At 44.5% G+C, this 72,089-nt stretch overlaps 3 protein-coding genes across 4 annotated transcripts in view; 2 read left to right on the top strand and 1 right to left on the bottom strand.

Annotated features, from left to right (window-relative positions):
- The window catches only part of CHST10 (carbohydrate sulfotransferase 10), a 19,163-nt gene extending 17,976 nt beyond the window's left edge, over positions 1–1,187 (bottom strand). Inside the window, exon 1 of the mRNA XM_066577606.1 lies at positions 1,083–1,187. The gene's annotated coding sequence lies outside the window, so the exon portion shown is untranslated. The remainder of the gene's footprint in view (positions 1–1,082) is intronic.
- A 14,185-nt stretch (positions 1,188–15,372) lies between these two features.
- On the top strand, positions 15,373–41,556 carry NMS (neuromedin S). Of its 2 annotated transcripts, XM_066592621.1 has the most exons (10): positions 15,373–15,626; positions 20,177–20,232; positions 22,053–22,103; positions 31,003–31,062; positions 31,232–31,258; positions 31,328–31,375; positions 33,755–33,790; positions 35,913–35,954; positions 38,976–39,035; positions 39,596–41,556. In XM_066592621.1, exons 1-9 carry the CDS (start codon positions 15,512–15,514, stop codon positions 39,012–39,014), a joined length of 474 nt encoding a protein of 157 aa, XP_066448718.1. In that variant the 5' UTR covers positions 15,373–15,511; the 3' UTR covers positions 39,015–39,035; positions 39,596–41,556. The 2 variants fall into 2 exon arrangements, with proteins under 2 accessions (XP_066448718.1, XP_066448727.1); XM_066592630.1 differs by lacking the exon at positions 31,232–31,258.
- Positions 41,557–70,778: 29,222 nt separating this feature from the next.
- PDCL3 (phosducin like 3) overlaps positions 70,779–72,089 on the top strand; it is an 18,608-nt gene continuing 17,297 nt past the window's right edge. The window contains exon 1 of the mRNA XM_066577617.1: positions 70,779–70,916. Coding sequence (XP_066433714.1) covers positions 70,911–70,916 — 6 coding nt within the window. The 5' untranslated portion in view covers positions 70,779–70,910. The remainder of the gene's footprint in view (positions 70,917–72,089) is intronic.

The following is a 72,089-nucleotide window of genomic DNA, read 5'->3' on the forward strand; positions in this document are numbered from 1 at the left end:
AGCACTAAAGGGCCACTCCAGGGAGAATGCCTTTTCCTTCCCTGCCCCCTCCAGATGTCCCCTGTATATTGCAGTTACTTCTATGCAGTGCAGCCTCCTGCCCCATACGCATCAGGTACCATCTGGATGTTGCTTTCACTTTTACTGTGCTCTGAGCTATTAATCCCATGATGCATCAGCACAGCATCACATGCGCAGCTGCTGCCTGTACCATCTCTGCCAGCAAGGAGGACACTGCCATTACCATCTGCATTCTATATTCAACTTAATAAGCTACAGAACATAAGTATAAAGTCAGGAGGATTAGCTGTGATCTCCTCTATTATAGCTGTGTGACAGGAGTGGCAGTGTGGAAGGGTCCAACACACAGGAATTACACTGACTAATCTGAGAAGACATATGCCCCAAGTTATAGGTGGCCTGCGCATAGCCGGATTTGGACTGCGGAATACAAAGCGGGCGTTCGCCTCCGGATTCCGCAGCAAATACTGCCTATAGCATGCTATGGAAAAATGGATTTTCCGCTTGTGGAGGAAGGAAAAAATAAATAAATCAAGGCATGCTCTATTTTTAGGCAGATTCCATGTAGATGGCTTTTATTGAAGTCAATGGAAGCCGTCCGACCCGCAGCCCATGTGCGGCGGCCGGCGCATTCGCAATACAGAATATGAAGACTGCGGACAGGTATGCGCGGATGCCAGCTGGGCACAGGATTGGGTCCCGCATGCAAGATCCAACCTGGTGGTGTGCAGCCGGTCAGCGTACGAGGAAGAACCACCGCAGGAAGGTGATAACAGCGGACATTTCTACACTGGGGGGTAATGAGCAGCTCTTTAAATACAATGATGTGCTCCTTGCCCTGTAACTATGGCAGCAGGGGGCAGCTCTCACCCACTATTAGCTGCTGCCACCCAGCTTTCCCAGAGGACAGACAAGCCTGCTGTAGCTGCCCTTCATACTGTGCAGCACTGCAAAATCAGGGGGCGAGCAGCCATCTTACTGGTTATGAAGGTGTAACACCTGGCACTGATTTGGTGCTGCACGTATACAGTAGCTCACCCACTGGCAGTGCCCTCACCTACCTTACAGCCGTGCCAGCAGCATGCTAAGGCTCCCGAAGCGGCGGGCACAGCCCTCACTAGCAGGACGCGGCGCACAGCTTGGCTCGCTGGGGTACAGACCGTCTGATGACGTCACGGTCATGTGACCGGCTCGGCCGTTGCATCACCGGATCACATGACTTACCAGGAGAGGGAATGTGGCGGGAAAGTGAAGGGATGCGGCCGGCGATGTGAGGGCAGGGAGATGGAAGCCACATATTGTCTGTTTTTTCATATTATCTTTTAGAACTTCTCATTAATGGGCCGCATGTTGGTGTACATTTTGATATTTGACCAGAATACCAATTTGTCTTCATTACTTTTACCATTAACCCATTAAAGGGAGCCTGCCATCTGCCCAAAGCCTCATAGGCTAAGTTATGGGGTTGTTGGGTATGATTTATACTGACCCGCTCCCTCGATCCTGCATTGCCTGCCACTGACAAGTTTCCCGCGGCGAAGCAACGGCACGGGAGCCGCTGCCGAATCTCCGCCGGTCAGCCGTATCTAATAGATAGGCAGACCGTGGAGAATCGGAGCAATTCGCAGCATGCTGCGAATTGCCCGCCACGAGTGGAGAATCGCATTGATCTCCGCTCGTGGACAGGTGCCGGCGCTTTCCATAGGAATGCTATGGGAAGCGTCGGCCGGCGTGATTCGCCGGCGGTTTACCACTGGCGAATACACTGCCGTGGACAGGGGGCCTACGGCTTCGTATCCACGGGCATAATTGAATTGTGGAATCCGCACGGATGATCTGCGAATATCATTTATTTTCACGGCGTGCGGATCGCACACGCAGGATAAAACGCAGCATGCTCCATTTTCTGCGGTTTTCCCGAACAGACGACTTCCGCAGGCTTCCATTGAAGTCAACGGATGCCGCCCATATCTGCGGCACACCCGCAGCTGACACTGCGTACGTATAAAAGAAGGCACGGCGCATGCATGCGGCATGCTGCCGGCACCCCTAGTGCGTCCGCCGTGCAGAAGAAAGAAGATCCAGCCGCAATGGAGGAGAGCCCCTCAGCATCCCGACAAGTGAGTATACTGTATTTTTTTGCCTCATGTCTGCAGGCCGGGTGGAATCCGCTGCAGGATTCTGCACAGGGAAACCGTGCGGGCCCGTGGACATGAGGCCTTAAAGGGGTTGTCTCGCGAAATCAAGTGGGGTTATACACTTCTGTATGGCCATATTAATGCACTTTGTAATATACATCGTGCATTAAATATGAGCCATACAGAAGTTATTCACTTACCTGCTCCGTTGCTAGCGTCCTCGTCTCCATGGTTCCGTCTAAATTCGCTGGCAGCTTGCTTTTTTAGACGCGCTTGCGCAGTCCGTTCTTCTCCTTTCAGCACGAGCCGCTTCAGTGTGCTCCCCGCTACAGCTCTTCTGCGCATGCGCAGACGAGCTGTCACTGCTCGGGAGCGCGCTGGAGCGGCCATTCTGTACCATCCTCTGTTAGAGGAAGGTGCAGAGCCGCCCAGCTGTCCCAAGAAGCCACCCAGCTGTCCCGCCCTCCTGCCGCCCAGGTAAGTGATGGGCCGGGGGGGCTGCCGCTGCATCGGGGGGGGCTGCCGCTGTGATGGGGGGGCTGCCGCTGCGCCGGGGGGGGCTGCCGCTGTGCCGGGGGGGGGGCTGTCGCTGCGATGGGGGGGCTGTCGCTGTGCCGGGGGGGGGCTGCGCCGGTTACCTGCTGCCTGGCGGTGGGTGACTGGTCGGCCGTGTTCAATCCAGGGGTCCGGTCGGCGGCTACGGGGCGTCTGGTTGTCAGGGAGACACAGCTGGTAGCGTCTCGGGAGCGCGCACGTCGGGCTACAGCAAGCGATGGGAAAAGAGCCGGCGGCCATCTTGGGAAAATTTTTATAAGTTGCTGAAACGCTGGAACTGTAAGTAGAAACCAGCTAGAAAAGTCATTTACAGGGGGGCTTAGTAATGTATGCTTAATTAGGGGGACTGGGCAAAAAAGAAAAATTCACTGCTTCCTCGAGACAACCCCTTTAAGGGCTTCTCCGATTCAAAAAGATTAATAACGTCGCCTCAAAATAATTTGTCAATGGTATATCAGGGGGATCTGCCGCCCTGCACCCCCAGTGATCAGTTTTTATAGGGTGTTGCTGTTTTAAAACTCTGCCCATAGTGCGGTGGCCCAGTGTGGTACTGCAGCTCTTTCCCATTCACTTTAGCAGGAGGGCCATGCAGAACCATTGCAGGCCACTGCACTGTAGACAGCGTTATGACTCTTCAGCGTTCAGGTCCCCCCGGCGACACAGCAGCAGGTGGCCCCGCTGCAAGTGTGATCACTGGCGTCCCTGCTGCTGTGTGGCAGAGACACTAAGGCCTCCCTCACACAGGGCGTTTTATACAGCGTTTAGCGCTGCCTTTTCAGCCCAGCGCTAAACGCTGTACAACACTCCCATTCATTTCAATGGAGCTGCTCACACAGGGCTGAAAACGCAGCGCCTTGCAACGCTGCGCTTTGACAGCGATGCATGTTCTATTTTTGGGCATTTTCAGCCCCGCATCGCCCATTGAAATGAATGGGCAGCGGTTTTAGCTCTGCTGAAAACGCGGCAACACTTGGTGCCACGTTTTTGGCAGCGTTAACCGCTCACCGATTTTCGGGGTGAGGGCTTGCAATAGAAGCCCTACCCCGAAAATCAGTCCCAGCTAGGCTAGGTAGAAATAAAGAAAATAATACTCACCTAGCCGCTGCAGTCCGGGTCACGGCCGGCAAGCTCTGATTGGCTGAGACAGTCAATGAAGGGCTGTGATTGGGCATCGAGCAAGCGCCGACAACCAATCACAGCACTCTATTGCCGCAGCCGGGGTTCTCAAACCTGGCCTCCGGCAATAGGCTTGGGAGTGCCGAGGAAGCCCAGATCAGCGGCAGAGACCAGCGGCCGTGACCTGGACTGCAGCGGCTAGGTGAGTATTCCTTCTTTTTTTTCTTTTCAGCATTCTTGGCTGCGTTTTCAGCCGAGCTGAAAACGCTGGCATAAAGTATGCTAGCGCTGCTGAAACTGGGCGGAATCTGCAGTAAACGCAGCGTTGAAAAACGCTGCGTTTCTGCAAACGCCCTGTGTGAGGGAGGCCTAACAGGGGAGGACGGAGTTTTCAGCTGCTGCCGAGAGCCACAGACACACACAGGTGGAGCGGACTCTGCCTCAGCTGGAGCATCCCCCTGTGACATGACCCTGGCAGCTGACACCTCTTGCTTCTCTCTCTTAGCCCGCGGGGACCAGCTGCGTAGCCGTCAGGGACAAGCTGCACTGAGTGGCGCTTTAGAGGGGAAGAGAGTGTCACCAGCAGGGGGAACCATGCAGGGACAGACTGCGACGGCATGGAGGTTGACAGCGGGAAGCAAACTAGAGGAGCAGAGCTGTAAGCACGGTACCAGAGCAAGAGCGGGCAGGGCAGTGACAACCTGGGAGCAAAGCTGTAAGCGCAGCATCGGAGCAGGGATGATAGTGATAGCCTGGCCGGCTTCAGCGGCCGCAGGGAGAACGAGAGCAGAGAAGAAGTTGGAAGCTGAGGGGGGTGTTATCAGGGAGGTAACAAGGCGTTACCTGTCACTCAGTAAGTCTCCATCCATATTTGTGGTGGAGACAAAATGCACCAGAACCGGCAAGGGCAATATTGGGCTGTGATTGATGGCCTGATATCGCTCTCTCCATCCATGTGATTCCCCTGGATGCGAGGTGTTTCATGTGAAAACAGCCTCGCATCCCTGTGGGGTATCTCTTTATCTCACTGCTTTCAATGGAGCTGGCAGTCGCGCTGGCCCGATTCAAAGCAATGGGAGAGTATGGCGAGAAAGTTATAATGGGAGCTGTAGCAGGAGATTCCTTCATCTCTCCGACATATCCTCTCATCACTGAACACTGTGACAGCACTGTCACATCATTGTCACAGTGTTCAGTGGGGAGGGGACATGCTGGGGAGATAAAGGAATCTCCTGTCAGAGCTGTCACCAGCAGTGGCAAGAGATTACAATTAGAGATGAGCAAATGTACTTGGCAAGGCCGATTTCGCAATCGAGCACCGCGATTTTCGAGTACTTCACTACTCGCGGTGCTCGATTGCGAAATCGGCCTTACCGAGTACGTTCGCTCATCACTAATTACAATCTTTTATCATTACTGTCAATGGCAGAGCATAGTGATATCCTGCCACTGCTGGTGGCAGCTGTGACAGGAGATTCCTCTATTCCTGCGACATGTCTCCTCACCACTGAACACTGTGACAATGATGGGGATATTAGGGAAATTCAACGGTTTCCTGATATGCTGTCGGGCTCCAAATTATAGCAGTAACTGACCGGTCAGGAGGATGCAAACACACACAGACCATGATGCTATGTATAAGGCATTCTGGTTTATTATGCCATAAGCTCAATCTTTATAGGATTTTACAAAGCGAGTGGCTTTATGCCAAATACAATTAAAATTAATATGCACATATAGCGGTTTAATACATATCAGTTTCTTATCAACTTGTCCTCCTCTCTCCAGGTGTTAGCCTTGAGATACATTCTGTAAAGCTCGTTGGTAAGTTTTGGCAAGAAATATCTTAAGATAAGAACAGGACAGAAACCTTGTGGTGATCCAATTAATATTTCCAGCTGGATTATTCAAAGTGAAATCTAGCATATCTCTAGGTTAAAGTTGAAAACCATACAAATATATATGTGTAGCTAAGTATTATAGCAGACAAGCAAAAGAAACAGACATCATGGAGTCTTTGTAGGCCATCTTTTAGGCCCAAAGCCTTCACAAAATCCCCCATTTGAAACAGTTCTTCATGAGAAAAAGTGCATATTTGTAGTACGTTCAAGGGTTCTACTCCACTCAAGCTGGACTTATTATTACGTTCTTCTTTTTGGCCAGATTCACACCGCCATGGCTCTTTACTAGTGACTGTTTCAACTTTATCGCAGTGGGAGAGATTCCAGGTAGTTTGCTTTTCTCCGTATTCCACAAAACATCCAAAGTTCGCAGACACTCAAAAGAATAAATAAAAGAAAATTACCACAAAATAAAATAATTATTACTTCTGCTAGTTAAGCTGAGAGTTTCATCAAGACTCTTTCTGGCGTGCCCAAATCATCCCATACATAGAGACATTAATGAAAGTGCCCCAACATAACATGGTGGCCCCACACAGTGCCCCCACATAACATAGTGCCTACACACAGTGCTCCCACATAGCACCCCCACAGTGCCACCAGTGGTAGTAGTGCCCCCCATCACACTCCACCCCAATTACCCTTCACCTCTGGACAGTCGACAGTGGCTACTCCGATGAATCTTCCTGGCTGCTGAAACTCCTTAGTGGCCGGCAGAAAGAGAAGAAATCCCAATATAGACCTACTACACGTGTGCGGACCAGGCGCGTTCACGAGGATCCGACGAGCCGGCATGCACTTCTGTGCCTACGCGACAAGAAGAAGAGAACCCCCTGAATTTGTTGTGTCGAAGGACGACGGACAGGTATATGCAGTGGTGGGCCACTCAATCATGTAAGTATATAACTTCTGTATGGCTCATTTACAAAGCACACATTATATTACAAAGTGCTTTGTAATGGCCATACAGAAATGTATAGCTCCATTTGTCATTACAGGACAACCCCTATAAGCCCGGGACCAAGCGTTGTAAATTTACAATGCTTGGTCCTTAATGGGTTAAAACAACATACTAGTGAAGTTAACACGCTGAATAATGCATCTCCCTATCCACAAAGTGTGGAATTTTTAGTTATTAGCTGTATGCTAATTTTGCTATTTTTTTTACTTGTTTCCAAATTCAGAATTCAGAACCCCCTGACTACATTGCTCTGAATGCAGTTTTGACTTATTTTGAGGACTGAAAAGTAATAATGAATACAATGTATAAGCATAGATTTCTAGGATGAATTATTTAATGGTTTTGCTATACAATTCTACAAATGTAAGCATTTATTATAAAGCTTGACTTTCTAACCGGGATCATAAGTATCTTACAAAAGACGAGCAGCTAATGTTCTGTTCTGTAATTATGTTTTGAGAGTCATTCCTAGGTTCTGTTAATTTGTCAACCTTTATTCATGATCAGAAGTTGAATCCATCCTATTCTTTACCAGCCATTAAAAACACCTCAACCTCCGAACGCCCTAGCAGGGATCGCATCCGTACAGTAAAATTAAATCTTGAACAAATTGGCATGCCACTGGTAAATATATTGGTAATGTTCTTTGCAATACTTCCTAGGGACTCAAAACGTAAAGGAGAAAGACCAATTCAAGCAGATAATAAGCTTAATAAGTTAGAGCTAGGGGTGAAATGAAAGTATAGGGAGAGTTAAAACCTATTTTATCCCTTCCTTTTCTATTAGACTCAGTTCAGTTCTCGATGTTTTACCCCATAGGAAGGAGACAGCGCAAGGAAGATTATTTAAGATAAAATATATTTTATGTCATGTTTGGAACCAGCAGAGAACTGTGACTACTTATATACTGATTGTCAAAAAAAAATCCCCCCCCCTTGAAGGAGTTGTCGGAACCAAATGAGACTTTATATGTTTGATTGTAATATTGATATAAGTAAGTGATTACAATATCAGAGAAAAGGAGAATTTATTGTGGAAAACTAAACACTTGAGGGAAGCTCTAGTACCCCGTTGGGCTGCCTCTAGCTTGGTCACAAGATGTGATACAAGCGGTATGTAGGCATACGGGTTTTGTATGGTATCCTGCGGCATATCGCTCCACATTTGCTATAACTGAGCCTCTAGGTCATGCAAACTCATAGGCTAGTGAAGTTGGCATCCCAAATGGTCACATTTCTATGACATCCCTGCAGTGTGCTGGCGAGAATTATGCTGCTGGACAATGGCTCTTGAAAGCCGCCATGAGTGTCTCATACCACTTCTATGGGTGATTGAATTTCGCATGTGAAGGCCCCCCCAGACCATCACATGAGCAGTGGGGTAGTGTGCCGCTCCACACCAAAAGCAGGATTGAGGAGCTCACCCCTAGGTCTCCAGACCCAAACACAACTGTCATCAGCGCCCAAACTAAATCTGGATTCGTCATTGAAGACAACCCAGTTTCACTCCGTAGCAGTCTGGTTTCAGAAATGGTTACATCTGTAATGACCTGTATAAAAAAATTGAACACAGCTTTTATACAGCATGGCAAACGTTTAAAAAAAAGGCTGAAAAAGAAAATCAAAATGCTGTTTTTATTCCTTTTGCCTTCCAAAAAACGCAATAACGATTGATCAAAAATGCCGTATGTAACCCAATCAAAAATACAGCTCGTCACGCAAAAAACAAGCCCTCACAGTGCTCCACTGATGGAAAAATAAGGAGGTTCTGGGTGAACACAGCGATGCAAAACCCCCCCCCAAAAATGTGTTTTCATTGTGGGAAAAACTTTTGTATGGCAAAAAAGTCTGGCGTATCAAACTTAAGGCTCCTGCACACTTGCGTTTTTTTCACGAGTTATAGCTTGCCGCATTATTTCTCATGTATAGCAAAAACTGTAACATAACAAAAAAATGGAGGCAAAATGCTTATTTTGCTTGTTTTGCCTCCCAAAAATGCAATAAGGGCTTATTCCCACGAGCGTATATCGGCTGGCGTTTTTATGCCCAGCCGATATACGCTTCCATCTAAGCAGTCCCACCTTCCCTCCCACTCACTGGTTCTCTGCCCCTCTCCTGCACTTCTGCGTTTGCAATGGGATAGGGGCGGAGCTAAGCTCCGCTTTGTCCTGCCCACTCACATTGCTGACTATGGAAAGGGGGCAGGAGCTTAGCTCCACCACAGTACCGCCCACTCCCATTGCAAACCGCTCGGAGGGGAGGGGAGAAGCAGAGAGCCAGGGAGTGGGAGGCACAGCGTATATCAGCTGGGCGTGAAAGCCCAGCCGATATACGCACATCTGAATAAGCACTTAAAGTGATTTAATTCCAAATAGTTTTTATTGTTTTGTAAGTTATTAATGGCACATAACATTTTTTACATGCGATTTATAGCAATAGGTGTGCGATATAGTAGGAATATAAAAGAATGTGAAACTCTGAACATGGGGTAATAACCAATAAAATAAAAGTGATTTAAAAAGTCCTATGTACCCCAAAATAGTATCAATAAAAACTACAGCTCATCACGCAAAATACAAGCCCTCATAGAGCTCCGTCCATTGAAAAATAAAATGTTATGGGACTTTGAATGCAGCGATGTAAAAAAAAATAATTTCCAAAAAAGGGGTTTAATTGTGCGGGAAAAACTTTAAAAAAAATTATTTTGGCATTGTCGTAATTGTACTGATCAGCAGAAAAAATTTATCATGTCATTCATGCTGCATGATTAAAAATATAAAAGGCAGAATTGATGTGTTTTCTCTCCCTGCTCTCAAAATAAAATAATAAAAGTTTTACAATCTATATATATAAAAACGATAGCCCTCACTGACTCACTGACTGACTGACTCGACAAAAGTTCTCCAACTTCCCGATGTCGTAGAAACATTAATTTTGGCACAAGCATAGATTATGTCCAAAATAGGAAAAGTAATTGGGTCCCAACTCGATTATTCAATTCTAGCGCAAAAGAATTAGTGTCCAAATTTTACATACGGAATCTAATTCTCTCACTTCCCAAGCCATAGAAATTTGAAATTTGGCACGAGCATTGATTATGTCATAAATAGGAAAAGCTCATGGGTCCCAACTCGATTATTTAATTCTAAGCGCAAAAGAATTAGCGTCCAAATTTTACGTACGGAATCTAATTCTCTCACTTCCCGATGTCATTTTATATAAAGGAAACGTCGCATGGTTACCTCCACGTGGTGTTTCCTGGGTAACGCAAAGAACTATGCAAAATGGTGACCATATTTTTTTCCTCGGTATCTCTAAAGTAACCACGACTTCATAAGATTTTCCGTGTGAACACCAGATAAACACCAGTACCAAATTAACTCGGGCGAAGCCGGGTATATCAGCTAGTACATTATATGTGTGCCAAAAATGTTACCAATAAAAACTACAGTTCACCACGCAAAAGACAAGCCCCATTCGGCCATGTCGATGGAAAAATAAAAAAGTTATAGCTTTTGAAAAGTGGAGATAAAAATCCCCCCCAAACTTAAGTTATGATTCTAATCTGTATATTCATGCTAAAGAGAAGTATACTCTTAACAGTGTATTGTTCTTATGTCTGGCTTGAAGTTAAATTGTTTAATCACACAGCCAGACACAAACACCATGATAAGATCTCATAGTACATCTTGTTCCACTGCATTAAATATGGAGCTGGAGGACTGTATAATTAGTTTAAAAAATGCATTTACTGAGTATTCACAATATATGATGGCGTGTAGGTCAATCTCTCCAGATTCAGTCAGCTACATGCATGTTTTCACTACAGAAATTGATATTTTCTTCGATCTAACGCAGTACTACAGTCCGGCTTGTCCTGCTGGTAATAACTTATATAAAGCTTTAGGCATGGAACAATTAGGGGTGTCCCCAAGGTGCCCATCTCAAAGAATCAACGCACTATACATAGTATACATTTGATTTGGTCTAGAAAATGATTCCAGGAAATAGGGTGAACCTTGCCATGTAGAAGGCCAAGCAGAAGCTGCTGTTTTAAACTTAATAAAATCTGAGTAAAGTCTAAAATATACAGAAGGTCTGCATGGCACAGAGGCCAATCAGGAGCTGCTGCTTTCAACAGTTGCAAACGTGATTGTTACGGCACAATATTATTGTTTCCCTATGGATTACATTATGTATCGTAAAACTTGTTGCCCTTTCATATTGATAAGTACAGATACCTGAAATATTAGGGTGCGCTCATACTACTGTCTGTCCACCCTGCACATTTCTGTTTTTCTGTTCTTTTATAGTAACAAAAAAATGGAAATAACGCTTCTTTTTTTTCACCATGAATTTCTCTGGCACTTACTTTTTCACACTTGCTTCTGTTGGTTTTTTTTTTTTTACCAAAATAGTCTGCCACACTAACTTTCCAGTAAAGAAAAAACAGAAACTAGAAATGAGCGAGCATACTTGCTAAGGACAATTACTCGATCGAGCATTGTCCTTAGCGAGTATCTCCCCGCTCGGAAGAAAAGGTTCAGCTGCCGATGCGGGTGACAGGTGAGTTGCGGCAGTGAGCAGGGGGGAGTGGTGGGGAGAGAGGGAGACAGAGATCTCCCCTCGGTTCCTCCCTGCCCGCTGCCAGCAGCCAAATCTTTTCTTCCGAGAGGGCAGGTACTCACTAAGGGCAATGCTCGATCGAGTAATTGCCCTTAGCGAGTATGCTCGCTCATCTCTAACAGAAACCTAACGGGATTTCTTTTTTTTTACAGAAGCAAACGGAAACTCGTTAAACTGAAATGAGCATGTGCAGAGGCTGAAATAATTTGATCGAAAGAAAGCAGAGATTCTGAAAACAGCTAGAAAGATCCAGGCACCACCCCTGGACAGCAGAAACATTAGCCTTAACTGTCACCACTGTCTAATTACTTCAGAAGGGTTGTTGCTCCACAGACTATTCCGATTGCCAGACTTGGAGTTGGGAAGGACATTTTTTCCCTTAAATGAGGAAAATTGGCTTCTACTTCATTGAGTTTTTTAGGCTTCCTCTGGATCAACAAGGAGGGGGGAGCAGGGGCAAGAGGCTAAACTTGATGAACAGCCTTAAATACTATACTACTATGTCTGTAAGGCCTCGTTCACACGGGCGACAAAGTCACACGATTTTGTAGCGTTGCTACAATGCTACAAATCGCATGTATGAGAAGCCCATGCTTTCCTATGGGTTGCTTCACACATGCAATATTTTGTAGCATGCAACAACCCGACACAAAAACCTTGCGGGTCCCGCAATATGCACGCATGTCGTGAGGTTTTGTAGCCCATGTTTCCCTTCCTCTTTGTTGCATCGCACGAAAACGCGGTTTTTGTGCGGTGTGATGCAACTTTGACAGTAGGAAATCCCACTGTCAAAGCCTAACCTAAGCCCTAGCTGCAGGAAAAAAATGAAAAAATACACATACATCACCTTACAAGAGCTCTACAATGGCGTAGCAGCTTCTCCTTGGGTCCTGGCACTGTTTCACTTCATCATCTTCTGGCCAGGGATTGAAATATCCCTGTCTCCTAGAAGCGCTGGCTGTCACAGCCAGCGCTCGATGAACCAATCATAGCCTTTGTAGTGCTACAAAGTCGCGGTCTCACCACGACTTTAAAAAATCCCCGCCTCCAGAAAGCGCCGCATCTGAATGGCTGAGCACTGTGACCACTCACAGGCAGCGCTCAGCTATTATTCAATGACGGAAGAGCCCTGCCTCTGATTGGTCACAGTGCCCTGCCAATCAGAGGCAGTGCTTTCTGGGGGTGGGGACTTTTCCATCCCTGGCCACCAGAAGACAGCTGAAGACTGCCGGGGACGGAGAAAAGGGACGGACAGCTCTTCTAGGTGAGTTAATTTTTTTAAAACTTTTTTTTACTGCTAGGGATGATTTTTATTGCTGCAGGGAATGCCCTCATCCAATTGATCTCATTGGGGCGGCAGCAGCGCCGGCCCCATTGAAAGCAATAGGATAGCATCACAGACCTCTGCCACAGCTGTGTAAGGGTAGTGCGATATACTCCCTATGTTTTCAATGGGACCGGAACTGATGGCGCTGGCCCTATTGTAAACAATGGGCGACAGCGCATATTTTTCTTAGCGCTGCGAGACTTGAGTGAACACATCGCAAATGAGTATGAAACCATTAAAATCATTGGTTTCATGATCATGCGTTTTCACTCACTCTCGCATCACAGGAAAGTCTATCGCCAGTGGGAAACAGCCCTAACTCCCAGAGAAGCAATCAGTGCTGCCTTCGGTAAACTATTGAGGTGAGGTAGGTCTGGTCAGAGAAGTAAATGACAATGGGAGAATCTCACAAGGCATACCCATGATGTTTGCTGAGATTATATAACTAGATGAATCGCTAGAGGGAAGAGCACCTTAGTCTAATTTGGCGGTTGTAGGGAAGGGGACTGTTCAATCAGACCACTAGAACTCATCATCACGTATTCCAACTCCTGTTGCCATTGGTGGAGCAAATGACACCCGAGCAAATCTATGAATGCCAAAACCTGGTCTAATGGGATGTCTGGTAAGTACTGCCCCACCCCCTTCTGCTTATATCCACCACCCCATTCCTATCCCCTAGATGCACAACTTCCACCAGTCCACTTGCAAACACCACAACCATCCCAATGCATACCCAGTAACTACAATATGGAGCACATCAGCTGCCACTGGCACACTTCTCTCACCTAGCACTCGTGTGCCAACACGCTCACTGTCCATATACTTGTATTCACCCTTCTTCCACCTTCCACGCCATTTTCCTCTGGTACCTGTCTTTCCTACACCTCCCACACCGAACCCATTGTTTCCACTGTTTTTCTGAATCATACCTACTCCACACTCCTCGGGTTCTTGCAGGATTTCCCAGATCTCCTAATCCGTTTTGTACTGCACACACAGATACAAAGATAGGACCCAGTGGGACTATCACTAGCTCAAGAGGCTCATAGCTGGACTTTCAGCAGCTGCCACTCTGTGGGAGGCTTGCATTGGGAATATGTGCATTCACCTCACACAACTAGAGGATCATAGGTTGAACACCACCAGCTGGAACAGACTACTGCAGTCCCACATTCTGATTTTCTGCAAACCCCACACAGTTCGGAAGCCTCCCAGCCAGAGTACCACCAGCTGGCATAAAATGTTATTTATATTTAAGTTTATGGTAAATTTTATACTTTATAATGAAGAGTAGATGAATGTAATACATTCAAAACATTTTATGTTAATAGAAGAGCTTTTTTTTTTGAAAATCACAAACTACATCCTTTTTATTCTTTTTTTTTAAACTGGAACAACTTCGTTGATTTTATCTTGTGGGGGGTGCCGAAGTGGGATACTCCGCAGGACAGGGGATAACTACTGGTAGTTGATTGATGGGGGTCCAACTACTGGGATCCCACCAAGCACCAGAATGGGAGTCTTGTTTCTCCCTGAGAGACTGGTAAAATGAATGGAGTGGTAGCGAGGGAACAAGGAGCCGGGTAAGTATGAGAGATACACCTCTGGACTGCCTGTTCCCTGTCATATAAGTACCATAACTTATTTTATAGTGCTTATTGCACATGAGAGGTTCCCTCTAAACCATAACTAGATAGTTCTGGTGGCAGCTTATCTAGGTTATCAAGAGGACTGGGTTTTTAAATTTAATGTCCCCGATTCTTCTTTGCCCTGACACCATCTGTGCATCGGCGTACGGAGCCGCATGAAAAACTGCAGCACAACTAAAAGGTTTGGTGCTGCTGATTCAAGGTGTATTCCTGGACTTTTGTATTTTTTTCTCTATTGATGACTGACAGGTAATTAATAGATGATCTTTGGGGACCCTCTGCCTGGATCCCCACCGATCTATCAATGTTGATTTGCTGCGCTGCTGAAGTAGAAAGCGTTGACCATAGCACAACGCCTCAGGTTGATGTTGAAGGCAGAGCTCCAATTGACTGTAATGGTAGCTCCACTGCAGTACCAAACTGGGCAGCGCTTTCTGCTTCATGCGCTGTCTGTAATGCCAGTGGCCCCAGGAATCAGCTGATCATTGGGGATCTAAGCAGAGGGTCCCAGACAATCATCTATTGATAACCTGTCATTCATCAATAGAAAAAAAATATTTTTTTTAAAGTCCCAGAATCCCCCTTTAAACTGTCTCATCTCTGGTACCTATTAAGCCTGTGTGAACAAGCCCTTAGAGAGTCATCTTGCTCTGCTGTTATAGGGAGCTTTGTACAACCAAACCGTAATGTGTATGGGGGCCTTAACTGTAAGGCTTCATAGTAAACTGGACAATCTCAGAATAACTTTTTATAAACCAGTTTTTTACTATGATCTCCGAGTGCAGCAAATGTCATAAAATAGTAATTGTTAATAAACTCCATGGGAAGCAAAAAAGCTATTATGCTTCTGAGGGGACGTGTAGTGATATCACATAGTGCTCATGAGCAGCACTTCCTATCTTCTGCAAATTCATTGTTAGTTATAAGATTCCCTATTGTGCTATAATATAGATCTGCCATTCTTCCCTGCTTACTCAACCGTTAGCTAATCAGGCAACATTGATTTGGGAGGGGTGTGGGGGGCAATAGCTCATAAATAAGAGCTCAGGATAGAAAGTAGAATCCTGCGAGGTGCTGATTGCTTCCACTCCTATGGGATACAGTGTTACATTTAAAGAGATAGTGCAGCACTGTGTATGAGCTAGTCACAGACTCGCAGATCTAACCTTCAACAGTCCCTTCAAGAGGCTCAAGTATAGGACAAACAAAAGAAGCATGTCAACTACAGAGAAGAAGAGGCAACTGCTTCGAATTAAATCTGTAAAACATCATCCTCCTCTGCCTCTGCTGTTTGTAATCTGCTGCCTGAGTGCCCTACACATTTCTTCAGGTAAGAGGATAACACCTTCAACCATTGTCATCTAACTTCTATAACTATTTCAATGTTCTAGTATAATTTAGGCTGGTCACTTAAATGCCCAGGAGTCAAGAGTTCTACCAAATGTAATACTTTGCTGAATTTGAAACTTTCTTTTATGGTTGTATATAATATGTGTGGCACTATGTACTTAATGCTTATCATCTACTGTTAACTTGTGTAATATTGATATGAGGTTTACTTACATAGTACAGGGTAAATCTTCTGCAGTTTGTAATCACTAACAATAGTCGGAAATAGAAATAGTAATTTAATCTCTATTTCTGACATATACACACACTAGCACATTGTTACAAGACATTTAACTGTTATAAGTATGTTTTTGGCGTATGGGAATGGATACCAGGATATTATAATAAAACTTAAGTAGGTAGACAGCATACGAACCCCATGCAAATGTTAAAGGGAACCTGTCAGTTTGAACACACTGTCCATACTGCATGTTATAGTGCAGCAGGAGCTGAGCAGATGGTATCTAGTTGGGGGGGGGGGGGGGGATCAGTATAACTTATATTTTACATTTTTGTTCATTTTGAGCTTTGAGGTCCAGTGGATGGAACAATCAGTCATAAAGAGGTAGCTGTCAATCACTGATAGGACCACCCACCGGACTTCTAAATGCAGAATGAGCAGAGATATAAATGAATAAAATGCAAGGTTTATTGCATCTTTTCTCAGAGAACTATATATCAATCTGCATAGCTCCTCCTATTCTTATCACATTCTTCCAACAGCATGTTCAAGCTCACGGGTTCTTTTTAACTATCAAAGATACAGATTTTACTTATAGAGGCTTTCTTGTTTTAAATATAGCGTAATCACTATATAAGGAGATGAAAAGTTACGCAATTCGACTCTTTGGAACCATTCAGAAACAGTTAAACCATACATATCTTGTCCCATAATCATAGGTAGATATTTCTTTACCTGTGGCAAAGCTTTAGTGTGGTCCTCCTCTCCCCCACACACCTAAAACAGGACTCCCCCTCCTAATAAATATAACAAGTATAACTAACTTTTTAAATCATTGATAGAGGTATTTTTAACTAAAATAAAGTATAAAATGACTTCTCATTTCCTTTATGATCATTGTAACACAAATCAGTTTGGTTGATGCCCTGCTTCAATGATCAGTTTGCTTGATGCCCTAGTACAATGACATTGATCATTGTTATGGCTATGCTGTGATGAGGTACAGTAGTCACCTCTGGAAACAATGCATCTAGAGGAAAATATCTCTTTAACATGACATGAAATATGTTGCAATATATCGTGTCAAACACAGCATAAATTTGCACATATATTTAGCTACGGTAGACATAGATATACACACATATATTGCAATGCACATTTTATATATATTCATGTTTAGATAATTATATGTGGCAATGAAACTGCAAGCAAATGTCAGCATTAGTGGTCATCTCTCATGGACTAGAGTCTAGGATATTGAGGGGTTATTAAGCATTCTGATGATGCCACTCAAATTCTTCCTAGTTATCATTATCCTCATAACATGAACTCCAGTCCTTTCAGTACTCACAAACCCTAGTGTCCTGATACTTGCTGCCTGGCTGCAGTGTGCTCTGTCCCATTGACGTGCTCCTACAGGTCTGAACAAAAAAAGATGGCCGAACCACTTCTCTGACTACCTGATGCACATTATGAATTGTATTGGCAGTCTAAGACACTGTATGCTACTCCTACTGGTCATTGCTTCTCACATGGCTAACACTGGGAGCATAAGTGCTTGACAGCCTTCCCACAGGCTACCACCCAACTATTGCTCCTGTGTTTTACACTGTAGTGATAGTCATTCAAGTGAATGGAGGTAAAGTGGGCCAGGATCATTACGGCCGCCCCCGCCTCCATTCAGAAAAAGCAGGAGTTTCTCAAACATTGAGTAGCTCCTGTTAACACATTGCCCAATAGTTGTTTGGGTTTTAGTACTGCTAAAAGCCAAGGGAATTTAACAAGCGAGCAATCTCTCACTGAGTGCCCTGTTGGCAGCCACATGTACAGTAGATGATTATCACCTGAATTTGCTGTTTCCAGCTAGAATTTGGGCAATAATCGCCCTGTGTAAAGCTAGCTTTACACCAATGATGCATTCTAAGGCACAGTGTGCATCAGATAGTCAGAGAAGTGGCTGTGGCCATCTTTGTTTGTCCGTGCCTGGAGAGTCACTTTAATCAGCATCGTTTACTTCACAGCTTTAGGCCTCCTTCCCACGAGCGTGACGGGCTCCGCAGCGTAATATTACGCAGTGAAGCCCGTCACGGCGCCCCCCAGAGCCCCTATACTTACCTGCGGGAGATAGCGTGAAATCGCTTCCCCGCCCACCACCGCCGCGTCACCGCTCGTCACCGCCCACCGCCGCGCGTCACCAGCCATGTCACGTGCATGTTACTACTACAGAGAGGCTGTTAAACTAACAAACTGCAGGACAGAATATACTTCAGCCAGCCATCAAGTATCTGTGTGCTTTTAAAGGAGCCCGTCTAGGGCCATGTGATGGCAGGCCACAGCGCACAGAAGAATCATGGCTTTCTCTTGCTTAACTTAAAGCCGGGCTGGAGTCAGGACTGGTGTAAGTGGGGCAACTGGGCAATTGCCTAGGGTCCCTATCCATAAAGTAGCTCCACTTGCCTTTCAGCACCATGTGCAGTTTGAGAGTCTCCCCTTAAATAATCATGCAGAGTACTGATGCAGCTTTATCCTCAATCATAGAGAAGTGAGAAGTGTCTGCATAGTCCCCTCCATTGCTCTCTGCACTCATCTCTAAGATCAGTGCAGGGAAGAAGCAGAAAGCTGAACCATTAGTTTCCTTCTACACACCATGAGACGTATAGGATCAGGAGGGAGCTGTCTGTAAGTGGGAACAGTCTGTGAAAGGGGACAGAAGAAGCAGTGTTTGTGGATGGGAAAGAATGGCAGCTGTTTGTGAAAGGGAGCATAAGGAGCAGTCTGTATGAGGGGGGAGCAGTCTGTATGAGGGGGAGCAGTCTGTAAGACAGGGGACCAAAGAGTATAGTGTATGGAGGGGAAGCATTGGAGCAGTCTATGAGAGATGGGGAGCAGCCTACTGTATGGTGGAGAGGCAGATAGTTAGCAGTCTTGATAGATTTAATTTAAACTGATTTTATTAAGAAAAAGATAAGTGAGTTATTACATGCTGATCAGCTACAAAATTCCCCTCACAGGGGGTGCAATAATGTGCTTTCACAATAAAAACAAAATATTTAAACAATTAACTTCCACACAGGAAATCTAACAGATATTTCTGTTGTTCTCTTTTACTCTTTCTCTCTGTGTAAGGGGAATGAGAAATCAAGATTAGATCTAGTAAACCTATGAAAGACGGTAGGGGGAACTAGGGTCAGGACTTCAGTTTCCGACATATTTTCCGTCTTAAACATTCCTTCTGCTTGTTTTCTATCCCATAAGCAGTCTTCATAGATTAAAGTATGGTGAGCCATTAATGAGAGACAAGGAAAGGTTTATATGGGAGATGGAGGCATGGGAAGCAGTCTATCTGAAAGAGGAGCAATGGAGAACACTTTGTGTGAGAGAGGGGTCTTGGGGAGGAGTCTGTGTGACAGGGGTGAGTGGAGCAGTCTGTGTAACAGAAGAGTGCATGAGGACCATTCTGTGTAACACAGGGGGGACTGGATGCAATCTATGTGACCGAGAAAGGCATATGGAGCAATCTTTAAGAGATGGCATATGTATAGCAGTATATGTGAGCGTAGGGAGTAGTCGGTATGAAAGAGTGGGCATAGGGAGCAGTCTTTTTAATCTGTGAGAGAAATGGAGCATGGGGAGCAGTTTAACTGAAAGGGAGGCATGGGAGTAGTCTCTGTAACAGAAGAGAGCATGATTGTCCACTTTAGGTGAGGATAAAATATGTAATCATTATTCACAACCAAAGAATAAATATTTACCTATTCTGGTTGATATCACAGCTGATCACTCAGTGCTGTGTATGCCAAGCTTGTTTTATCATATATGTAATCATTTAGAACCATGGAACACAGGGGTGCACATTCATGACACTGTCTAAAACAAAAACTGTCTTTGGTGCCCACAGCGACCAATCACAGCGCTCCTTTCATTTTGTAAGACCACTATAAGAAAAAGAAATTGCTACGCTGAATGACTGCTATGGCCAACAAGCCAATTTTCTTTCTTTTCGACAGTTTAATAAATCTACCACATAGTAATTTTTATTTCATCGGAACGTGGACTGAACTAGTTTTCACGAAGGCTGAAGATAAGGCTTTTCTCTACTTCAGAGAATTCATATTCTAAATTATTCCTTCTCCCATTCGATAAGTCATTTTCAGCAATTGTCAACTGAACTTGTTTTGGGAACAAGCCCTTCAATTATTTAGACCACGTTACATTTACTAGAAATTCACAGACTTGGGTGGTAATTGCTATGTCAATTTGTAATATTTGCACTAGTTGCTGAACATTTTTAATGTCACTTACTGTTCCAGGATTTCCTCAGTCAGCAGCACACTATGTGGATGGATTGGATATTCCAGAAAGTGAGGTATAGTTGCTTTTGTGAGTCTCACTATAAAAAGGCATAAGTAGGAATGTATATGTGTGAGCTAATACCCTGAAAGTATTACCCTGAAAATCTGATTGGTACCGCTGAGCCAATGAGAGGCAGCAGTCACTCACCCATTCATAAATTCATGAATGGGTGTGTGAGTAAGATCTGCCTCTGATTGGTCAGGCTGTGACCAATCAGAGGCAGCTCATTCAGCAGGCGGGGATTTTAAATCCCCGGCTACTGAATACTACTCACAGCTGTTCAGAGCAGTTCAGGAGGACTGCCGCCGGCCGCGCTGAACTCCGTCTGCCAGGACCAGGTGAGTATATATTTTTTTTTCATTTTTACACATTTCTGGATGAATTGCAGGGAAGGGCTTATATATTTAAGCCCTTCCCGACAATTCATCCCGCGATCGCCGGCAGCCCATTGCTTTCAATGGAGCCGGCTGTATTGCCGGCTCCATTGAATTCAATGGGCTAACATCGTTCTTCTCTGCCACAGCTGTTACAGCTATGGCAGAGGAAAACGATCTTTATGCTGACAGTGCGGGGGGTGGGGTCTCACTCTTGCCGCTATTGTGGCTTAATAGTGGGACCTGGGAACTTGAGATGCAGCCCAACATGTAGCCCCTCGCCTGCCCTATCCGTTTCTGTGTCGTTCCCATCACTTTCTTGAATTTCCCAGGTTTTCACAAATGAAAACCTTAGCGGAGCACCAGTCATATACAAAAATGCTCGAGTCGCCCATTGACTTCAATGGGGTCCGTTACTCGAAATGAACTCTCGAGCATCACTGAAAGTTCGACTCGAGTAACGAGCACCCGAGCATTTTGGTGCTCGCTCATCTCTATTCATAAGTTAAAGGAAATACAGATCAAGTCCTGACATAAACTAATTCTCCATAAAAAATAGAAGTTAGAAGAAAGTAGTATGTAAGGAGGTATTTATATGTTTTGTATACAACAGTTCCAAGTATATGTATATGTATAATCCTAGAACACCTTCATTCCGCATTATTTCATGTCCCTGACTAACAAATGAGTGGCTAAAAATATACTTTAGAGAGGGTTCTATCTGTGACTATCTGCCAAAAAAAGCTGGCTTGCAGAATTGCTGTCTTCCAATAGGTGGCCCTGCAGAGGTATTTTTCCATCTTCCTTATTTGCATAGGAAAAAGGAAAGCATCTGGAAAAGCCCAAGAGGATGCCATGGAGGGAGAGTGAAGTAGGGCAGAGATGGGGTTAACTTAGACTGAAAAGCCACTAAATAGATCACATAGTACATAGAGAGTGCAAAACCTCTCCCACACCACCAAGGATCAACGACACTACTGGGAACAGTAAAATAACTGACATGAATTGCGAAATGGAGCAGTTAAAATGACCTAACAGTGCTGGTAGGCTGACTGGGCCGTCAGTCTTCTCAGCCAGCCTATCAGCGGTGGATATTAGGGAGATGTTGCTCCTTCAACTTCCAGTGTCAAATAAGACTGCGTTCGTGCCAAAAGCATTCAGCGAAAGGTTTTGTCCTGCTGGATCCAGCATCAGGCACACCATGACACAGCTGAGGCATTTGCATAATTTCATAAATAGTATATTCAATTAATATGTCTATTAGTAAATTGGTGACAGAACATGACAGCACCAATCCCTAAAAAAAAGGGATCTAAGGCTTTGTTATCATTGTTGTGAATAGAGCCTAAGATTAGGATTAAATGAAATCATTGATATGGGTTTAGTAAGATTTGTAATAATGCTTTATGGTTTACATGTTTTTGCCAATAGTTGAATTTCTCCTTTTTTTAATGTCTAGAGACTAGCATTCTGCTTCAGTCAGTGGACAGCGCTGCCAGATCAACCCCCGGTAAACCTTATTAAAAATATGTATTTGTGATATTGTGTATTACATGTAGTGAGCTATGTTCTCAGTAATGGCAAAACTTGGCTTTCAATGTAAAACAGCTAGAATGTAACTTTCTGGCTATCCCCATGTACGTTTCTAACATGTCCACCTTATTGCTGATGTGCATGTTAATTGCACTAAGAAAATGCTTTTTGAAAACCTCATACATACTAAAGCAAATTGCCACAGTTTTGCAGTTTTCAGCCCAGCGGCTTCTTCAGGTGAACCACTCTGAAACCATGTGCTTCACCTTTAGAAACAATCCCGCTGTAAACCACATCACAAAATTGAGGGAATTTGTAGTAAAATACAGGCTGTTTTCAGAACATGCACAAAATCGCAATAGCAAAGTGGTAGAACAGCATTAAACGTGCCTGGTGGAAACCCAAGTGTGAATTTCTGCTGCAGAAAATCCACCCATAGAGCTAAACAGGTTGAATTAAACTACATTGATTAATTAGAGAAACTATGTGATCATTGTAATCAGTGCATATTTACTTGAACTCTGCTTATTATTTGCAGCTACAATTTTAAATTTACACCATAAGGGTGCGTTCACACGAACGTATATCGGCTTGGTTTTCACGGGAGGCGGGACGGGGCGGGGCTAAGGTCCATGAATTAGCCCCACCCCCGTCCCGCCTCTCCCCATTGCAAATAGTGCAGAGGGGCGGAGAGGAGGCAGAGAGGGGGCGGGAGCTCAGTTCCTGCTCCTGGCTCTTCCAGCCTCCCTCCCCCTGCACATGAGGACAACGTATATCGGCTCGGCGTGAAAACCGAGCCGATATACGTTCGTGTGAACGCACCCTAAGGCCGCCTTCACACAGGTGTATTTGCATGCGCAAAATTTGCGCACACAATACGCAGAGAATAGAACTCATTAATGTCAACGGGTTAGTTCATATTTTCATTCTATTTTTCTGCGTATTTATGCATCTAAGGTCCCCATAGAAGTTAAGGAGCAGTGCGCAAATGCATGCGCAATACTAAAGGAGATGCGGAAAACACTATGTAATGCCACTGGAAAAAGAATGCATCCGGAACTCATTAGCCATTACAATCGGTGCGCCTGTGTGCTGTGCGTAAATGAACACACTTTGCTGGGGTACAATGTACAGTAAACTATGCCAATGCGTATGTAAAAAAACCATTGTTCATTCCGCAAAAATGCACACAAATGCACTTGCGCCCATGTAAGGCCGGCCTAAGGCTCTGTTTACACTTGTCACACATTTCAATTTCTCTGTTTTTTGAAAAATAAAAATCATGCTGTGCCAGATCCGTCCTTTGAAGGACACCAATGGTGCCTGAATGTGCCCATTGCCTATAGCAGGTTGCATTGGGTTTTTGTCATAGTGTCCATCTTTAAACCTAAAAAAAATAGCCCAACTATTGTTTTTTTAGTGTTTTGGATGGACACCCTGGTTGGAACCTCAAAGTTTTGAATACAGTCTTAAGGCCGCCTGCAGACGGGCGGAAATTCAGTGGCGGGTTTTCCGCCGCTGGAAGCCTGCATAGGATTGTGTTAACAAACGCAATCCTATGCAGACGACCGCGGTTTGGCCGCGTGAAATCGCGCGCGGCAAACAAACCGTGGCATGTTCTATTTCTGTGCGGGGCTCACCAGCGCATGCGCTGGCTGCCCGGCAGCCGGCACATGAAAGAGCCGGAGCTGCGGGGCGCAGGTGAGTACGCACTGCTCTCTGCAGGCGCTCGGGTCGGGTCCCGCGGCGAGAATTCTCACTGCCGGATCCGACCCGGCCGTCTGCAGGCGGCCTAAAAGAAGCAAAAACACTGGATCAGTTGGAAACGGATACAAAAGGATGCAAACTGATTAAATGGATCCTTCAAAACTGCAGTTATTAAAAATCTTACTGTAAATAAAGACACTTGGAAAAAATATATGTGCAAAAGCATGGTGTAAACCAGACCGAACCTAAGAAAAAGTTTACTCCAGTATTGTGAGAATCTTAAAAGTAGATCTGAAAGACAGAAAACGTTGTGTACATAATCTTTAAGGAAGTGAATGCATCCAGTGGAGTCCCTGAGGGAGCAATTCTGAGCCTGGATTTGTCTAATTTATTCATTAATTATATTGTGTGGGTCCTATGGGGATGGGTTACCTATTTGCAGATGCTGACAGAAAGATTTCTAAATGAGCTGATGTTGTAAAAGGTTATTTAAAGAAAATCAACTCGTAGAATAATTATTGTAGGCAAAAATGCTAGTAAATCCCAAGAATCTGAATATACAATAAAAAAATGTAGAAGAAATCTAAATGAGACCTTAGAGGATGATATTGTAAAATATAAGATGCCCATCAATAAGGTTTACCCAGGATGTTTAGTAGAGTCAGCAGAGATGACAGAGTTAGTTAAGGCCAGGAGAGACCGTGTAAAGGTAACTCTATGAATGTTTTTAGAGTAGTAAGCAGTCAGAAATTGACCTTTGATATCACAACTAGTGATGAGCGATTAGTGGAATAATCGGTTTGGGATTGGGCCGATTTCACCAAAATCAACTTGAATTGGGATGGCTGATTTTAACTTTCATTAAAGTCAACATGGTTAAAAATGGGGTTCACTAAATTGTCTTCCAGAAGGTCCCTAATGCAGCGAAAACCCCATAGATTGCATTGGGATACATCTACACATCTGGGGAATACTGCACTCCTCCTACCAATTGATAAAAATAGTGTACAGTGATGTAAGAGGTCACTCGTAGTACAGGGGTGTCATTGAAAACAAAAGAAGGCCCACATAGGTTCTCCTAGATCAAACAATACACCAAGGGAGACAGCAGGTGTGCTGCTTGTTTTAAAAGCAATGTCATAAATTTTCAAAGGACAAATTGTATCAGATGAACAGAGTAGCCAAACACGGGCCTTCTCCAAGGAAAAGCTGTAGAGCAATACATGTTTCTTGTGCTCTAGAAGATTTTTATTTTGAGGGGATGAGGAGGAGGAAACATGGAGGAAGCAGGAGGAGAGCAGCACGAACAACAGCACCTTGAGGGCAGAGTGTGCTCTTCATGGAAGTATGAAAGCTGTAGCTCTGTATATCCATATTGCTATATTTTTCATTGATGGGTTACGATGAGAAAACCTGTAGTAGGAGAAGGAGAGAAGTAGCACCACCAGTAGCAGCAATAACAGCACTTTGAGGGAAGTTTGTGGTCTTTGATATAAATCTATGGTCGTGGAAATATGAGCTATAGCTCAGTACTTCCATATTGACATATTTTTCATTTCAGAGGGGGAGTAGGATGAGGAAACATGTTGGAAGCAGGAGAAGGAGAGCAGTAGAACCACCACTACCACAAGCAACAACAGCACCTTGAGGGCACAGTGTGCTCCTCGTGCAAACATGAGAGCTGTAGCTCCGTATTTTCATATTGAGATATTTTTCAATTAGAGGGAAGTAGGAGGAAGTAAAATGGCAGAAGCAGGAGGAGGAGAGCAGCAGCACCAGCAGCGGTAACAACACCTTGAGGGCATAGTGTGGTCCTTGATATAAACCTAAGCTCAGTCATATGTGAGTACAAAATTGCCACCGTGCTAACTAATCAGTGGAATCTGCCATAGGAGTGCAGAAGTCAGATGAAGTCCACGCCTGAAACATTATTTATAAACGAAAGGCAATCCGCATTGTCTGGGGTCATCAAATATTATTTGTCTATCTGATCTATCCATTTATCTATCTATTCTAATTGTGTTCAACCAGAATTTATGTGTATTTTCTCCACTAGTAAGGACATTTTCACATGAATTAGACCAATTTCTACAGCGCGTCAACTATCTAATAAACTCCTGTCACTTATTGCACTAGCTTTCCAATAAGCACATGCACATCTCTAAAGCAACCCATGTTAGTTATGTTTGTAGAGTTAAGCCCTATTAATTTACTAGGATACTGGAGGTACCATGGTGTTATAGTTCATGTAAAACTAAGGCAACTCTCACATAGGTGTTTTTTACAGCATTTTAGCGGGCATTTAAAATGCCCGCTAAAAAATGCTGTACTGAGCCTTCATTGATTTCAATGGGGCTTCTCAGACGAGCTGTTCTATTTTAGTGCGTTTCAGTGATTTTTATTGCACCACGTCACACTGGTCAACACTGAAATTGAAACTGACTTAAAAAGGTCCTAATCTGTAGTTTCTTGGTGTGCTGAACATGAATATGACCATGAAATTTTTTTATTGGCTCTCGTTTTGAAGATATATCATAGAATTCATTTTGTTTATCCAGTAGGACTGTAACAACATCCTTACACTTACAGTTTGAGCCTTTCTTCAGAAAGGAAGGCAATCTGGTATTCTGTTCCGATATTGAGGGCCTCATGAATGCCTTAGAAATCACTCATGACCCACAAGAATAGAAACTATTTGTAGACTCTTCGAATCTGAGTCTTAAGGCTGTGCTTTTGCACAATGGAAACCATCTTCCATCTTCCATCAGTAGCGCATGCTGTCCACATGAAAGAGACGTACGATAAAGCAGCTACTGAATTCCATTGAGTATAACAAGTACAGCTGGCACCTCTGTGGTGATTTAAAGGTAGTTGCCCTTTTAATAGGACTGCAGCAGGGATAGACAAAATGCATGTGTTTCTTAAGTGAGTGGGATAGCCGAGCAAGGGAATTGCACTACTTGCGGAATAAATGAACTCGCAGACAAAATGTAGGAGTTAGAGAAAAGAATATCCAGCACCCAACTCTGGTCAAGGCTCACAAAATCCTGCTACCACCCCTTCACATCAAACTACGTTTAATGAAGAACTTTGTGAAAGCCAGGGACTGGACTTCGCCAGCTTTCCGTTACCTTCATGAAAAATTCCTTTGACTCAGCAAAGCAAAGATTAAAGAGGGAGTTATTGTGGGTCTTCAGATTCAAGAGCTCTTCAAAGATGACCAGTTCAACAACTTGCTGCAGGGTGATATGAAACAGGCATGGAATGCTTTTAACGTAGTGTCTACAAACTTTTCGGAGAATGTTACAGTGGCAAACCACAGGGAACTCGTACAAGACATGCTGATGCAGTATCAGAAACTGGGCTGCAATATGTCTTTAAAGATCCACTTCCTTCATTCCCATCTGGATTTCTTTCCAGACAACCGTGGTATGGTTACTGATGAACATGGCGAACATTTTCAGCAAAATATCGCAACAATGGAACAAAGATACTAGCGAAAATGGTCCACTATCATGGTGGCTGACTACTGCTGGACACTCCACAGAGATGCTCCCGAACAGCCGTACAAGAGACGGGCAAAGAAATCTAAGACGTAGCCTATGACTTGATGTTTTACAGGTATTAACCAGAGGCCTATTACTATTGGCATGATACGATGTAAACAATTATTGCAGATTACAAAAAAAAGGAGCTGATTTTGCATTTTGACTGTCATATTTGTGTTGAGCACATAAAAACTTTTGTAAACATTTGTTGACCAGATCCCCTATTGTTATGAAGGGGTGCATTAAAAGCTATTTCAAATTCGTTTGAAAATGCCATTCAAAATAATTAGTTTTCACTAACGCCTGTGTGAGACTGGCCTAAGGCTACCTGCACACGTCGAGTCGGATTCCGCATGCGTAATCCCACAGCGGAATCTGGCACTGGCAGCAGCGGCATCTGTGTGTACCTGCCTTTCTGCATCTGTACTGCGGATGATCCGCACGGCTCGCGGTCAGACAAGCGCAGTCCAATTTTTTTTTTTAACTCCTCTTTTCCCACACATAGCGATGACGTGGAATCCACAACCTTTCCACAGTGTCACTTGCAGAAGGGCCACAAATTGGACGGCTTCAATTGACTTAAATGGAAGCAGTACGCGTGGAATACGCGCAAAAGTGGAGCATGCTGCAATTTTTCCTCCGCGAGCGGAAACCGCAATTAGTTTTTGCTTGTGTGCAGGAAGAATCATTTTTCCATAGCATAATATGGACAGTATCTGCTGCAGAACCTAGAGGTAGATGCCCGCTCCAGATTTCGCAATGCAAATGCGCCCGTGTGCAGGTGGCCTAAATGTTGCATTCTGGAATCCAGAAACAAGTATACTTATATCATTAGGAGTTAACGTCATGTAACATTAAATATGTTTATCTTCTGGCTAATATGTTACATTTTTGTAGAATTCTATATTCAACCACTTAGGGTCCATTTATACTGTTCATATTTTCTGTTTGTATTCAGTCTCTATTTTTTAATAACTCAATACAGAAAGCATATGGACCCATTGAATTAAACTGGTATATTCAGACATCCTTATTTTACACGGACTGATGTTGTACGTAGAAAACATCACAACACTGCTGCGAGAGAAAAAATCCCTTACGTAAATAGACCCATTGAAAATAATGGGTTCTATTTCTGTGCAAGTTTGTTGCAACCACCTATTAGTTGACTTAGTTTTGCAACAGTTTTTGCACTACATTTTGGTGCATAGGGTCACATTTAGGCCACAAAGCTACCTCCTTTTACTTTTTGGGGGGTATGACACAAAGTGTTTAGAAGTGTTTAAAGCACATCATGAATGTCGTACAAAGCGTTAAAGATGGTTTCATGGCACATTTTCAATAGTAAATCTACCCCATTCTACTTTATTTTGGTGGCAAATTTGCAATTTTCAAAATTTGAATTTTTCTGCTTGTAAGACAGATACTCATACCGCATAAGTTCATTAGTAATCAACATTTACAGTGGATATAGAAATGCCATGTTTTATCATATTAAAAAATCAGACAAAAATGAATCATTTCAGATTTATTTCCACCTTCAATATGACCCATTATCTTTACAATTCTATTGAAAAACAAACTGAAATCATTTAGGGTGGAAAAAATAAAAAACTGAAATAATGTGGTTACATACTTGTGAACACCCTCTAGAATTAGCCAATCACATTTAAACTCATGTTAAATAGTAGTTAGTACACAGCTGTTCTAGGAGTATTTTCCTGACATTTTCATGGCCTTGTTCACACAGGTGCTCGTAATATGTTTGTTTGAATGAGCCCTTAATTACATTTTTCAGCAAAAGCCATGCTCTGTAAAGAACTTAAGACACATCAAAGGGATTTGATTGTTGAAAGGTATCAGTCATGACAAGGGTACCAAAAAAGTTACCAAGGCATTACATATACCATGGAACATAGTAAAGGCGGTCATCAAGATGTGGATTAAATTTGGAGCAGCAATGACATTACCAGGAACTGGATGTCCCTCAAAAATTAGTGAAAAGATCAGAGGAAAATTCCCCTGGGAGGCTGCCAAGAGGCCTACAGCAACATTAAAGGAGCTGCAGGATTTTCTGGCAAGTACTGGTTGTGTAGTTCATGTGACAATCATCTCGAATATTCTTTATGTCTGATCTGTGGGGTTGGGTAGCAAAACGGAAGCCTTTTCTAACAAAGAAAAACATCCAAGCCCTGTTATGTTTTGCTAAAACCTACATCAAGTCTGCCAAAAGTATGTGGGAGAACGTGTTATGGTCTGATGAGACCGAGGTTGAACTTTTTGCCCGTAATTCCAAAAGGCATGTTTGGTGCAAAGCCAACACTATGCATCCCCAAAAGAACGCCATACCCACAGTGAAGCAGGGTGAGAGCAGCATTCATTATATTTTGGGGCTGTTTTTCTGCTGCTGGAACTGTGGCTTTATTTAGTCAAGGTGGGGGAAATTCTGAACAATTGCAAATAGTCCATTTTGGCACAAAACCTTCAGGCCTCTGCTAAAAAGCTAAAGAGGAATTCCACCTTCCACTACGACAACGACCCCAAGCACACCTCCAAATCAACAAAAGAATGGCTTCTCCGAAAGATCAAAGTTTTGGAATAGCACAGCAAGGGCCCAGAAGTGCATCCCATTAAAAATCTGTGGGTTAACCTGAAGAGGGCTACATATGGGATACCCTTGAAATCTGACATCATCATACCACACATTTAGCTAATAAATAACATTTACCAAATATGCACTGTACGTTAGTACTATTTTTGAATCATTGAAAACTCTGTGTACTCCATAAATATTCCACTACCCTCACTGGGTCTTGCTCCACCCTCCTTTTTCATTTCTTTTACTCACAGCTGTCACAGTGTCCAATGATGAGGGGACTCCCTGCGGGGAATATTGACACGCACCATGGACCTATGCGTGCACGCATGTCCTATCTTTTGCAGGTGTGCGTGTTTGCACGCCTGTAAAACATGGGCATGTGAACACATCATAGGAAACCAATGGTTCTAATACAAGCGCAGTTTTGTGTGCACATATGTGCGCACATAAACACGCTTGTCTGAATGAGGCCTGAGTGAAATACAGTATTATCCTTTTTCCGCTGTTCTGCAGCAATGCCAAATTTATATATATTTTATGTTTGTACTACTTTTGCACAATTAGAATTTTTTTTGCACTGCCATATTTATAGACACAGTACTTTAGTTTTTCATCCACTGAGCTGCTTGAGTGCTCGTTTTTTGGCGGGATGAGTTGACATGTACATTGATACCATTTTGGCATTCATGTGACTTTTTGATAATTTGACCTATTGCGTATTTTGGGAGCCGAGATGCAAAAAAACCCACGACAATATTTTTTGCATGCTGATGACCTTTAGCTGATTACAATTTCAGTAATACCAAATTTATATCGTGTTTTTTCTTTGATTTTAATACTTTGGAATAATAAAAGCTTTTCCACACAAAAATGTATAGATTTTTTGTATCGCTGCATTCATGTATAGTGCATTGGGAAGGGGTCTGAAAGGTTGTGTTTGTCTTCTAGATTAGCAGTCTTTGTTGTATGGAAAACTACTGTTCAGCTGTTCATAAATGTTAACAATATAATTAATTTTTCAGATCTCAAGTTTCATCATGGACCTTTGTAGCTCTATTTACAACAGAATGAAAGTTAATGAGGTAAGGAGAATGTGGTATTTTGTCAGTTGGGAGCAATCCTGAAAATGATCACTACTTAGAATTTGTTGTTTAACAACACAATCATGTAAATGATATATGTACGTACATAAGGTACATTCTATTAAACACAACATAATCCCTTTTATAATGAATAAATTCCTTTTTCTAGGAGAATAAGCAAGAAATATACAAAAGAGTAAGTATTAAAATGTCACATTATTTGCAATGCCTATAATTTTCTTTCTCACGCTGTCCTTTTTTACAGTTTCTGTTTCACTACTCCAGAGCACAAGATCCTGCCCTGAAAACTGGGGTAAGTGCATATAATGTAATCCATGTAAATGCACAATGATATCAACTAATACAGAAAAAAAAACTCCTTAAGGCCGCCAGCACACGGGTGGATCAGATTCCGCATACGGAATTCCACAGCGGAATACAGTCCTGGCAGCAGCGCCGTCTGCGCATACGGCTCACCATCGGACATGTGCAGTATAGATTTGTTTTTCAAAAACCTCTGCTTTTCCTGCGTCATCGCCTGGTGATGACGCAGAATCTGCAGCCTCTCCACAATGGGTGGGCTGCCGATCAGACGCAATAATCTGCGCAAAAATAGAGCACGCTGCGGAAACTGACATTGGTCTTCACTCGTGTGTAGAATAAATTTTCCATAGTATGCAATGGACGGTATTTGCAGCGGAACCTGGATGTGGACGCCTGCCGCAGATTCCGCAATGAAAATCCGCCCATGTGCAGGTGGCCTTGGGCTCATCTACATGATCATATTAAAGTTTTATACAGTCCATAAGATGTATGGGGCCTTGCTGTACCTCTGTATGCAGCTGATTTCATGTGAAATTATAAAAGGGTTATTTCTCGTCAGATTATTTGTGAATCTAACAGAACTAAAAATCTTACACTGCATCCCTTTGTTACAGAGATATTTTCTGTAGAGCAGAATACCAAAGTAATACCGTGGCTCTAAGAATATATGTGCCATATATTAGACTATTTGGACAACCCCTAGCCATATACTGTTTAGGTGCTGTTGCAACAACCACTTTAACATTTTCCTTGCCAACCACATATCTTCTATGTCCTTGCAGTAAAAGCACTTCGGTAGCTAAAAACATAATGAGAAATTTACTTGTTAAGGCCCATTTAGATACAACGATTATCGCTCAAAAGCCATCCTTTGAGCGATAATAATTTTTTCTAAACGCACAGTCATCGTGCACTGTTCATTTATCGCTAATTTCTAGCAAGCTAGAAATCAACAATGACTCTTATGAGCACCGCTTGCTGAGTTTCTCAGCAGAATACCAGATATACTTCTGAGAACACTTCTTAGCAGAATACCAGATGAAAGCTCCGAGAACAAAGGAGCTGTCAGTGCTGCTGCTGTTTCTCGAAGCTATCAGCTCAGCAGGACACCGCTGATAACTGCGAGAACAAAGCAGCTGTTTGCATATACAAAACAGCTACTTTGTCCTGAGTTATCAGCGGTGTCTTCCCTCAACCTGCATTTAACTCTTTAAGTAGCTAATTAGCTACTCAAAACTGTGACTCAAACTTCCGTTTGAGCGATTTTTGAGCGATCATCTTTCAGTCTGAATGTACCCGTTCTAATGGCTGTAGGGAGGCTAGAACAAGACAAAACAAAATCCGAATAGTGGTTTAAGCCACAGTACAATTTGATATATAGTTGTAGGAACATTAGGTTTAGGGATCTACACAGTTGCAATTTGCAAAAAGGCATGGGAAATCCTGCGATTTTGGCATCTCTTTAACATGCACATGTGCACGTAGACATGTGTGATATGTATGAACTCCACAAACCTTTATATTTACGCAAAGCAAATCTTGTTTGAGAAGGGGTCCACCTCAATTTGCATTTTAGTTGCAAATTTGAATTTTCATGCAATTTTTGCATATAATTACTGTTTGATGCAAAGTTGCATGAAGGTGGTTGTGTGTATAAATTTAGTAGTTATTTCATATAATGTATGCTGTGCACTTTCAATATAATGTAGCATAGCAGCTGTTTGCAGTGTGCCATGTATGTTCTTAAGTGCTACTGAGCGAAACAGAACAAAAGGCTGGGTTCTGGTGCAACTTTGTGATGACAAAGCACAACACAAGTCAAGGAGTAGAAATCTTGACTACCCTCTATTTTATATGCCAGCGAGGATGACGTGTATGCTTAATGCTGCACAACTCTGGCAAGAGAGAATAGTTTAGTGGAGCTGACTATGTTCAGAAAGACGATTTAGGATTGGGTAAAATTTGCATGGGGGGGATGATATTTTAAAGCAGTTGAAGAAACAGTACAATGACATCACATCAACATCACTTAAATGCTGCAACCAGTCAGCAGTGTGTTTGAAGGGAATTCACCATGTTAAGAAAGTTGTAACTATGTTATCTTAAAGGCAACATTAGGTAAGAACAGTATGGAATATTTTTTACTATCAATGCATTTGACCTCGACCATCAAAGAGAGAGAAATCTGCTGGCATGAATAATGAGTAGCAATAGTATAGAATCGGGGAAATGTACACCAGTGGCATAAATGAGAAATAAATTATGGCATCAATGAATGGACCCAACACAGATTTTCAATACAGCCACAAATTATTAGCAAAAATGTCCAATACTGCATATGTCACACTATTTATGGTGACTTTTTCAGGAATCTCATATAACCACAGAAGAGTTTACCAAAAAGGTAGGCTTTATTTTTCTAAAGGGTACATGTTGACAAATGTGTGTGACTTTATGAACTTTTGTTAATAGAAAAAATGTGCACAAAAGATTTTTTTTCAAATGGACCATTAGTCTGTGTGAAAAACACCTGTGTGAACAGTCTAATTGGCTATAATGGGTCTGTGTGCTGTCTGTGAAATACATAGACAGCACGTGGAATTCGAAATACGCCTGTGTATATAGGCCCTTAGAGTCATCTATGGGTTTTTCACCATTCTGATATACCCTACTTCCAATAATTCTTCTTTCCCTTCTGAATTTTTTTATTCCTATCAAGTATGGGGGGAGGCCAACTCAATGAGTGGCGGAAGGATTGAAGGTAGTGTGTACTCCATTTCATGGATGGGGAAAATTGGATACAAGGCCCTGTGCTCTTCTTTATCACAGAGACGGGAAGTCTATATGTAAATTTTTCTTAAAAGCCCTTCACAGGTATAGACTAAAAGAATATAGTTTATTAGAAACTCTTAAAAACATATACGGGCTGACTAACAGTACTAACATACATTAACACAAAAAAGAGGAGAAGATATATTTCGGTGCAAGTTTGAATTATGCATCCAATGTCTCCAATGTAGATAATGGTCACAATAGCATGGTCAGTATAAGTGGATAACTTTAGTGCATATACAGAGTTCCTGCACTGAATGACTGGTGACAGTCGTATGTAGAGGTCGCAGAGAACTATGGCTCTGAATGACTGGTGAAGTCACAGAGAAATATATGTTTTTAAGAGTTTCTAATAAACTATATTCTTTTAGTCTATACCTGTGAAGGGCCCTGTGCTCTTCAATTCAAAACACATGCACTCTCTCCTCATTAGGGACTTATGCATTCTCAGACATATTTTGGCTTTGCAGTTGTGCTTATGAGATTCTTTTTTAATATTGCTGAAGAATAATCAGTTCCCTTATGCCGGATTAATATAGTTACACATAGTAACATCTGATATTGAATTGTGTCTTGCCATGATTAGTTTTGTCCATGAGCTCTACAATCTTTGGCTAAATGTACTTTTACACTGGGCAATTATCACCTAAATAATCACTGGAAACAGCAATTTTGGGCGATAGTCCACCCGTGTACACGCAGCCCTTGTCAGGGCACTGAGCAAGAAATTGCTCACTTGTCAGAGTCGCTTAAGGCCCATTCACACGGAGTGACAGCTTTGAGCGATTATTTTGCTTAAACTATTAACTAGCTACTCAGCTACTTAATAGCAATTAAGTGTGCAAATGAAGCCTTAGCTGAAAGCAGTTAACAGCCCGGAGGCATTCAGCTCCTTTGTGCTCCAGTGGGAAACAATGCTATCAGCTGATAAGGCTGATTGATGATTTTTAGGTTGGACTGAATTTAACGATCAGCTAGCATTGCCTGAAAAGTGCACGATGGGCGCATATTTAGACGCAACAATCAAATGATCGCTTTTAAGCGATCATCACTTTGTGTAAATGGGTCGTAAGTTTGTAGCTCACCTAAAAACCAAGCGACTATCAGTCCATGTAAACATCTTTGAACGACTGCCTGTTCACATTGAATGGAGGCAGGTAGCTGGAAGAGATCTCCGATGCATTCCGCCTCCATTCACTGAACGTTTGACACTCCTGTGTGAAGGCACACGAGCGATTGGCACTGGGATGACTGTCAGGCGCTTATGCACTCCACTGTCATCCTATGTAAAGTCGCCTTTACTTATGGAATGTTCACACATGGCTGATTTATTGAAGAACTTTCTGCAACTGTTCTATACATCTGGATGGAGTTTGTAAAATATATGCACATGCTGCAGAAATAACCCCATTCAGGTGTATGGAACAGATTTTCAGCCATAAAAAGTTCTGCAAAAAATCTGCCATGACTATGGTGTATGAGGAAAAGTTATGATACTTTTAAATATGATTTATTGTTTATTGCTCTTAATTTTCAAAATCAAAATTGCTGACAGTGAATAATCACATCCTTATTTATATTGAGAGTGAGTAGCTGGGATTTTTCTCGACCATCTAAGTTCCAAACACTAGATAGAAAAACAGACGACTGCAGTTACATACAAGATACTGAGGAATATGTATTCTATTTTCCAGGACAGCTCCGGTACCATGGGAAGACCTTTTTTCCTTTTTAGGGTACGTTTATATTTGTTCTGAATTTCATTCAATATTATTGGGCTGTATGGCTTATTCCTTCAGAACGTGACTAATGAGATTGCATAATCAAGCAGAAATCTTTATTTATCCCATGTAATTGATCAATATAATGGACATGTATGCAGCAGAATACAATGAATCTCAATTAAGTTGCAGCTATTAAATATTACATTGCGTGTCATGCCCTGCACTAAGCATGTGCGCCGGCTCGCTGGCTGAGACACTTGCGGTGGATCCGGACAGGTGAGTATAGGGTCTCTGGCTAGGCACCGGATCTGATTCCGCTGCAAGATTTCGCAATCGGAATCTGACCCGGCCGTGGGCATGAAGCCTAAAAGACCTGTCAGGTTCTCTGATAAGCAAAATGACTTGCCTATTTTCAAAGCCCACTTGACAGAAGACTAGTGTTGGACTCATTATGTAGTGGGAGTTGCTGCAGAAAAATGGATGTAGAAGTAAAACAAAAGTATACAAGTAATGATAGAGTCAGTGTGTAAGCAGCTGTAAGGGCTCATGCCCACGACCGTCGCGGGATACATCACGGTAAACAAAATGTGACTGCTGGCAATCATGGAAAAACAGGCGTTTTTCCACAGTCTCCATTAATACTATATTAATGGAGACCTCCCATGGTGTAATTCTGTGAAAAATAGAACATGCTGCGATTTATTTCCCGCTGCGGAAATCCATGGTAAAATTCAGCGTGTCGGCATTGGCTGGCAGAAAAGCTATTAGATTCAATAGAACCTAATAGCTGCGGAATTCCGCAGCGGAAACCGCAGTACAAATCAGTTTGTGGGCATTTGGCCTAAAGGTAGGTTCTGTATGCAGTCTAACAGGGCCTCTTTAAAAGCTATAGCCACCTTTGGGGGTGATTAATTTAAATTATGACATATATTTTGAGCTAACAATACTTTAGCAATAGGGTTAAATTTAAAATGTTGCATGATTTGTCTTTTGCAGCCCATGGGTGCAGTCAGATGAGCGTTGTTTACATGTTGCTAAGCAACGTGTAAACCACGCTCCTGACATGCAGGAAAAGATCACGTGACCAGGCTGCTTCTACTCCATGGAGCAGCCCAGACACACATCCATGGTGCGGGCAGTATGCTTCCACGGCTCCCATAGGAGCCTATAAAAAGCACGCTGCACCTCAGCGCACCACAGAGCTCACAGGCAAGTCGGCACTCGCTGTACTATCTTTTTTAGGAATGCAGATTCTGCGCTTCTAAAAAGGGTCCATGTGAGCACTTCCATGGGAACCTATGGGTTCCTATAGCAGCATGGTTTACACGCTGCTGTAGCAGCGTGGAAACCACGCTCATCTGACTGCACCCATAACATCTCACTGAGTATAGTAAACTTCAGCCTAAATCTTAATAGGAGAACCATCAGTGAAGCTGGACTGACAGCTCAGTTTCTCTCTTTCCCTTCTGACCATTTGTATCAGCTAATTTATAACCTCAACAGAGTTTATCTTTGCTGTGGTCATTAGAGCTCCTGCACACTTGCGTTTTTCTTCCACGTTTCTTTCACGCAAATTTTGTGTTTTTTAACGTGAAAAAGAATATGTCTTTCTTATGTTAAAAACGCATCATATCGCACGAAAATCACAATGCATTTTTAACAATAGAAACTCCTATTGACTTTCGTGTTAAAAAAAATGCAGCAAAATCGCAAGAAAAGAGCACGAGAAAAACGCAGGAGCCAGTGTGCAGGAGCCCTAAATTAGCTGATAAAGTTCAGAGACTAGACAAGGGCTGAACACCAAGCCATCAGTCAAGATTCACTAATGGATCTTCCACTGAGACTCAGGGTGCCTTCACATTGGCCATGAAATTACACGATTTCCCAGCGCTGCGAGAAAATGCAAAATAATGAAGCCAATGGCTTCCAAAGGCTCCCTTCACATGTGTGATGTTGTAACGCTTGCGATGCAGCATGAAAACAAAATCGCAGCATGTCCATTCTTTTGTGGTCTCCCCCATTGTCCCCAATGGGGCAAGCGGCAGCATCAACAGCCCCATTTTTTTCTTTGGGGGGGGAGGGAGTGTTGAAATATAAGCTCTACCCCGAAAATAATCCCTAGCTGCAGAAAAAAATAAAATAAAATATCACCTTAGAAGCGCTGTCATCTCCGGTGCAGGTCTCCGGCACTCTTCTTCAGCATCTCTTCTGGCCGTGGATTTAAAAATCCCCGCCTCCTGACAGCGCTGCCTCTGATTGGTTGAGCGCTGTAACCAGTCAGAGACAGCACTCAGCCATTCATTGAAATTTTTTTCAGTGTCGCGATCGAGCGGCTGTCTGAGGCTCTTAGAGGCTCCATTGAAAACAATGTAATCTTTTGACTGGGTTTAGTGCTGCGCTGAAAGCGCAGCGTTAAACGCTGAGAATACAGCCCGTGTGAGCGAGGCCTAAGGGCCAAAAATCAGGAGTGAAGCGTGCAGCGAGAAAGTATAATGGAACAAGTTGCATTTCTTCCGTATTTTGGACACGCTCTTGGTACTGGCTTGCAAAATACTGATGAAAAATACTGCCGTGTGAATAAGCTGTAAAGGCTCTCTAACATGAGCATATGTTAGTTGCATATTAAGCGCATATATTTTGTACAAGCGTAATTTACAGTACACAGCACATACACATGTAAGATATACTATAACGAGCGTATTATGCCTGTAATATGCACCAAGTGTGGACCAATATGCCGCAATATATTATACGGAACCTCTATGCCACCATGCCCGCCTGTATCACATCTTACATCCCAGCTTGAGGCGGTATAACAGGGTACTAGATCCTCCCCTCAAGTGTTCAGTTTTTCACAATAAATTCTCCTTTTGCTGTGATATTGTAATCACTTACTTATATCAACGTTACAATCGCACAGGGAAGGTTTCATTCAATCCTGCCAACTCCGTCTAGGTGCTTGAACTGTTTTGACAATGAGTGTATATTCATTTTGATAATGAAATTCTCAACTTTTTTTTTATATTTCAACAGCCTAGAAATGGAAGAAAAGTTTCCATAGAGGAACAGTAATATTTCCAGGCTTCCTGAAAGGTAGGTTGTAAATGTGTACACTAGAACTGGTTACAGGCCGACAAAAGTGTGTAGTTTGATAATGCCGCCATATATTCATCCACTACATCTGCTCCCTGTGTGCCAAAAGCTTTAGAGTACCAGTGATGAAAAACACCTCAACAATTGATGGAATTGGCAGATCTAAGAACTCTTCCTGCCCGATGATAAAGTGTGGTAGGAGGGTAGTGATGATCTGGGCCTGTTTTCATGGTTTTGAAGTTTTCTTTATCATGCTTATTAACTATTTGGCATATTATTCTTCCATATATATGTTAATAAAGCTGTGCTCATTATTTATCCCAAATTCAGTCCCGAGTCCTTTATTTGGATACCAAGTGTGATAATTGTGGGGAATAATATGAGGTACGGTTGTTTTTGCTTAAGCTATTTCACTTGGCAGTCAAAGGTGATGGTCATTAGGGCACACAATGATACAGAAATATATGTGCCTGAGTTTCAAGAGACAACTACAGCAGATTATTAAATACTTGTTTAGCCATTTTCTGGACTAACATTATCATACTATTTATTTTACACAGGATTTCCTGCATGGATTTACCGAAGATTTTTCTCAACTTGCTCTTAACCTCAAAAACGCATTCTTTATGAAGGAGATGTGTCACGTTTTTCCTTTTTTTTCTTACTAATGTTTCTGTTCTATGAAAGATTGCAATGTAAACGGTAATACATTTTATTGCTATAATGCTTTCATTTATATTTTAGTTTTGCTTGTACAGTGGAAACTACAATGTAGCATGACACATACACAAATGCCAGACAACACACAAAAGACATAGGAGCAGCAACTGACCCCCATCTCCTAAGCTGAAGCCATGCTAGCTATGATCTGCACATGCTCTGAGGCATGCACAGTTCACAGCATTAACCCCTTCAGTTGTAGGTGTATTACCACCATGTTATGCCTCACAGGGCAGTTTTTTCAATTGAGTCAACAATGCAATAAAACCCCCAGAAGATTTCAGATGACAGCTCAGTGCTCTGCACATTTCAGCACTAGAGCTGTCCACAGAAATCTTCCGGGGTTTAACAGATCAGTCAGTGCAGCAAACCCCGGAGATTTTCTGGGCGTGCCACTAAAGGGGTTAAGGGAGTGTGAGGAGCTTGGCACCATGACTAAGAGCAGGAGCCTCTGCCATAGCCACAGGGATGATTACTTCTGGCAGTGGCTTTATGTTGGATTTATGAGGACAGTAGATCTCACAGGAGGTGAAGGGTGGCAACAGTGACCAATATTTGTCAGCAGCATGAGGCTGGGTTCATACTGGACGGAATTGCCGCAGAATTTCTGTGCAGATTTTCCACATAGAAAGTCCGCAAGCTTTGATAGAGAGGAGCTTCACTGCAGTAGTGACTGGAGCTTGTTACTAGTTTTCCATAGGAGAGATAGCACTGTAGTCACTACTGCAGTGACACTCCTCTGTATCAAAGCCACTGACAACTCCTGACACCTCTGCTGTGAAGTTCCTCCCTATTAAAGTTGGTGATAAGTGCATCTATGAGAAGCTATAGTACACTCACCAACAAAATGATGCTGCACTGCAGTATTCAACATGACATATCCCTCTTCCTTTTTGAAAACAGTAACAAAGGTGAGATGTAATGTTACCGCTAGACAGAGTGGACAGCCCAGGTTTACAGCAACCACGTTATAACTGTAGTCCTTCTGGTTGCCAACAGTGAAAAGTATAAAAACCTTTATAATGTAATTTTTCATATTTCCTAAAAGAGTGAAAACAAATGTTAAAAATGATCAAATTCTGGAAAATAAAAAAAAATATTTCACCATAAAAAACAAAACTGTGAAACATTCCCTTTTACAGCTACTTCTAGTTATTGAATTACTTTTAGAGTATAAAGTAATGTATTTACAAATTTCTTAACATGTCTTGATAAATTTACAATTGTGGTAAATTTATAATTTACTTACATTTTGTTTTAAAATATATGCCTAAATTTATAATTTTAGCTCCAATGTAAAGATGATATTAGGCAACTGAAAATCAGTTTCTCTCTCATGTAATATTACTGAGATTGCTCAATTTATAAGCACCTCTCAGTCCCGCAGGTGCCATTACCAGTACAATGGCACCATTTATGGAAGGCAGTATTCTGTTAATGGAGAGCTTAGGGAATGGAAGTAGATGTCAGAGAGGGAAAATGAATTCCTTACAGCCTTGTAATCCCTCCTGTAAAATGGTGCCATTCCATTAATATTGTAATAGGGGATATGGTTCCAAAGTGAACATTGGTTTTGATATAATAGTACTGCTTAGGTTTCATACTAAAGCATCCTACTAAGTACTCAGAAGACAATATAAACCTATGTGAAATCATTTTCTGACATTTTATTTTTCTCCACATTTATTGGTAAAAATATAATTGTATCAGTGCTATATCTAAAGATTAATGGTATATCATACTTACATGTTTAATGTTTTATTGTACCTTTTATGTTTTGTAATGTAATTTTCTATAAAGTGCTGACTTGTGGCACTAAATAAATTACTTTATGTAAATCTCACTGTTATTTGCCTAAAAATATTATAAAATAATTTTATGAAAGACTCTCTCAATTATAGAGATATAAAAAGCCACACACCCCTTTCCAGACATCCTGTTATCATGTATTTGCCAGTTAGCTAAAAGAGTTGTTCACGTTTGAACTTATGATAACCTATCCTATCTTCAATAGTTGATTGGTGGGGTTCCGCCACTCAGTACCCCTGGCTATCAGCTGTTATCTGGTCTGCTATCAATGTGTATGGAGCCAGAAGCTGAGAGTTCCGTACATGACACGGTGGTCTTGGTCGGTAATGCAGGCACGGCTCCCATTGAACTCAATGCTATGTTAGACAAAGGAAACCTGTTATCCAGGTTTTGAATTAGAATTGTATTCAAGTAACAAAGTTGCAAAATATTTATATCGTTCATATAAAGGAAACATCTTCCTTCTTAAAGGAGATGTCCCGCGCCGAAACGGGTTTTTTTTTTTTTAAACCCCCCCCCCGTTCGGCGCGAGACAACCCCGATGCAGGGGTTAAAAAAACCACCCGCACAGCGCTTACCTGAATCCCGGCGGTCCGGCGTCTTCATACTCACCTGCTGAAGATGGCCGCCGGGATCCTCTGTCTTCATGGACCGCAGGGCTTCTGTGCGGTCCATTGCCGATTCCAGCCTCCTGATTGGCTGGAATCGGCACGTGACGGGGCGGAGCTACACGGAGCTACACGGAGCCCCATAGAGAAGAGGAGAAGACCCGGACTGCGCAAGCGCGGCTAATTTGGCCATCGGAGGGCGAAAATTAGTCGGCACCATGGAGACGAGGACGCCAGCAACGGAGCAGGTAAGTATAAAACTTTTTATAACTTCTGTATGGCTCATAATTAATGCACAATGTACATTACAAAGTGCATTATTATGGCCATACAGAAGTGTATAGACCCACTTGCTGCCTCGGGACATCTCCTTTAAGCCTCTTGGATTTCAATCAGCCATCCATATGTAGTTCTCATTTTGAAGGGAACCTGTCACCAGGTTGATGTTGCCCGTACTATGGCCAGCAAGAATTGAGGAAAGTTACGCACAATATCCACAATACCCCCTGGGGGTTTGATTCACATGTGGAAAAAATTGTGTGACCGGGTGAGTTCCAGCTATTTGAAGTAGCCCGTTCACATGATCAAAGGTGCATGTTTCCCTGTTCCCAAAGGAGTCTATGGAAAGCACAGACCTTAAATGTGAGTTGCACTAGCATATCCTATCTTTTGCAGGTGCAAGTACTTTGCGCCTCTAAAAAAACGTACATGTGAACACCTTCAAAAGGAAAGAATTTGTTCTAATAGACACAATCTTTTTGTGTGCCTATTCGTGCGGAAAAAACACTCATCTGACTGAGGCCTAAAGTGTCTTTATTCTGATGTGCCGCAGAATCTTAGAATAAAAGATCCACTGGGGCTTTGCACATACAGGGGGTAGAGAAAAATATGGAAACAACAAAGCTGTAGTCTGATTCTGTTTCAACCCTACGCAATGATCGTCTGTCTCTGTCACTCAACACACATTTCCATGGGATTCGGTTTTTCCAGTCTTACTGTATGTGGTCATAATCTTGGATACTGTGACTCATGATACAGCAAAAACATACGCTACTTTTGTTACAGAAGCACCCACCATATGGACCCCAACAATTTGACAAGGTTGGAAATACACCAGATCTGCCATGATCCATGATTGGCTGCACATACTTGTAGAACTACTGATACTAAAAATACTGATTTCAGTGTGGTTCAACTGTACAAGCCATGCAGACAAGAACTGCATCACAAAAGTGAGGTAATTTGCATAATATCACATGTTTTGTTATGTGGTACTTGGCCGCACTGTAAAAAGTACTTCGTATACAGGCAACCTTATTGCGACCCACTGGTCCAAGAACAAAATCTGAATCTGAATCTCTGCTCTTAATCTGCAGCTTATCAAACCCCACTTCTGTCATCTACTGTAAGATGACTGCAGCATTTCTCAGACTACTCAATGCATACTGTATGTCGATAGTCTGAAACATTTCACTCTGTTCTTGCATTTGTCGGCAGTCCGAACGCAGTAGTGGGTAGTCTGAAAAGCCCTATGGCCATCTTAAGTTACAGAAGAGAAACATAGGAATTGACAGGTGCGGGGCAGAGGAACACAAATAGTGGGCACCAGGTAATGTTTCTTTTTCCCACATCTAACTTTAATTTTTTTTCCGGAGACCATGGAGGCACTTAAAAAAAATTTGAGATCACTACTTTCATGATAACATTCAAAACACAGTGAAATTTATTTTCAACGTGGCAGACTATAATAAAACCTGGCCTTGCTCAGCTGATTCTAATTATCACTTACATTCATTGATTGACTTGGTAAAGGTGGTCATACATATGAAATAACGTCCCTCCAATAGCTGTTTCTTCCAACTTCACCATAAACATACACTCAGATAAATATCCATGTTTATTTCAATGGGAAGAGAAGAACAATCTCCTATGGGAAGGAAGGATAAAGCCTGTTAAAAATCAACATGACTGACCTTTTCTACCCCAATAAATGCTGTCAAGGAAAGCTGGTAGGCTCCCCATACATCTTAGGTAATTGTCGTATTTGGCCAAGTTTTTTCTATTGTATATATCATAGAATGGTAGAGTTGGAAGGGACCTCCAAAGTCATCGTGTCCAACCCTCTGCTCAATGCACGATTCACTAAATAATACCAGACTGATATCTGTCCTGCCTTTGTTTGAAAACTTCCATTGAACGAGAACTCACCACCTCCTGTGGCAACCTGTTCCACTCATTGATCACTCTCACTGTCAGAAAGCTTTTTATATGGGAACCTTGAAAACCACAGGGGTATAATACGGTACCGACCAACTTTTATGGACCTCTACAGTATTTCCATATGTAGCCACTGGGACTGTGTGGCTCCCACATCCTCAGTGCTCTTGGTTATGCCATTAGTATGAGACCCTATGGAGTGATCAACACTGATATTTGGTTGTATCTGTGTCAAGGAGAAGTCATATTATTTGAATAACACATTTTCCTTACCATATTTCCTTTCACTTTTTTCCTGTGGGACAAAAGATAACAAGGAATCATGACTTTTTTTTAATAATTGCAAATTGAGACTTTTTTTCCATAGGAAAACACTAAAATTGAGGAGCAAGTTCTTGTGGTGTCCTAATTTTACAGTAATATGGAAGCTACTGTATGTCTGAAGGCAGTGAAACGTGCATGTTGTTGACGCATTTATACGTCCGTAAAATGGACAAGTGTCTTTGCCTGATAGTGGCTATCCTATCTACAATTCGGGCATCATAGATTCCTATGATGCTTGGAGTTCGGATCAGAAGACCTGTGGTCAGATCAAGACACTTGTCTGTATCATTGGAGCATAAATGCGGCCAGAATTTGCTTGCATGTCAACAGCCTAAGGATGCAGTTAGTTTTTCACAAAAATGATATGGGCAATTTATTCGGTATGCCTTTTATAAATCCAGCAATATTTCAGAAACTCTAAAATATGTTCCAATATTACATCGTGCTTGAAGGTCAAAAACCATTTTGTGTGCAAGATATGCAATAGTCATCGACATGCACTGATTAAATTTGTGTAAAAAGATATTTCAATATTGCAATTCCTATTATATATTTGGTCCAAGTAGAAACTGTGAGTTGTAATAATATTCTCCTATAATTATATGAATACATGGAATATATTCCCTAACTGTTAATTGAATTTTCAAGACTGGAAAGAAAGTTTCTTTGTATTTGCCGAATAAATGTTTTTCCAAAAAGGCATCAGGTGAAAATGTATAATTTAACTGTTAAGTGTGGCATGAAGTGGTGAATAGTCTGCAATTGTTTTACATTAAAATGTCACTCAGACTAAATTATTTTCATATGAATTTGCTATTCTGTCCCTGTCTTACCTTAGCAACTTTTTTCATTTTTTAGTAGCCATTCCTAAGGTCCAACCATATCCAGATCAAAATAGAAAAAAATAACAATTGTGATGTATATTTATACACATTTTAAATACAACATCAATTCTTAACTCTTCATAACAGTTCTAACACCCTCACCACTAGGTCCCAGGTCCATGAAATACCCACCAAACAAAAAAATTCTTAATATATTTTTAGTTCTTCTGATTCTTTAAGGAGTCGAGTTACACCCATTTTGAGTTACACCTATTCTCAGAGAGATACACTCACTCTCTGAAGCATATTTTTTTTGAGCTACAACTAGGGATGAGCGAGCGTACTCGGATAAGCACTACTCGCTCGAGTAATTGGCTTTATCCGAGTACCGCTGTGCTCGGGGCTAAAGATTCGGGTGCCGGCACGGAGCGGGGAGCTGCAGGGGAGAGCGGGGAGGAACGGAGGGGAGATCTTTCTCTCCTTCTCTCCCGCCCGCTCTCCCCTGCGACTCACCTGTCAGCCGCAGCGGCACCCGAATCTTTAGCCCGAGCACAGCGATACTCGGATAAAGCCAATTACTCGAGCGAGTACCGCTTATCCGAGTACGCTCACTCATCTCTAGCTACAACCTTTCTCTGAGAGTCACATTTACTCTCTGAAGCATATTATTTTATATGCCGAGAATATTTTGCTCGTATTTTTGTGACCTACACATTTGAGATATTAAAGGGGTTGTCCCGCGGCAGCAAGTGGGTCTATACACTTCTGTATGGCCATATTAATGCACTTTGTAATGTACATTGTGCATTAATTATGAGCCATACAGAAGTTATCAAAAGTTTTATACTTACCTGCTCCGTTGCTGGCGTCCTCGTCTCCATGGTGCCGACTAATTTTCGGCCTCCGATGGCCAAATTAGCCGCGCTTGCGCAGTCCGGGTCTTCTGCTGTCTTCAATGGGGCCGCTCGTGCAGAATGCCGGCTCCGTGTAGCTCCGCCCCGTCACGTGCCGATTCCAGCCAATCAGGAGGCTGGAATCGGCAATGGACCGCACAGAAGAGCTGCGGTCCACGGAGGGAGCAGACCCCGGCGGCCATCTTCAGCAGGTGAGTTTGAAGACGCCGGACCGCCGGGATTCAGGTAAGCACTCTCCGGTTTGTTTTTTTAACCCCTGCATCGGGGTTGTCTCGCGCCGAACGGGGGGGGGGGGGGGTTAAAAAAAAACAAAAACCCGTTTCGGCGCGGGACAACCCCTTTAAGTCTAGAATAGACTGTGCATCAAAGTGTCAATTGAAAGATATCTTATCATCAAAAGATTGAATATAGTTATCTTCACGATTATTAAATCACGGTATGGCCATCTAGTCCTTTATCCACCGGACTTACCCTGACTTATACGTCCTCTGTCTTTGTCATTTTTTGTTTGTACGTTCGTCTGTCAGCCCATATTGGAAAGAATAAGTTTTATTGCATTATTTAATAAAAGTTATATTTTAGACTGTCTAGTTCTGTGAAGGGCTTCTGATTCTTTAACATCCAGCACACAGCATTTTAACACGGTTCTATTTGTTTAGTTTCATCACAGTGATTCCAAAGTTTTGTTTTATATAAAAAAATGGAAGATAACACAATAAGGGTGACTACCCACTACAGTTTTTTTCACTGCGAAATTCGCAGCGTTTTTTTTCTGCAGGGGTCTATGGGACTTGTAATGTTCAAATTGCAATTTACCGCGAAATCGCGATTTTAACATTACAAGTTCCATAGACCCCTGCAGAAAAAATAACGCTGCGAATTTCGCAGTGAAAAAAAACTGTAGTGGGTAGTCACCCTAACAATGAATTCTTCGTACAAGGGGTTAAGCATAAAACAATATCTTTCAGCTCTACATCACAAGGTTGATGAAGCTAGCCAAGCAAGTAGGCCTGGACAAATATCAATATGTACTATGAAACAGATTTTACAAATTTGACTGAAGTGGGAAAGGGTGGTGGATCATCGTTTGGCAGCAACCAGCGTTTTCAATGTAATGGTGAGGAATGTACTGTTTACATTTTTGGACTTTGAAAAGTGTTTTTGGATCTTGTTATTTTGCAGTATTTTGGTTCCCAACAATGGCAAAGGCCATGGCACTTAGCATGTAGCAAACAACATCCCAGATATAGTCTGATTCTGAAATCCCTGGAAACAGGTTAAGAAACATGGGGATAAAACAGATGCAAATATTTGAGGACATTGTAAAATCTGTGGAGACCATGAACTTAATTTTCATTAGTGCTTTTCACTCTCTAAAAACAATAACTTATTGAACAATATAAAATTTAGGCCTTAGGACAGACAAGAAAACAAAAACGGAAAATACACAAAACACACATAGGATGGAGTCAGTTGAAGATTACTACTGCTCCAAATAAAGGTTTGATTCCTATGCTTCCATTAATGACTAATAATTATTAGGAAATTATAGTACCAGTGTTTCTGGTGGCGGAATGCGCCACACACCTCTGCTACATGCACGTCACACACACAGCACTGCTACATTATCACATGACGGTGATGCCATTACAGGTCCTGCATCGTTGTTCAGATTACGGGTAGACTACAAACCCCATGCAGAGTCAGTTGCTATGGAATTCTAACGAACACCTAGACGGACAGCAGCCATATGCATACAGGACCTGTGATGTTGTTAGGGATTGTTTTGATGTCTTTGGGTAGAGCATTCCATAGGGTTGGTGCTGCTCTGATGAAGTCCTGGAGGCGAGCAAGTGAGGTTCGTATTAGGGGGACGCCTAGTCTGTCTGTTGGCAGAGCGAAGCTCGCGGGATGGGTGATGTATGGACAGGAGGGAGGTGATGCACTGTGGTGCAGCGCCATGGAGAGCTCTGTGAGTGAGGGTGATGAGTTTAAATTGAGTTCTGTAGTGGATGGGCAGCCAAAGCAGCGACTGGCATAGTGTGGAGGCATCTGAGAAGCGGCTGGATAGGAAGATGAGTCTAGCTGACGCATTTAGTATGGATTGGAGAGGGAAGAGTCTGGTGCGAGGAAGGCCAATTGGCAGAGAGTTGTAGTAGTTGAGTGTGGAATAGATGAGGGCAACAACAAGAGTGTTTAGCGTGTCCATGGTCAGGAACAGAAAATATGATATATATGCTGCATAATGAAATACACCATAGGTACATTTTAAATTTACTACTTTGCATTACATAAGTAAGTAGCAATATAAGTAGGTAATACGTATACACAACATAATTAAAAAAAATAACACATTTGTAACAAATACAATAACTACAGTTGTGATAATTACGGTGTGAATGGCTACTTATGTAAATTTTCTGATGGCTTCCAGAGAAAAGTACATACAGATATTGTTTTCTTCAGAAAATTACCTTTTGTACAAATCAAGTTTTGATAGGGCACTTTTACACGGTGTAAATATCGTGCACCTCAGTGGCCGACAGTCGTCACAGCAATAATAGCTCCTGAGGCTTCACATGGGAGCGAGGATCACTGTGAATGGAGGCAAAGCCGGCTGGAGATTGTTCCGGCTGCCCGCTTCCATTCACAGATCGATTGGCATTTGATTTTTATGCTTGCAGAAACTAAACAATGAATGAATTATCGTTCGCTGTTAAGTTGTTGCCTGCATTTAAATTGAACAATTATTTATATTCTTGTGATCCAGCGAGACTCTGAATGATTATAATCATTAATTAGCGTTCAGTGTATAATCATTAGTATCTTTAAGGCCGGGTTCACATGAGGCGTAAATCCCACAGAATGTCCGGATGGAAATTCCGCAAGATTTCTGGAGCTGTAGTCCCACAGGTTTCGAAAGTAGCTTGTTCCGCTGTGGTCATCTCTCCCCTTAGGGAAGATAGAGCCAGCAGCGGAAACCGCGTTAAAATTGACATGCTGCGGCTTTGAATTCCGGGCGGCATGTGAGTTTCAACGCCGCTTGGCTGCAACGGACTGTCTGTACCGTGTGGATGAGATTTTTGCAAATTTCATCCACTTTGCTGCTTAATCTCAGGTTTAAGATTGCCCGCAGAATTTCCGTGCAGAAAGACTGCCCTGTGTGAACCCAGGCTAGACATTTTTAAGGAATTTTCTTTTCTTGATGTCACGATCTATATTTTTAAATCCTAAAATCCTGTATTTTTCACACCAATCACTAAGCCTAATAATAAATAGTCTGACACTTCCTGTTCTGTAGAGAAAACTTTTCAGCAGTAATCTCATTATCATCACAGGCAGGATTACAAAGAAAGGTGACACATATATAGATAACACAGGATCTACCAGTCACTATAGGTGACAATCACAGCTTATCTACTCCGCCTTCCATATGTCACTGAGCAGGTCTAGAACATTCTCCAATAGAAGTCAATGGGTCCCCTCCCGTCCATTGTGTGAATGGCCTATCAGTTCTACTGTAAAGCATCTCTAAGTGTTAAAATGGCTGCCCCATAGAGAGTAAAAGAAAATAAAATTAAAAAACATCTACGCTCACAAAATAAAAACAATTTACAACAATGGAATATGCTTCACTATACAATTGGAATTGGTAAAAAGAAATATAGGTGATACGTTTCCTTTAAGTAGTTAAGTCCAAACATCAGAAACATAGAGGTGTTGACTAGGGACAGATAGATAAAACTTGATGTCTTTCTTTCCAATTAGGGATTCTTTTATCTACAGTTATTGGCGTGAAAGACTATATTAGACCAATAAATTGGTTCATAGGTACAGGTACTTCATGGAGATTGAGAGCAGCGAATGAATGAAGGATGCTGGTCATTGAACCTTGTCCAATCATAGAAAGAGGAATTTCCTGTTTTCCAAAAACTATTTGTAAACTTAATTAGGGAGCTTGAGAGCGTATTATTTATTTTAAAGTGCCATTAATTCCAAGATGCTGCCCAAATGCAGGTTGCACCTGTTTTCACTCCTTCCTCAGATAAGGGACATGCTTCACAGTTTATAATCAGGGGATGAACACTTGCTTGCTGGAGCCCTGACTAAACAAAAATATCTGTAATTCCAACAGATATCTTCTTACCTTGCACTGGAGACGTTATTTGTACCAAAGCTTTCCCTAACCAAAGACAGAATTGTGCAACTCACCACCCTAAAGCTTGTGTAGCACAAACATATTTGCATATCATTGGTTTCAATGGGTCTGTTCTAGAGATGAGCGAGCATACTCGATAAGGCAAACTACTCGATCGAGTAGTGCCTTATTCGAGTACCTGCCCACTCGTCTCTAAAGATTCGGGTGCCGGCGGGGGGCGGGGAGCGGCGGAAAGCGGGGAGGAACAGAGGGGAGATCTCTCTCACTCTCTCCCCCCCTCCCCCCTGCTCACCGCCACAACTCAACTGTCACCCGCGCCGGCAGCCGAATTTTTAGAGACGAGCGGGCAGGTACTCGAATAAGGCACTACTCGCTCGAGTAGTTTGCCTTATCGAGTATGCTCGCTCATCTCTAGTCTGTTCACATAAGTGTATTTTGCGTGTACATTTCGTGCATGCCAAAAAATTATGCAGCATGCTCAATTTTCCTGAGCATTTGTGCATGAAAATAGCACCGATTGAGCTAATTAAATGAATTGCCCATTTAAATGAATGGGAGCATGCTTACGGTAAAACAGGACCGCCCAGGGGCATAACTATAGAGGATGCAGGGGATGCAGTTGCACCCTGGCCCAGGAGCCTTAGTGGGCCCATAAGGCCTCTCTTCTCCATATAGGCAACTCAGTACTATGAGTAAAGCATTATAGTTGGGGGCCGTTACAAGTTTTGCATCGGGGCCCGGGAGCTTCAAGTTACGCCTCTGGGACCGCCCATTGGACTGTTCAGCTGAGAATGAGCAGAGGTTTAAAGGGGTTGTCCCGCGAAAGAAAGTGGGGTTATACACTTCTGTATGGCCATATTAATGCACTTTGTAATGTACATCGTGCATTAATTATGAGCCATACAGAAGTTATTCACTTACCTGTTCCGTTGCTAGCGTCCTCGTCTCCATGGTGCCGTCTAATTTCAGCGTCTAATCGCCCGATTAGACGCGCTTGCGCAGTCCAGTCTTCTCCGTGTTGAATGGGGCCGCTCGTGCCGGAGAGCTGCTCCTCGTAGCTCCGCCCCGTCACGTGTGCCGATTCCAGCCAATCAGGAGGCTGGAATCGGCAATGGACCGCACAGAGCCCACGGTGCACCATGGGAGAAGACCCGCGGTGCATCGTGGGTGAAGATACCGGCGGCCATCTTACTAAGGTAAGTAAGAAGTCACCGGAGCGCGGGGATTCGGGTAAGTACTAAACGGGTTTTTTTTTTAACTGATGCATTGGGTTTGTCTTGCGCCGAACGGGGGGCCTATTGACAAAAAAAACCCCGTTTCGGCGCGGGACAACCCCTTTAAATGAATAAAATACAAGTTATTAATAAAACTATAAATCAATCGGCTCAGCTTCTCCTCATATAGAACAAGATTTCAGCAGTTTCGAAAGCATGTTTGAGCTTACTGACTCCCTTTAATGGATTTGGCAATTTCTTCCTCTTTTTTTTGCACTTTAGCAGCATTAAAAATATGTTTTGCCGTTTTCTGTCTAATTTTATATAGCTCAGTTTCTATCAGGCTCATATAGGTAGACTTTTTAAAATCAGATTATTTTTATTGAAGTAATATTTTTGAATACAATTACCCCTAAATTTCTACACATTTATACATGCATAAGCATAAATATACATAGAACATAGCGTTACCCCATAGCCTTTAATGGCGTATGATAAACTCTATGCACAAAATTCAACTGAGATACTCATTGACTTTCAGATAGAGATATCACTGGAATTGTACACAACACTGCGACTAGGGATGAGCGAGTATACTCGCTAAGGCACTACTCGCTCGCACTACTTAGCCGAGTATCTCCCCGCTCGTCCCTAAAGATTCGGGGGCCGACGTGGGGCGGGAGCTGCGGGGGTGAGCGGGTAGGAACGGAGGGGAGATCTCTCTCTCCCTCTTTCCCCTACTCCCCGCCGCAACTCACCTGTCAGCTGCGGCGGCCCCCGAATCTTTAGGGACGAGCAGGGAGATACTCGGCTAAGGCACATTACTCGAGCGAGTAGTGCCTTAGCGAGTATACTCGCTCATCCCTAACTACGACCCATTTATCTTCACTAATATCACCATAATCTTTTTACGATTTTTCTTTTACCTTTATTGGGAAATTGCTGTAAATAATAAGAAAGCATCTGTCTATATAAATAAGATATTACGCCCTTCATAACTCCAAAATACCCAAGAAAATTCATCAAAGGGTGTTGATATAGAGATGAGCGAGCACCAAAATGCTCGGGTGCTCGTTACTCGAGACGAACTTTCTGCGATGCTCGAGGGTTCGTTTCGAGTAACAAACCCCATTGAAGTCAATGGGCGACCCGAGCATTTTGGTATATCGCCGATGCTCGCTAAGGTTTTCATTTGTGAAAATCTGGGCAATTCAAGAAAGTGATGGGAACGACACAGCAACGGATAGGGCAGGCGAGGGGCTACATGTTGGGCTGCATCTCAAGTTCACAGGTCCCACTTTTAAGCCACAATAGCGGCAAGAGTGGGCCCCCCCCCCAACAACTTTTACTTCTGAAAAGCCCTCATTAGCAATGGATACCTTAGCTAAGCACCACACTACCTCCAACAAAGCACAATCACTGCCTGCATGACACTCCGCTGCCACTTCTCCTGGGTTACATGCTGCCCAACCCCCCCTGCACGACCCAGTGTCCACAGCGCACACCAAATTGTCCCTGCGCAGCCTTCAGCTGCCCTCATGCCACGCCACCCTCATGTCTATTTATAAGTGCGTCTGCCAGAGGAACCGCAGGCACACACTGCAGAGGGTTGGCACGGCGACCCTCTTTAAAAGGGGCGGGGCGATAGCCCACAATGCTGTACAGAAGCAATGAGAAATCCAATCCTGTGCCACCTCCATTTGGAGCTGCACACGTGGGCATAGCAATGGGGAACCTATGTGCCACACACTATTCATTCTGTCAAGGTGTCTGCATGCCCCAGTCAGACTGCGGTTTTTTATAAATAGTCACAGGCAGGTACAACTCCGCAATGGGAATTACGTGTGCACCCATAGCATGGGTGGCTCCCTGGAACCCACCGGCGGTACATAAAAATATCCCATTGCATTGCCCATCACAGCTGAGGTAATAATGTCATGTTTAATGCAGGTGGGCTTCGGCCCACACTGCATGCCCCAGTCAGACTGGGGTTCTTTAGAAGTGGACACAGATGCATTTACAACTCCCTGTGGACCCACAGCATGGGTGGGTGCCAGGAAGCCACCGGCGGTACATAAATATATCCCATTGCATTGCCCATCACAGCTGAGGTAATAATGTCATGTTTAATGCAGGTAGGCTTCGGCCCACACTGCATGCCCCAGTCAGACTGGGGTTCTTTAGAAGTGGACACAGATGCACTTACAACTCCCAGTGGACCAACAGCATGGGTGGCTCCCTGGAACCCACCGGCGGTACATAAATATATCCCATTGCATTGCCCATCACAGCTGAGGTAATAATTTCAGGAGGAGGAGGATGAATATTATACACAGATTGATGAAGCAAAAAGGTCCCTGTTTTGGATGGTGATAGAGAACGATGCTTCCATCCGCGGGTGCAGCCTACGTATTGTTTATGTATCGCTGCTGTCCGCTGGTGGAGAAGAGAAGTCTGGGGAAATCCAGGCTTTGTTCATCTTGATGAGTGTAAGCCTGTCGGCACTGTCGGTTGACAGGCGGGTACGCTTATTCGTGATGATTCCCCCAGCCGCACTAAACACCCTCTCTGACAAGACGCTAGCCGCAGGACAAGCAAGCACCTCCAGGGCATACAGCGCGAGTTCAGGCCACGTGTCCAGCTTCGACACCCAGTAGTTGTAGGGGGCAGAGGCGTCACGGAGGACGGTCGTGCGATCGGCTACGTACTCCCTCAGCATCCTTTTACAGTGCTCCCGCCAACTCCGCCTTGACTGGGGACCGGTGACACAGTCTTGCTGGGGAGCCATAAAGCTGTCAAAGGCCTTAAAGAGTGTTCCCCTGCCTGCGCTGTACATGCTGCCTGATCTCTGCGCCTACCCTGCTACCTGGGCTGCGGAAATGCGCCTTCGGCCACTAGCGCTGTCGGATGGGAAGTTTACCATCAGTTTGTCCACCAGAACCCTGTGGTATAGCATCATTCTCGAACCCCTTTCCTCTTCGAGAATGAGAGTGGAAAGGCTCTCCTTATACCGTGGGTCGAGCAGTGTGTACACCCAGTAATCCGTAGTGGCCAGAATGCGTGTAACGCGAGGGTCACGAGAAAGGCATCCTAACATGAAGTCAGCCATGTGTGCCAGGGTACCTGTACGCAACACATGGCTGTCCTCACTAGGAAGATCACTTTCAGGATCCTCCTCCTCCTCTGGCCATACACGCTGAAAGGATGACAGGCAAGCAGCATCTGTCCCCTCAGCAGTGGACCAAGCTGTCTCTTCCCCCTCCTCCTCATGCTCCTCCCCCTCCTCATCAACGCGCTGAGATATAGACATCAGGTTACTCTGACTATCCAGCGACATACTGTCTTCCCCCACCTCCGTTTCTGATTCCAAAGCGTCTGCCTTTATGCTTTGCAGGGAACTTCTCAAGAGGCATAGCAGAGGAATGGTGATGCTAATGATTGCAGCATCCCCACTCACCATCTGGGTAGACTCCTCAAAGTTTCCAAGGACCTGGCAGATGGCTGCCAACCAGGCCCACTCTTCTGTAAATAATTGAGGAGGCTGACTTCCACTGCGCCGCCCATGTTGGAGTTGGTATTCGACTATAGCTCTACGCTGCTCATAGAGTCTGGCCAACATGTGGAGCGTAGAGTTCCACTGTGTGGGCACGTCGCACAGCAGTCGGTGCACTGGCAGATTAAACCGATGTTGCAGTGTCCGCAGGGTGGCAGCGTGCGTGTGGGATTTGCGGAAATGTGCGCAGAGCTGGCGCACCTTTCCGAGCAGGTATGACAAGTAGGGGTAGCTTTTCAGAAAGCGCTGAACCACCAAATTAAAGACATGGGCCAGGCATGGCACGTGCGTGAGGCTGCCGAGCCGCCACCAGGTTACGGCCGTTGTCACACACGACCATGCCCGGCTGGAGGCTCAGCGGCGCAAGCCAGCGGTCAGTCTGCTCTGTCAGACCCTGCAGCAGTTCGTGGGCCGTGTGGCTCTTCTCTCCTAAGCTGAGTAGTTTCAGCACGGCCTGCTGACGCTTGCCCACCGCTGTGCTGCCACGCCGCGTGACACCGACTGCTGGCGACGTGCTGCTGCTGCTGACACATCTTGATTACGAGACAGAGGTTGCGTAGGAGGAGGAGGAGGGTGGTTTAGTGGAGGAAGCATACACCCCCGCAGATACCACCACCGAGCTGGGGCACGCAATTCGGGGGGTGGGTAGGACGTGAGCGGTCCCAGGCTCTGACTCTGTCCCAGCCTCCACTAAATTCACCCAATGTGCCGTCAGGGAGATATAGTGGCCCTGCCCGCCTGTGCTTGTCCACGTGTCTGTTGTTAAGTGGACCTTGGCAGTAACCGCGTTGGTGAGTGCGCGTACAATGTTGCGGGAGACGTGGTCGTGCAGGCCTGGGACGGCACATCGGGAAAAGTAGTGCCGACTGGGAACCGAGTAGTGCGGGGCCGCCGCCGCCATCATGCTTTTGAAAGCCTCCGTTTCCACAAGCCTATACGGCAGCATCTCTAGGCTGATCAATTTTGCAATGTGCACGTTTAACGCTTGAGCGTGCGGGTGCGTGGCGTCGTACTTGCGCTTGCGCTCAGTGGTGCTAGCAACGTCTGGATGCTACGCTGAGAGACATTGCTGGATGAGCCCGAGGACAGCGGAGGTGAGGGTGTGGGTGCAGGCCAGGAGACGGTACTGCCTGTGTCCTCAGAGGGGGGTTGGATCTCAGTGGCAGGTTGGGGCACAGGGGGAGAGGCAGTGGTGCAAACCGGAGGCGGTGAACGGGCATCGTCCCACCTTGTGGGGTGCATGGCCATCATATGCCTGCGCATGCTGGTGGTGGTGCCTCCCCAGCTGATCTTGGCGCGACAAAGGTTGCACACCACTGTTCGTCGGTCGTCAGGCGTCTCTGTGAAAAACTGCCAGACCTTAGAGCACCTTGACCTCTGCAGGGTGGCATGGCGCGAGGGGGCGCTTTGGGAACCAGTTGGTGGATTATTCAGTCTGGCCCTGCCTCTACCCCTGGCCAAACGCACTGGCTCGGCCTGTGCCCACACCCTGACTTGGGCCTCCGCGTCCTCGCCCGCGTACATGTCCTATAGGCCTACCCCTACCCCTCAGCATGGTGTATTAGCAGTAGTGCAGAAACAGAACGCTGTAATTAAATGTGCCGCTTATTGGCCTGTGGTTGGAGGCTGACTTCGTTTACGGAACACCAGGAAATAATTTGGCGCACGCCTGCTGTAACACTTAGCTGCCTGCGTATTGATTTGTAGAACTACTACACCCAGCACACACAGACCCAGAACACTGAGCACAGTGACAGGCAGGCCAAATAGATTTTTTGCCCAATATTTTTTTGAAAAGGCCTACTTCGTATATTCAATCAATAATATATGTCTTCTGTCCCTGGAGTGTGTGACAGAACTGCAGAGTGTTGCACTGTTATTAACTGCAACAGAGCGGTGATTTCAGAGCCAGGAAATAATTTGGCGCACGCCTGCTGTAACACTTAGCTGGCTGCGTATTTATTTGTAGAACTACTACACCCAGCACACACAGACCCAGAACACTGAGCACAGTGACAGGCAGGCCAAATAGATTTTTTGCCCAATATTTTTTGGAAAAGGACCACTGCGTATATTCAATCAATAATATATGTCTTCTGGCCCTGCCTACACAATTCTGTCCCTGGAGTGTGTCACAGAACTGCAGAGTGTTGCACTGTTATTAACTGCAACAGAGCGGTGATTTCAGAGCCAGGAAATAATTTGGCGCACGCCTGCTGTAACACTTAGCTGGCTGCGTATTTATTTGTAGAACTACTACACCCAGCACCCACAGACCCAGAACACTGAGCACAGTGACAGGCAGGCCAGATAGATTTTTTGCCCAATATTATTTTGAAAAGGACCACTGCGTATATTCAATCAATAATATATGTCTTCTGTCCCTGCCTCCACACTTCTGTCCCTGGACTATTACTGCAGGGCGCAATGCTCTGCACGGCCGATATACCAAAAAAAAAAAAAAGTGCAACACTGCAAAAAGCAGCCTCCACACTACTGCACACGGTTAGATGGGGCCCTAAGAAGGACCGTTGGGGTTCTTGAAGCCTACACTAACTCCTAACACTCTCCCTATAGCAGCTCCGGCACCAACAGCACTGTCCCTCAGCTATGTCACAACGCATCTGAGGCGAGCCGCGGGAGGGGCCGATTTTTATACTCGGGTGACACCTGATCTCGCCAGCCACTCACTGCAGGGGGGTGGTATAGGGCTTGAACGTCGCAGGGGGAAGTTGTAATGCCTTCCCTGTCTTTTAATTGGCTAGAAAAGCGCGCTAACGTCTCAGAGATGAATGTGAAAGTAACACGAACATTGCGTGGTGCTCGTTATGAGTAACGAGCATCTGGAACACGCTAATACTCGAACGAGTATCAAGCTCGGACGAGTACGTTCGCTCATCTCTAGTGTTGAACTGTAAACACAGATACTGACGGAGCAGTAAACGGGCGTAGAATCTGAAGAAACTGGAAAAAATAACTGGTGAATGTCATAAAGCTCTCTAAATTGTTCAAAAGTATAAAAAAAAGAACCCCATAATGTACTTATTTCAAAGAGATTATGCTTTTCTTCTCGCATGGTGAAAATCCCTCCAACTTAAAACACTGGCAATTTAGTTCCTCCAAAAGGGGTGTATATAGTAAATCGATCTATTTGCAAAATCTGCTTACATTTATTTCCCAATTTGGTAACATAATTGTCGGATATAATCTCTTCTTTTTTCTCTTTTCATCCCTCTCTCACATCCCTCAAAGGGCGACTACAACCTGTCATTTTAAATCTACCATTCCACCCCACCCCATTTTGTTCTTTCCACCCCTTCAACTGTTGCAATTGAGATGACTAAAATATATTCAAGCATTTGGAATTGCCAAAAATTTTTTTCCTACAATAAACTGCCAAGTATTGTATGGAGTCTGAAAAAACATTTGGATGGATCCAAACCGGAGAGAGTTTTGAAGTATAAAAAAGGTGTTGTATCAAAACTATTTTATACAATGTCTCCTGCCCTTAGGAGATGTGCGATCTTTAAAATTAATCTTCTACCTAGACTCCTGTACTTATTTCAGGCCCTCTTAAACGCTATTCCATCCACATTCTTCTGACACCTTAACTCTTGTACAAATTTATCTGCACAGAGAAACCGACTCGCAAAGCACGTTCCACATTGATGAGAAGGGGAATGTTACCATCCATGGTCCTCCCGGGGCGGCGGTGTGTGGGGTCCCGCGGTTGGAGTGCGTCTCCCGGCTTGTTGTCCGGCTGCCGGGGGCGTGGGTGCCTGGCCGGCGGGGTGCTGGTGACGCAGTGCTCGCACACCTGTAAGTGCAGCTGCGTGCACGAGCTCCATTTTGTTGCGTTCTATTGGGAGTTGGCTGTCTCCCTCTCTCCGCCCCTGGGAGGAGGCTTTTTTTTAAAGGTCGGGCAGAGACTTGCAATCACTGCCAGTTATTGGTTTCCCTCAGTGTGCTAGCTAGTCTGCCTCTGTTGGTCTCCTGCTTCTGTCATCTTGTCTGCTATACTTTGCTATTATCCACCAGGTTTTTTTCCATCTGCCTCAGTTCTGCTTAGTATTGTTCATGTTGGTTATTTACATCTGCCTTTTTTGTTGGTATTCTACCCTTTCCATCCAGGTACGCCAGCGTTCCTTTTTCGGTCCCTAGTGAGAGTACGGACCACCGCCTAGTTGTCTGCCTGGGGTTAGCCAGGAGTGGAGGCAAGTAGGCAGGGACAGGGGTTGTGGGTGAGATCTAGGGCACCCGGGCTGGCATATCAAGGGTAGTATACCGTAACATAATAACTGGCCCTTAAAATTGCTCTCCAATGGAGGCTTTGAATACCCTTACAAGTTAGTTGCAGGATTTAGTGGTCGTGATCCAAGATCTGTCCGGTCTTATGGTGGCCCAGGAGCAGCGGGAGTTAGTGCATGTTTCTACCGCCCCTTCTATTTCTGAGCCCAAGTGTCCGCATCCTGAGGTATTTTCAGGGGAGAGGAGCAAGTTTTTTGTCTTTCAGCAGGCATGTAGATTGTATTTTTGGATGTGGCCCAGCTCCTCCGGCTCAGAATCCCAGGAAGTTGGATTGAGTATGTCCTTATTTCGGGGTCTCCCCCAGACATGGGCCTACTCCTTACCCGAGAGTTCGGCTTGCCTGCAGTCAGTTGATTTGTTTTTTTGTGAACTTGGAGGTATTTTGATGAGCCGGACCGTGCGGGGTTGGCAGTATCTCATCTCATATCTGTACGTCAGGGGCAGCAGTGGGTAGAGACCTATTGCTCTAAATTTAGACTGTATGCAGGTGAAACCTCTTGGAATGATAGCACCCTTAAAGATGTGTTTTTTGTTGGGTCTTTCTGGCGTTGTCAAGGATCTACTCATTTCTCATCCCGCTCCTGTGATACTCAATGATGCGATGGAATTGGCGGTTAGGGCTGACAGGAGGCTGAGATCTAGAAAAGAGGAACGTCAGGCACGTAAGGCTAGGGAATGCCGCAGACCTGCTCCCACTTCTCCCATGCCAACTTCTGGTGCCGAGCCTATGGAAGTGGACCACTTAAGTCCCGAGGAACGGTGACGGTTCCGGAAGATTCATCATCTCTGCCTCTATTGTGGGAAAGCCGGACATCGTGTCGTGACCTGTCCTCAGAACAAGTGTCTACAATATCAGTCCGAACCGGTGGAAAACTTCAGATCCTAAGCGATTTTTGGGAGGATCGCCTAGGATCACAGGTACTCACTAAGTTGTTGGTGCCTTGTCAGATTGACTTCCAGAATTTCACTCGGTCCGTTCAAGCTTTTATTGATTCGGGTGCTGCCGCCAATTTGATTAGTTTAAAGGGGTTGTCCCGCGCCGAAACGGGGGTTTTTTTTTTTCAACCCCCCCCCCCGGTCGGCGCGAGACAACCCCGATGCAGGGACCTAAAGAAAGCTTACCGGAGCGCTTACCTGAATCCCCGCGCTCCGGTGACTTCTATACTTACCGGTGAAGATGGCCGCCGGGATCATCTTCCTCCGTGGACCGCAGCTCTTCTGTGCGGTCCATTGCCGATTCCAGCCTCCTGATTGGCTGGAATCGGCACGTGACGGGGCGGAGCTACACGGAGCCGGCATTCTGCATGAGCGGCTCCATTGAAGAGAGCAGAAGACCCGGACTGCGCAAGCGCGGCTAATTTGGCCATCGGAGGGCGAAAATTAGTCGGCTCCATGGGAACGAGGACGCTAGCAACGGAGCAGGTAAGTAAAAAACTTTTTATAACTTCTGTATGGCTCATAATTAATGCACAATGTACATTACAAAGTGCATTAATATGGCCATACAGAAGTGTATAGACCCACTTGCTGCCGCGGGACAACCCCTTTAAGTTTTGTCAGACCTCTGATGACTGAATTCCCGGTGTTAAAGATTCCCAAACGCTTCACTACTATTAATTCTAACCCTCTGTCTGCAGGTGTTGTACAATGGAGGACTCCCATTCTACAGTTCACTGTGGGTGTTCTCCATTCTGAGAATCTGTCGTTCTTGGTAATGGAAAGGATGTCCATTGATGTAGTGCTTGGTATGCCCTGGTTGGCACTGTACAATCCCCGATTTGATTGGTCCACTCAGGAATTGACACATTGGGGGTTGTCCTGTCATAGTCACTTAGCTACTATATCCATGTGTTCAGCAGATACCATACTTATTCCTGAGTATTTGTCTGATTTTTGTGACGTATTTTTCAAGAAACTGTCTGAGACTTTGCCTCCCCATAGGGAGTGGGACTGTGGTATTGATTTGATCCCCGATAGTCCCATCCCTAAGGGAGCCATTTACAATTTGTCTGGGTGTGAGCACGAAGCCCTTAAGTCCTATATCTCAGAGTCTCTGGCCAAACGACATATCAGGCCGTCCAGGTCCCCTGCCGGGGCAGGTCTCTTCTTTGTAGAGAACAAGGATGGGACATTGAGGCCTTGTGTGGATTATCGGGCTTTGAATAAAATTACAGTGAAGAACCAGTGCTCCTTGCCCCTGATTTATTGAATCCAGTGGTAGGGGCCCACTAGTTTTCCAAATTGGACTTAAGGGGGGCTTACAATTTAATTCGCATCCGAAAGGCAGATGAGTGGAAGACCGCGTTCAACACCTCGTTCTGACATTTTGAAAGGTCTTCCACGACTTCTTGTGGGTATTTTTGGTCATATATCTCGATGACTCTCTGGTGTATTCCCCAGACTGGGATTCACATGTGCGGCACCTGAGGATGGTTCTGACCCGTTTGCGTGAGTACCAACTTTTTGTCAAGTTGGAGAAATGCATTTTTGGTACTAAACAAGTGTTTTTCCTTGGTTATGTGATTTCACCCACGGAGATTCAAATGGAGTCTGATAAAGTGGCAGCAATCGCTCAGTGGATCAGACCAGATAACCTGAAAGCGGTTTTTAGATTTCGCTAATTTTTACTGTAAATTCATTAAGAATTATTCTGTTATTGCTAAACCCCTGACCTATCTTACCAAGAAGGGTGCCGACTTGGTAAGATGGTCGCCAGACGCCCTAGAGGCTTCAAGTCATCTCAAAAGGGCGTTTATTGCTGCCCGGGTGCTAGTACAGCCTGACGCGCGGCAACCGTTCTTCAATGAGGTCAATGCGTCTGAGGTGGGGGTGAGGGCTGTATTGTCTCAGGAAGTCAGTGGGAGATGTGGGTATAGTCCATGTGCATTCTTCTTGCGGAAGTTCAGTTCGGCGGAACGTAGCTATGACGTGGGTAATCGTGAGTTATTGGCGATTAAGTGGTCTCTAGAAGAGTGGCGTCACCATCTTGAGGGGGCAAGGCATCCCATTACCGTATATATTGATCATAAAAACTTGGTATATCTCGCCAACGCAAAGAGATTCACAGCTCGTCAGGCCAGGTGGGCGTTGTTTTTCGCCAGGTTTAACCTCGTCGTTACATATATTCTAGGGGAGAAGAACGTGAAGGCAGACGCCCTCTCACTGAGTTTCGATTCGCCGGAAAGTGAGACCTGGGGTGGTGGTGGCAGATGTAGAATCTGATCTCGTTCCTCATCAACAAAATTGTCAGCAGGACGCTTCCCGGGGGGTGCCGGAGGGCAGATGGTTTGTGCCAGAGACCTTGCGTCTTAGAGTCATTGAAGAGTCTCACTCATCTGTTCTCGCAGGCCATCCGAGGGGTTCAGGGGACTCTGGATCTTTGTACTGGTGGCCAGGCATGTCTTGGGAGATCCGCCACTTTCTTAAGGGATGCTCTGTCTGTGCCACAGTAAAAGGCGTCTGAAACCATTACCGGTGCCTTCTCGTCCGTGGTCGCAATTATCGCTAGATTTTATCACCGATCTACCTGAGTCTCAGAAGTTCACCACTATCCTAGTTGTTGTAGACCGTTTCTCAAAAATGGCACATTTTGTGGCATTAAAGAAGCTACCTTCTGCGATAGAATTTTGCTAGATTTTTGTAAAAGAAATCATTCTTTTACAGACTGAGCGGAAGGACCAGGGTTTAGTGCAATATTTACGGTTGTTTGCTAGCGAAAAGGCTCATCAGTGGGCAGAATTCCTGCCGTTGGCAGAGTTTGTGCTAAACAACCGTACTTGTTCTTCCACTGGGGTATCACGTATATGGTCAGCATCCTCGCTTCCTTACAGCTATTTTTGCGCCGTCTGCCTGTCCTGCAGCTGATGTCACCACTGATGCGCTGCACGGGATATGGAAAGAAGTACGGAAGAACCTGGAAGCAACGGGGGCTCGTATGCAGTTGCGTAGTGGGAGGAGTCTGTCAGTATCTGAACCATACAGGATGGGACAGAAAGTATATTTGTCTTCTAGAAATCTCAAATTGAAGGTTCCGTCTTTGAAACTGGTGCCGCATTACGTGGTTCCCTTTGTCATCACGCGTGCAGTAAATCCGCTTGCTTATGAACTTGATTTGCCAGCTACATGGAGGGTTCACAGGGTTTTTCATAAATCATTATTGAAACCTCTTGTCCCTTCTGTTCCAAATTCACCAATTCCACCCTACCCAAATCACCCACGCTATTCCTGTTGCACCTTAGTGACATGCTGTTGAGAACATATAAATATTCAGTGGTGTGGTGAATGCAGCGAGAGCATGTATCTCCAGACTGTGGCAGCAGACTGCCTCCCCCTCAATCCAGATATGGTTCAACATAATTGAAGAGACAATGGAGGACCTGACTGTATCAGTAAAAGGTACACATGACATGTTCAGGAAGACATGGTTCTACTGGATTGAATTCCAAGATTCTAGGGCAGTGGTGGCGAATCTATGGCACATGTGCCAGAGGCGGCATGCAGAGCCCTCCCTTGCTGGCACACGCCGCTCACCACTAGTGAATACCTGGAGGGGCCGCGGCTCCCCGGTATTCTTGTATTATGTCGCCACCAGAAGTTAGGGGTGGCAACATAATACAGGGGTTTTACATATTGTAACGCCCCCAGCTTCTGATAGGCTGGGGGAGTGTGGTCTTAGCAGAGGAAGCGTCCACAGAGAGATCAGCGGCAGCTACAGGGACGCTAAAGGAAGCGCCACCGGCAGCAGGAGACAGAGCAGCGGCAGCAGCAGCAGGGACACTGGAGGGAGCACCGGCAGCAGGAGGTGGAGCGCCGGCGGCAGCAGCAAGGACGCTGGAGGGAGCGCCGCTGGAAGCAGAAGACAGAGCGCCGGCAGCATGAACACAGCCACTGCCAGCGGAGGCTGGAGGGAGTGGCGGCAGCAGCAGCTGGAGAGCAGGATACGGAGCGGCTGCAGCACAGACTGTGGGGCCACTGGGGGGGTGTCACTGGTACGCGGGGGGCCGCTGAAGGAATGTCACTGTTACGCAGGGAGACGCTGGGGTGTGTGTGACTGGTATGCGGGGGGGGGGGGGTCACTGGTAAGTGGGGGGCCGCTGGGGAGTGTCACTAGTACGTGGGGGGGCGCTGTGGGGTGTCACTACTATGCTGGGGGCGCTGTGGGGTGTCACTACTATGCTGGGGGCCGCTGTGGGGTGTCACTACTATGCTGAGGGCCGCTGTGGGGTGTCACTACTATGCTGAGGGCCGCTGTGGGGTGTCACTACTATGCTGAGGGCCGCTGTGGGGTGTCACTACTATGTTGAGGGCCGCTGTGGGGTGTCACTACTATGCTGAGGGCCGCTGTGGGGTGTCACTAATATGCTGGGGGCCCCTGTGGGGTGTCACTATTACCACTGGGATAGGTTTACATGTGGTGGAAATGGGCAGGGCTGTTTCAAAATAGACAGGGTGCAGATTTTGACTGGTTTTTGGATGCGGAAATGCTGCAGAATTTTCCACAGAAATTTCAGCTGAGGACATTCTGCAGTATTTCCGTATCTAAAAAGCAGTCACAATCTGCACCTTGTCTATTTTGAAACAGCGCTGTCCTTTTTAAGAATGACGGGGGTAAAATCATACATTGTGATAAGCCCCGCCCCCCTGACGTGTTGGCACTTTGCAGTAAATAAGTAGGTTTGGGGGTTTCAGTTTGGGCACTCGAGCTCTAAAAGGCTCGCCATCACTGTTCTAGGGAGTACCAAAATGTCTACAACTCCTAATCACACAAAGGCTCCAGAAAATAGTTTTGGTAGCAGGAAGAATAGAGTAACCCCCAGAAGGACAGTATCATTGCCACACCGAGGGGAAACGTAGCTAGTTCACCTCCTGTCCACTATACACCACATTAGGTGGTGGGAGCCTCCTTCCCCTCCACTACCACCCTCCCCTTATTTTTCTCTATCTCTCTTTCCCCAGCTCTCCTTTCTTTTATATCTGTTTGGTTTCCCATTGCCAAAGAGTTACTTGTAGGTCCAAATCAAACATGCCACACATCCAGATTGTCTGTTACACTGAATGTTAAATCTGGTTTCAAGGGTGCTGTGTTTTTTAAACTTACCTGCTCTCCGGATCCTGTAGGACCCAATGCTGAAGTCCACATGGTGGGTTCTCCCATAGACTTGTATGGGGGAGTGCATGTACTGCAGTCTAAAGAGTTAGATTTTTGTGCACCACGTGGAATTCAGCTGCAGGCATGACAGGGTTCAGAGGGCGGATGAGTATAAAAAATATATCATCTGGCTCCATGCCACCTTGCCCAACAGCACCATAAGTTAGTTTATGGTGCCTTAGGCAAGTGTGACGTTCCTTTTAATTACCTAAAATGACCTGTGTCCCTATGCATATTAGCCAACATTGCCTTAAAGGGAACCTGTCACCACCATCTCACCCCTAGAACTAATCTATCACTTCTAATAACCTCTCTTTTCCTAATGAGTGATGTACCTCTGCAATTCGGTTCCAAAGTTATCCCATGCTGTATACAAATGTGCAAAGGTAGACTGTTTTTCACTTATTATATCGCCTGTGGCATCTAAGGGGGTTGAACAACTGGGATCAGAGGTTTCTCTAAGCCCACCTGTCATTAGGAAATCAACCCCCCGTTCTTCCCGACACAGGTTTTCCATGCTGAGCTAAACCTGCAGCACCGTAAAAAAGCATAGTGACGCAAAGGCGTGTATGGGTGATGTGTAGCAGAGTAACTAAAAGAAACATGCATGGGGGCTTGAGTGCTTCTTTAAAATAACTGTAGTTCAAATCCATATGTAAACGCATATACAAAATACACCGTTATAACATACTATGAAGGTATCAAATTACAGGAGTTGAATTAAAGGGCTACATTTTCTAATAAACGTTTGGAAAAAAAGTAATTTTCCTCCAAGTAAATTTAAATTCCACTATTGAGGAGATGATGAGTGTAACCGAAAATTGGATTTTCCACACAGAGAGATTGTTTCATTATCAAGCAGCCACTATTTCCTGTGAATCATGCTACTCCATGGGCAGGCTATCCGTGTAGCTGCAGGTGAGAGCATCCCGGCTTCATCCTTATTTCAGTATCTTTACTCTGCACAGGTCTATTCCATGTACTGCGTGCTAGAAGCACATCTACTTCATTGAAATGATGTCTCTTTTATTGGTCCGTTCTCAGGGCTCTTTCACACGGTGTACCTGGTTTTGCACACACCTGAGCGCAACGTATTTGCATTATGAGCGAGGCTTTCTTGCACGTGTATCAACGCATTTTACTGTACTTTTTGCAATTGCAGGACATGATTTTTTGCGCACAGGACACAACCACGTGACTATTTTATGGGTTCTGCAAATTTTGCGCACGTAAATACACCCATGTGAAGGAGGCCTCACAGTATAATCAAACATAGCTCCAGTTTATCAACTCATGACAGGAATTAACAACCGGAGGAATGTTGACATCACACTTTAAATGTACATTTAGCTTAAATGGTAAACTTACCTGCATAAAAGTATACAAACGAATGCAATTTTAAGCATTTTTTTTAAGCAATTTTAAGCATATTTTACTTTTTTAGTGTACGTGTTACATATATAGCCATACCTTTCCATATGTTTGTCTCCAATGTTACATAAATAAAGGTTTTCTCACTTTAAAGTCTTTATATCACACAAAATATAAAAAAACAAAAAAAACTTTCTTTATAGCTGCGCTACAACATTAACCCTTGAGTAGATAAGGGAATAAGCCTCTAAAAAACCTCAGTTCAATAGAAAGCAAATACTTTTTATTCTTGATAAAGGCGTCAGCTAGACGCAGAAACGCGTTGCTTTTAACGATTTACCTGTATTTGATTGTTATGTGGGGAATAAAAAGTATTTGCTTTCTATTGAACTGAGGTTTTTTAGAGGCTTATTCCCTTATCTACTCAAGGGTTAATGTTGTAGCGCAGCTATAAAGAAAGTTTTTTTTTTATATATTACCTTTTCCCCATATGTTTTTATAAACTTTGGGGTATTTCTATAAGCTGCTGCTCTCCAGGACAGTATGGTTGAGTACTATTAGATACACATATATTTACTCTTCTGGATAAGACAAGAAGACCCTTCAGCAAAGAAACCTTAGAAAAGGCGAACTTGGATTCCCGATGCAGGCGGGACACAAAAAGTTTTTTTGTTGCTCCGCCTGACACCTGGTAAGTAGAATCCTATACAATTATTTCTTTCCCTCTGGCTATGGCGCTCTCCCTAATTTTTGTTTCTATATCACACAAAAGAAAGAGAGGTCAAATGTAATCAAAAGTCCATCCTCGTGAGTTAGGCTATCTTCCCCGTGGGAGTGCGATATCGGGCCGTGGATCATGGCCCAATTTTGCGCTCGCCAATTTTGCATCACTTCGGGGAAGAAGCGATGCAGGAACATATTGCTCGTGTGCATGACCCCATTCAAAAGAGTGGGGTTCATATTCGTGCAATATGTTTTAGTATGAATTTTATAACGCAGCATGTTCTATTTTACCACGTATTACACACGATATGGCCCAATTATTCTCTATGGGCATGTAATAAACGCTGTATATACACAATTACATTGCGTATGTGCGACATTTATAAGCAACAATAACCAACAAGTCACACTGTGCAGGACAGCGTGTGTGAGATACACCGTTATGCGCAGTGCTAAATTACTGCCCTACGCAGCGATATGCCTGCTCACTACCATCTCACATAGCGGTAACACACTGCATTATACACCCAATGTTTTACGCATACGCCCGTGCGAGCCGGCCCCAAGGGAGGATGTCTGCGTGAAATAGATTCATTCAGACAAATGTGGTTGTTCACCCGAGAAGAGATAGAACCTGCTCTATCTCGGTCAGTGTTAAGCAGTAAATTACCATAGACTTCTATGGCAGCTCAAAAAAAGGGATCAGCAGGGACAACACTGAGAAAACAAGACAGCTCGCCTTGTTAGGCCACTCTCGCGTGTTCAGAAATCGTTGCGTTTTTGAACGCATGTCACAGCGTTTGACAGTGGCTTGCAACGCACCGCATTATTGGGACGGGCGATGAGATGCATTAAAAAGTGAGAAGACGTGCGAAAATAGAACAGACAGCGCCCAAAAATCGTGCCGTTAGAAACGCCGCCTTCGAGTGCATGTCTGTAAGGCCCCATTGAAATCAATCCAATATACGTAGAAGAACGATGGCAGCATAAAAGGCGTAGTAATTTTCTTATACTTTTTATTCCTCCATCAAGACTGCAACGTTTCGACCCTCTTGGGGTCTTTGTCAAGCATTCTACGTATATTGGATTGTCTAATCGGGGGGCTTGGTGTCTCTGACCCCCATACCTTGGCGCACATATTATGGACTTTTGAGTTTAATTTGAAAATTCTGAAGTGTGCTGTGAGTTGCTGCGGTTGTCCCATTGAAATCAATGGCAGCGTGGTACCATGGTTAGCGCCGTGTTCAGAATGCTATGCTAATTGCACAAAACAGCGGCGTATGTGAGAGCGGCCTTATGCAGAAAGCTGCCATAGAAGTCTATGGCAGCTAAACCCCTTAGTGACCAAGCTTTTTTTCGTTTTTCCATTTTTAGTTCTGCCCTTTTAAAAAAAATCGTAACTCCACTTATCCTGTTAATTAGCTGTATGAGGAGTTGTTTTTGCGGGAGGAGTTGTATTTTTTAATGGTACCATATAATGTACTGAAAAACTTTTTAAAAATTCTAAGAGGAGAGAAATGGGGGGAAAAAATGACATTCCGCCATCTTTCAGTGCGTCTTGTTTCTACAGCACACAACATGATAACTTTATTCTATTAGTCGACACGATTACTACAGTGCATGAAAAGAGAAGTCTTGCCCTATATTTGTCGAGGTACGCTAGAAGCTTCCATGGACTCCTATCTGAGCTTAAAAAAAAAAAAAGGTAGGGGAAGGAGTTTAGCCGCGTACAATATTGGGAAATGAAGACAGCTGGCTCTATTTAAGGATTAGTAGTCATGCGAGGATTTCTGCTGAGCGATTTCCTGCCATCTCCCAACTGAGGGCTAATGCCCATGCACGGATTTCTGCTGCGTTTTACGTGGCGGAAATCCACGGCGATGTCCCACAGCTATTAGGTTCTATTGAACCTAATTAGAGATGAGCGAGTAGTGCCTTATGCGAGTACTGCCCGCTCGTCTCTAAAGATTTGGGTGCCAGCGGGGGAGAGAGGTGAGTGGCGTCGGGGAGATAGTATGAGAGAGATCTCCCCTCCGTTCCTCCCCGACACCCGAATCTTTAGAGACGAGCAGGGGGGAGAGAGTGAGAGAGATCTCCCCTCCGTTCCTCCCAGCTCTCCCTCGCCGCTCCCCGGCACCCGAATCTTTAGAGACGACCGGGCAGGTACTCGCATACGGCACTACTATGCTCGCTCATCTCTAAACCTAATAGCTCAGTGTTCATGCTGCAGTATTCCACCCCGGAATTCCGCAGAGTGAAAGAAAATACGGCATGTTCTAAATGCCGCGGGAATACGCGCGGCCGGCTTTCGTTGTAGTCAATGGAAGCCGTCCGTCACGCTATACTTCCGTTGTAGCACAGCGGAAGTATTGCGTGATTACAGATCCCCACCCGTGTCATCCCACACTGCCGGCGCTATACTGCGCAAGTGCGCCGGCCCGCCAGGAGGGACGTGCACAGCAGATACAGAGTGGTGAGTATGGTAGTTTTGGGGGGGCGCCGTGATTGACTCCGCTGTGACATTTCGCTGTCATGGGCATGGGAAGCCTGCAACCGCTCTCAGACTGTGCGTGAGACATGTGCGTGAAACACGCCATCATGCCGCTGCGTTACGCATACGCTAGTGTGAACCGGCTCTTAGAAACCACCTTAGCCCCTTCGGCAGTGCCGGCTGTGAGTTGCCCCTCTGTGCCCTGCAGCGAGACTGTGCGGCGCTGTAATGTCCGCGGTAATGAGGCAGCCGCCTACCCACAGCCCCCGTAGATAGTCCTGTCAGGGCGGGACCCTGTCCTCATTGCGCTCCCCGAGGAGGAGGCCTCACACCCCGACGGCCAGCTGCTGCCGTCACCCTCACACTGCACCTCCTTATACGGAGATCCTGCGGGACCGGAAGTGGTGTGACGGAGAATAGCTTCCCCGGCCGTGCCCCGTGTGAGCGCAGGCTCTGACTAACCGCTGACTATAAGCTTCCCGTGCCGGCAGCATGCAGGTGAGTGCAGCCCGGTGTTGTGGGGCCGGTAGGTGGCCGTCATCCGCATGTGTCTGCTGGTCCTAGGCTAGGGACTTATTCCGCACAGATGGCCCGCAGCACTCCTATGGCATATATCCCACTAGTCAGATCGTGAATGCAGTGTGAGCCCAAGACCCATACCCATATCCACCATGTCCATATGAAGTGACAGCATATCAGGCGCAATTATACTTCTGCTGATATGCTGCCCCTTCACCTGGATATGCTGGTCCTAGCCTAGAGCTGCTATATGTACAGGAGGTGTGCGCCCTCCTGGCACAGGGTCTGGTGTGTGGAGCGCCACCTGAGGGCGCCGTTGTTACAGCGTATTACTGCCCAGAATGCAGAGTACTGATCAGCCGTGGTCGTCGCTGCCGCCTGTCACACACACACGTGAAAGATGGTAGCAGGTTCTGTCATTGCGTGTGTTACATGCACATACATGGCGGTCAGCAGCCCGCAGCAAGCGCACAGCGGCATTACGTCCTGCGCAGTTGTCACCTGCAGGCGTCACGCAGCGAATTACACTCATGTGCTGCCGACTTTATACTGACGGTGGTAGAAGACCAATTATCTAAATGCGTGCCGTTTACGCAACATCAGTACGCGACAGAGCAGGACATTTTTTTTTTTTTTAAAGGGACAAGTCAGACTGCGTGTGCCGTGTGATATGTGCCGTGTGATATATGCTGTCATGTACAGTGAACCATTACTGCCATACGTGGCAATACGCCGCTCACAGTGGGCGCTACGTTATAGTGTTTTACAACCTGCTGTGAGCCCGGCCTGATCGTCTCTTCATCCACATGTAGACATTAACATTCATATCCGCTCTCTCAGAGGTTTTTATTAAGGCTGGGTTCACACTGGGCGGATTTTCCGCGGAAATTCCGTCCGGGATTAGCCAACCATGTGGACGAGATTTCTCAGAAATCTCGTCCACACGGGACATCGAATCCGTTGCGGCAAAGCTGGCTCTGTGGCGTGGATTCGCAGGCAGCAGCATGTTCATTTTTTTTTCTGCTGCGGACGCGCTATCCTCTATGGGAGCGTTGGCCGCAGCAGAAGAGCGTGCTGCCCGGCCGCTTCAAAACCCGCAGTTAGGTGCCGTGAGTTTTAAAGCAGTGGATTCCCAGCGGAAATCTTGCGTTT

The sequence above is a fragment of the Eleutherodactylus coqui genome, chromosome 1 (assembly GCF_035609145.1).
Source record: "Eleutherodactylus coqui strain aEleCoq1 chromosome 1, aEleCoq1.hap1, whole genome shotgun sequence".
Taxonomy (NCBI): domain Eukaryota; kingdom Metazoa; phylum Chordata; class Amphibia; order Anura; family Eleutherodactylidae; genus Eleutherodactylus; species Eleutherodactylus coqui.

Bases quoted from the DNA above. Each gene is read 5' to 3' on its own strand.
- NMS (XM_066592621.1), top strand. From the start codon at position 15,512: ATGTCAACTACAGAGAAGAAGAGGCAACTGCTTCGAATTAAATCTGTA. The intron at 22,104-31,002 runs GTAAACCTTATT...TTAATTTTTCAG, and splicing joins CGCTGCCAGATCAACCCCCG to ATCTCAAGTTTCATCATGGA. The intron at 31,259-31,327 runs GTAAGTATTAAA...CCTTTTTTACAG, and splicing joins AGCAAGAAATATACAAAAGA to TTTCTGTTTCACTACTCCAG.